Here is a 72,089-nt window from a genome sequence, read left to right as displayed (position 1 = left end):
CTGCCTGTTGTTTTTGGTGTATATGAATGCAACTGTCTTTTGCATGTTGATTTTGTAACCTGAGACTTTGCCAAAGTACCGTATCAGTGCAAGAAGGTTTTTGACAGATTCTCTTGAATTTTCAAGGTATAGAATCATATTGGCAGCAAAGAGGAATAACTTGACTTTCTCTTTTCCTATTTGGATACCCCTGATTTCCTTCTCTTGTTTGATTGCTCTAGCTAGGACTTCCAACACTAAGGTGAACAGGAAGGGTGAAATTGGGCAGCCTTGTCTTGTTCTGGTTTTCAGGGGAAATGCCTTCAATTTTTGTCTGTTTAGCAATGTTAGCTGTGGATTTATTGTAAATGGCTCTTACTATTTTGTGGCATGTTTCCTCTGTGCCTAAGTGTTCAAGGGTTTTTATCAAGAAGGGATGCTGGATTTCATTGAAAGTTTTTTTTACCACTAATGATATAATCATGTGCTTTTGTTTTTATATCTGTTGATGTATTTAATTACATTTATGGTCTTGCAGATGTTGAGCCAGACCTGCATCCCAGGGATTTAGGCTACTTGGTCATGGTGGATGATTTCTGAGATGTATCTTTGTATCCGATTTATTAGAATATCATTGATTATTTTTGCATCAATGTTCATCAGGGATATTGGCCTGTAGTTCTCTTTCTTTGTTGGATCGTTACCCAATTTGTGTACCAGTGTGATGTTAGTTTCATAAAATGATTTGAGGAGAATTCCATCTTTCTCAATTGCTTGGAATACTTTCAATAGGATTGGTATAAACTCCTCCTTTTATGTTTTGTAGACCTCCGCTGGAAAGTTGTCTGGGTTCAGGACTTTTTTTTTTGTAGGTAGTTTTCTTATGTTGCAATAGATTTCCTAGGTTGTTATTGGTCTGTTTAATGTGTCAATTTCTTCTTGTTTCAACCTTGGGAGGTTGTGTGATGTCAGAAAATCTGCCATTTCATTTAGATTTTCAAGTTTGTTCCCATACAGGTGTGCATAATAATCTCTGATAATCTTTTGTATTTCTTTGGGGTCAGTAGTGATTGGATCTTTTGCAATTCTGATTGTGTTTATCTGGGCTTTTTCTTTCTTTCTTTGTCATTCTGGCTAGGGGTCCATCAATCCTGTTTATCCTTTCAAATAACCAACTTTTTGTTTCATTGATTTTTTTCTATGATATTTTTGTCTTCTATGCCCTGTATTTAGGCTTTTACTTTGGTGATGTGAATTTTTCTGTTGAAGTTTAGGTTTTAGTGGTCTTGTATTTCCACCTCCCTTAGGTGACTTTTTAGGCTGTTAACTTGTGATCTTTCCATTTTCTTGATGTGTTCATAAAGAAATGAATTCCCTCTCAGTACTGATTTCATGGCATCCCAGAGGTTTTGGTAAGATGTGTCTTTATTTTCATTTGCTTCCAGATTTTTATTTTTATTCCACTGTGGTCTGAGAAGGTGCATGGCAATATTTTGATCTTATGTATTTTGATCTTATGCCTGATCTATGGCCAAGGATGTGGTTGATCTTGGAGTGTGTTCCATGTGGAGATGAATAGAATGTATATTCCATGGTTGTCGGGTAGAATGTTCTGTAGGTATCTACTAAGCCCATTTGGTCAAGCATCAAGTTGAGGTTACAGATCTTCTTGTTGATTTTTTTTTTTTTTTTGCTTTGATGATTTATCTAGGGTTGGTAATGGGTTATTTAAGTTCCCAGCTATAAGAGTGTTAGAGTCAATATCTTATTTTAGTTTAGCTAGAAGTTTCTTGATAAAAGATGGTGCTCCTATGCTGTGTATATGTTTAAGATGGATTTTCTTGTTGATGGATTGAAACTTTTATCATTATGTAGTAACCTTGTGTATCTTTTTAAGCTTTTGATAACTTAAAGGATATTTTGTCTAATATTAAGATCACAACTCCTGCTTTCTTTTGTGTCTTGTTTGTCTGAAAATTTGTTTTCCATCCTCTAGTTTTGAGTCTGTGAGTGTCCATTCTTGTGAGATGAGACTCCTGGAGAAAGCATATTGTTGCATAATTTTGCTTGTTTGTTTTAATTCATTTTGCCATTCTATGTCTTTTCAGTGGTGCATTTAGTCCATTCACATTCAAGTTAATTATAGATATGAGAGTTTAGCCCTGTCATAAAGTTCTTATAGTTTGTTGTTGTTGTTGTTATTTAATTGTTTGTTGGGTTTTTTTATTTTTGTGTTGGCATATTTATGCATTTTTAATATTTTTCCTGCATTCTTGAGAAGAACATAGTTGTTCTTTTTTTTCTTTCTTCTGTGCTTAATACTTTCTTAAATGTTTCTTGTAGAGCTGGTCTGGAGGTGACATAAACTCTTAGAGATTGTACTTTTGGGAGGGATTTTAATTCTCCATTACTGATGAAGCTTAGCTTATCTGAGTAGGAAACTCTTGGTTGGAATTGTTTATCTTTGAGAATTTTGAAGATTGAACTCCAGTCTCTTCTAACCTGTAGTGTTTCCATAGATAAATCTGCTGTTACTCTCATTGGTCTTCCTCAGTAGGTTGTCTGACCTTTCTCTCAAGCTGCCTTGAGAATTTTTTTCCTTTAATACCTACTTTGTGTAAGCAAATTGCTAGTGTCTAGGAGTTAGTCTTCTAATTTGATGTCTTGCAGGGGTTCTCCGAATCTCTTGTGTTTGTATGGTCATGTCTCTGGTGAGATGAGAGAAGTTTTTTTGGATAATTTCATGGAATGTTTGTTCCAAGATGGTCTCTGTCTCTCTATCTGCCTCAGGAATGCCAATTAAGTATAGGCTTAGCCTCTTGATATAATCATACTTCTTTTGGAGGTTTTGTTTCATCTTTTAATGCTTCTTTTCTATTTTTAACAGTTTGGCTTAGTTCTATGTTTTGGTCCTCAATCTCTGAGATTCTTTGTTCTGCTTGGTTAATTCTGCTTTCCACTTTTGTTGGTTTGTTGTTCATTTCATTTACTGTATTCTTTATTGTTGTCATTCTGGTTACCAACTCCTTAATTATTTCCTCTTGTCTCTCTTCATTTCTATTGATTCTCTCTATGAATGTGTTGATTTCTGGGTTTGTGCTGTGAGATCAGTCATTCTAGGGAGCTGTTCATTGTTTGGGTTCCAAGGTCTGTATTCTCAGGTGCTGTCTTTCCAGGGGTCTGTATGGAACCTGTGTTTTTCCTTTGGTTCTTATTCATTTGTGATGATTTTTCTTCCCTCCCCCCCTTCTTTAATTCCATTATTCAGTAATGGGGGTATAGCTTTCACTTCTGTTTACTCAATCCTCTATTCCTACTTTTGTAGATCCTCTGGATTTGTTCAATTCTGAAGCTGGACTGTGGGAGGAGACAGTGATTTTTGCAGTTTTGAGATTTGATTAAGGTATGATGAGAGAAGCTGAGGGTCAGAAGCTATCTACAGATTACAATATCCATTAACTGGTGTGTGTTGCCCCCTGAAACCCACTTCCCTCCACCTTACAACCTGTCCATAGGTGAGGGTGTATTATATCCTTCTGAAAGCAAAAATGAGATAAGAAAAAGGAAAACAATGGAGCTAGGAAGAAGAGAGAAGGATGGAGAAAGGAAGAAGAGAGACAAAAGGGAGATAAAGAGAGAGAAGAAGAAAAAGATGGAAAACAGACTGGCACACTAACTAACAAAGAAACAAAAACAAAAAAATGAAAACAAACATACAAACCAAAGAAACTTGATGATGCACTTGTCCTCAAAAATACCCATACACCAACAGGAAAACGAAAAAACTAAAAACATAACAAAAACAAATACAAAAACACTTTTTAAAAAGAGCTCCCTCTGTGACCATTTCTGGAACTTAAGATTCCTTTCTTTTTTTTTTTCTTTTTACTGATGGTTCACAAGTACCTCTGCTGATTTTGGCTACTGCTGTGGTAGGAAGCTGGCTCTGGTCTCTAGCTCCTTCCTCCATTGACAGCACAGGCTGATCAGCTTGTTCTCAGTGTGGATCAGAAGCCCCATGGACTGCTGGGGGAAGTGAATCAGATCCAGACTCACCCCAACTCAACTGCTGCTACTGCTGCTGCCAAGTCTCCCACTCAGATCAGATGTGTCCATGCCTGGTCCAGCATGGGGTGGGGCATCTGTCTCTCTGTGTCTGCTCCTGAAGTTACCTCTCTGGGCCAGCAAATATTGATCCCAGAGGGGTTCAGATATCACTTCTGGATCTCAGATTGGGGGCTGAACAGAACTGGGCAGGCCAACGCAAATCTCTGCCCATCCAGGGACAGAGAAAATGGTGGCAGTCAGTGTCTCCTTACTGGTGCTGGTCTCGGCTCCAGATTTCCTCCATGCACCTTCTCCAAAGATCCTGCTGCCAATGCCCAGTCTGCTGTCACAGGTGGTGATGTGGACCAGGTGCCAGGTGCTGAGGAGTAGCTGATCTCTTCTGTCTCTTCCTGAAAGACCCCCTAGAACGGCAGAAGATCTTATGCACCAGGGCTTCAGTATCAGAGCAGTGGTGGGTTGTAGCCATCTCTGGAGAGGAGCTCCAGGTGCCTAATCCCAAGTATCCCCTCAGATGGACTTTTGCTTACCCACCTGTACAATTCCATGGGCACAGACTGTCTTTATGGACACTTGCCCTTGCAGAGACTCTCACCCTCCCACTGGTTCTGTCGCCATCTTGCTGAAAAGATTTTCAATGATATTATTTATCAGATGAATGAAAAATAAAACCACAATAAGATAGCTTTACATACACATTGAATAACTAAAATTAGCAGAATTAAAAAAAAAAGCTTGCCAAACATGTGGAGCAAATAAAAGCTCTCATACATTAGTGTGGGAATGTACAGTGCACAACCACTTTGAAAAATAGCTCAGTAAAATATTTTAAACTTAATTATGTATTTACCAGCAATTCTTCTACTTATTTACCCCCCAAAGAAAATATATGTTTACACAAAGACTTGTGTATACATTTTCATAGTGACTCTATTCATATTCTAAAAGAAAACTTTTAATGTCTGTCAATAGATGAAGGATAAGTCAGTTGATGGATATCCATACAATGAAATCCTATTACATGACAAAAAGGAAAAAAATACTGATAAATGTAATAACATAAATAAATCTCAAAAACATTATACTTAGCAAGAGAAGCCTGACACAAGACAGTGCATACTATATATTTATTAAAACCGTAGAAAAGATAAGTCAGATGAATAGGGACCAAAAGAAGAACAGAGGTTGCCTGAAATTGACTGAGGGCATTTGTGAAATTGACTGGGAATAGCAGCACAGAATTTTGGGGACTATGAACATGTTTTATATCTTGATTATTGTGGCGGTATATATGAATGTATAAATTTGTCAACAACACTCATGTTATGGTTTGAATTATGTCCCCTCAAATTCTTTTGTTTAATTCCTAAACCCTTGTACCTCAGAATGCAGCCTCATTTGGAAATAGGGTCATTGCTGATTTAATTAGTAAAGATGAGGTCATACTGGGATAGGTTGAGTCCCTAATACAATATGAGCAGTGTCCTTATAAAAAGGGGGACATTTTAATATAGATTCACATAAAGAAAGAATGCTGAGTGAAAAATTAGATTGATACCAAAAGCCAGGGAATGCAGAAAATTGTCCACCAAATCAACAGAAGATAGGAGAGAAGCATAGAACACATCCTTTTCAGCAGCTTCAGTGGGGACATGGCCCTGCTAACACTTGATCTCAAACTGCTTGCTTCCAGAATTGTGAGACAATTTCTATTTTTTAAGCTACTCTGTGTGTGTTTGTTTGTGTGTGTGTATATACATATATTTATTTATTTTACAGTGGCCCTAATATAATTCATCAAAATGAATAATTAAAAGCATACATCTTTTCTCTCTAAATTATACCTTAACAAATTTGATTTAAAATGATTGAATATGGTTCATGCAAGTCTGAAATAAAATTCATACAACCTCTGAGTGAATGCAATATTTATGTAACTATCACTTAATTTATGGTTCAGCAAGTGCTGGACAATTTTAGCTATGTTCTTTCATTTAATTTAATCTTCATATCAACCCTGTGAAAAAGAGTTGTTATAGCTCCAGTAATGCATATGAGCAAACTATGTCAAAGAGAAGTTTAAGAAAACTTGTATGAAATTATCCAATAAAAAAAGGAACCAAAGCTGATATGGAAACACAAAATCTCTCACTAAAAATTCTGTTATATCACAGCTTATGCCTAATTTTACATGATTGTTGATGGTATCTAATGTTATCATGTATATAGATATGTACACATTATATATTTTCACTATTAAAAAAATTTTGTTTTCCAGTTCTATACCTCTCCTGAAATTATCTTTAGTTCACACTGCAACTTCTAAGTATGTCTTCATTTTCACTTCCCAGAGTACAAAGGCTGAGTCTTAGCTATTCTAATCTCTTCCAAAATCTTGTATTTTCTTATTCTTTGATTGTTTCTTTTCCTTACCAGGTTGCTCTTGTTTTATGGGTACTGGCTTCTAAACTCCCCTGGAGGATATTAATGATCATATTTTTAGCAGTGCTCTGTTTTTCTCTGAAACGTGCTTCTTCTGATATCAACTGATGTGGTTTGCTTATATCTGTTGATTCTCTTTGTCAGTTTATGTTTGAAGATCTTTTTTTATAGGCCACTTCTAAAGAAAACTAAATGTCTATTTCTCTCCTATAAGTCGTCCTACGTCTAACAAGTTTATGCATACTCAAAGATCATAAAATTTTGTACAAGACTATTTCTAAACCTGGCATCAGTGGAGTTAGTGAAGTTATTCACTGTCTTGGTGGAAATGTCCAGTAGAGTAATCTAGTAGCAAGAACATGGGCTTTATATTTAGAGGATGGAGGCGTGAATTACACTTCCCAAACTAAAGACCCTAGACAGTGTTGCTTAACCTTTGAGACTCTGCATTCTAAGACATAATGGGAAAATAATCTTATCTCATGCGTTTGCTATGAGAACCAAATTACATATATAAAATACATAGCAGTGTTTGTTTGTTTGTTTCTTTTTTCTTTTCTTTCCCTTTTTTTTTTTTTTTTTTTTGAGTTCACTAGATCACCCAGGCTGGAGTGCAGCTCATGGCCACCCCAGCATCGACCTCTGGTCTTCAGTGATCCTTCCACCTCTGTCTTCCAAGTAAATAGAACTATGGAGGGCACTACCACGCCCAGCTAATTTTTGATTTATTGTAGAACTGAGGTCTTGTCAAGTTGCTGGGGCTGGTCTCAAACCCTCAGGCTCAGGCAATCCTTTCACCTCTACTTCGCAAAGTGCTGGGATTACAGGCTGAGCCACTGAGCCTGTTATAAAATGTATAAGTAGTGTGTCTAACACACAGTTGGTGCTCAGTACATGTCCTGCCCTCTATCCATTCTCAACCATCTGCAATCCATTGCTTATAGACATATTACTAATGTAAGAATCAAACTCTTTAGATCCCAGGAGTATTAGAAGTATTAGTTTATTGAAAAATGCTATAAAACTCTAAGTTAGATACTATTACAAAATGTATTCATACTTTTGCTTCTATGCTCAAATTCTGAATACCTGAGTCTCTTTTGAGCATATTGATATGTATCATGTCATAGTGTTATTCACTCTGAGTACTTTAAGTACCAATAGTGCATTTTTACCCTAAAGAGATTGTTCATCCTTCTCTGCTCCCCCACTTCTTTGTCCAGACTCATGTTGTACAGAATAACTTGTTCTCTGCCCTTGAGACACTGATCTTTGTTTTTTTTTGTTGCTGTTGTTTCTAGCATATTCCTACAATAACATTATATGTTTTTGCACATCCTATTTTTTATGCAAAGAATTCTTGCCCTTCCTCATGACTCCTATTCATCCTTAAGTTCTGAATTTTAATATCAATTCCTTAGGAAATCTTTGCTCTTCTTACCAGGTCAAGACCCACTTTTCAACATTCTCATGGTTGAATAATTTCTATGTAGTCATGCAGTGCAATATTCATGGTTTGTAATCATATGTTTACTTGTATGATTATCTAATTACTATTTGTTTACCTCCCTAGAATCTAATTTCCTGAGGGCATTTTGCTTATAAACATATCTACAGTTTATGGGTCTGCACAATCCATAGCAGACAGCAGGAACTCAGTATTTTCCACATGAATGAAATCAGAAAGCTTCAAGAGGAGCTAATATTTGTTTTTCATATATTGTTCCTAACCATGCTTTTCATATAGCGTTTAAAAAAATTCTTATTTGTCTTGGCATAAGTACTCAATCAGGCTAGGCTTTAACATTTCTAATGGTATTTTTAATTAGTTCATGCTTTTTAAAAATTTATCTCTGATTTCTATTTCATCTTTTGTGCATATTTATTTTTAAAATTGAGCTTATTAGACACAGCCTTGTGTAGACTCTCAGTGTTTCATCTTCAGTATGTCACCGGCAATTTATTATGGCTTTAATTAAAACATTTTTTTAGTAATCATTGAAAAATTAGTTTATGTAACTTACTGGTCTAGTACAAGGATGTATGATTATTAGCATTGTTTTACACTCTGATTATTTCATGCAACTTGACATAAGGATTGGGGGATATGAGAAAATGAGACTAATTGCTAAGCATAAAAGCAGAGTTCTAAAGAGTTTGCTTACCTTTTTAAAATCTCAAACTGATATAATTTAGACTGAATTCCAACAAATTAATGAAAGAGGTATAGATTATTTCACTAAACTATTTTTTCAACTCCTTAATATTATTAGAAATATCACCTCAGATAAGTTTTTAAATCAACTTAAACCATGTAAATCTTTGTGCAATAAATTAGCATAAACTCCAAATCTAAAGTCTGTCACGTTTGCAAAAATGATAACTCTGTTTCTTTGCTTAGCTCATCATGCTATTTAGAAGAGTTTTCATTTCCTTGAAAAACATTTTAGAAATGCTTGAGAACAGTCAAGATTTTAAAATACAATATTGAAATATGGACACTAATATGCAAATTATCTAACAGATTAGGAGAGCAATTTATTTTTGTAATACTCTGAAATGCACAGTTAATTTTTAATATATGATAAACATTAAAGTAATTAACAAATGATCTGGTAAACTTTAACAACTAAAATAATGATGTTAATATTATTCCATAAGCATTGACTGCTGTTTTAAATCCACATATAAAGTCTATCAATAAACTATTTTCATGATCTATAATAAACTTTATCTCTGTGTTGACCTTCCACCATGCTGATACACAAAATTATTCACTTAGGTTATCAATAAAAAAAACTAGGAATTGTTGGAATAGTCATTCAACAATGTTGACCCATCATTTGTAGAGTACTTAAGGTAAAAATCACTGAAATAATTGTGCTCTTGTGTAGAAAGAAGGATGAGTATTACCATCCTCAAGGAGTTAATTCTTAAGTTTGAGGAAAAAAATATAATAAAGGGAAAATTAAATAATTGATACAGTCAAATTAAAATGACATCATATTAGAGAACACTTAATTTTTACCAGAAGAATAACAGAAAAATTCCTGGAGAATTTCACATTTTTTAAGTGCCAAAGGATCAATAGTTTAGTATGACAGATGCATAATTATTTAACAACAAAAATGAATATAATCATAATAAAAATGACATTTATTGACCACATATTATGTGTTTAATATTCCTCTAAGTACATTATACAAAACATCTCAGTTAATTCTTAGAGCAATTCCTATATTATTTGCCCCATTTTACAGATGAGGTCATTGAAGCTAAATAACTTACCCAAGACCACAGTTTGTATAGAAAATTGGTAAGTAATATGAAAAAGTCTATGGAGGTTCTTAAATGCTTTTACAAGAGGATTTGGTTTTCTTTTTGTTTTTTTATTATCAATATTTTTTATTATGGTTTTGTGGGGTACAGTTAAGGGTTAGGTGTACAATTACGTTTCATTCAGGCACCCTGTTGATAAGAGATGTTTCCCCATCCCCAGACAGATATTTGCTACTGTTAATCCCATCCCCCTCCCCCCCATAGTTTCCCAGTACCATCAGTCATTTTCTTATAGTATTACATTGGATGTTCAAGGTTCATTATATGAGTGAGAACATGTGATACTCAGATCTTTGTTTCTGTGAGAGGTCACTCAGTATTATAGACTCTAGTTCCATCCAGGTTGCAGCAAAATTCATGATTTTGTTCTTTTTTATGGCTGCGTAGTATTCCATCATGTATATGTACCACATTTTTTTAATCCAGTCCTCTTTTGATGGGCAGCATGGTTGTTTCCAGGTTCTTGCTATTGTGAACAATGCTGCAATAAACATACATGTGCAGGTATCTTTTTTATAGAGTGATTTGAGTTCTTCAGGGTATATTCCCAGTAGGGGGATTGAGGGATCATATGGGAGGTTGATATTTAGAGCTTTTAGGAATTGCCACACTGCTTTCCGCAGAGTTTGCACTAGTTTACACTCCCACCAACAGACCACCTAACTCCAGTCAGAATGGCAATTATCAACAACTCAAAAAATAATGAATTTGGTTTTCTTAAGCAATGAAAACTCACGCAAGAGGGTAGGGAATAAGAATTCACTAAGAAGGAATGAATAGGGACACAATGGAGAGGATCTGGTTGGAGACACTGCAATACGACGTCTGTTAATTAAGTCTGCAAACTTGCCACTGTGCGGTTATGTTGACTACACCATACAAACAGCTCAATAAGGTTTTATAACCTTGGCCTATCAGTGTATCACAGCTATGTTCATGTCAATGTGTGAGTATGTCTTGCTGAGTGGTGTTTATTATTGCTGTTTCATGTTTTTGTGTGTCACCATGAGCAAGTTGGAGTTTGAATTAGAGCAATGAAGAAACATTAAATATCTTGTTAAACTTGGCAAGATTGAAAGTAAAATCAGGAACATGTTAGTCTAAGTTTATGGGAATAATGCCATAAAGAAAACAGCAGTGTACAAATAGATTAAGTGTTTTTCTGAGGAGAGAGAAAGCATCACTCATGAAGGGAGGTCAGGACAACCAGTAATGAGCAGAACTGACACAAAGTGCAAAAATTTGTAGAATTGTGCATCAAAATTATCAGCTGACCATAAAAAGTATAGCAGACCAAATAAACATCAATCGAGAAACAGTTAATGATATCTTAACTGAAAATATTGGCGTGAGAAAGGTTTGTGCAAGAATGGTCCTAAAGACCATCACAATGCAGCAACTCACATAGCGCTGTCTGTGAGGGAGTTTTTAGCCAGTAAACACATAACTGTAATGGAACACTCTCCCTGCTCACCTGATCTGACCCCCCAGTGACTTCTTTACTCAAAGATAAAGGAGATATTGAAAGGAAGACATTTTTATGACATTCAGGACAAGGGTAGTATGAGTCATTCTAGAAAAAGTTTCAAAATTGCTTTGATGGTTGCTACTAGGTGCTGGTGTCAGTGCATAGCTTCCCAAGGCAAAGTACTTTGAAGGTGACCATAGTGATTGATATTCAGCAGTGAGGTGTGTAGTACTTTTCCTAGAATGAGTTCATGAACTTAATTGTTAGATCTTGTAGGACAGGAATTTGACATTGGAGACCTAAACTAGGGGCAAATATGAGAACCCCTACGGAACTGATAGGGCTTCCCTCTTGGCAGAAGCAGCAAAAAACAAAATATGACTCTGGGTGAAGTCACAATGTTTAAGAGGAAGATAATGTGTCTTTTGGGAAATAAAAAAGTTCCCCAAAATCTGCTGTAGGTAGTGAAACTGTTAGTGTATTGATCATTAAGTTTTGATTATTAGCATTTTGAACCACTTAACTCCCTATCAATACTTATTAAATCATCATGAAATGTTGGTGTCTTCATAATTTGTTCTCCAGGAGCTATTTATGCAAGCCTCCCTCTTCCTTTGCATTATCCTTCTCTCTTGCTTTCCCCATCCCAGCATGTAATTTAGATCGCTTTTATCTGCTCCTAAAATCCTACTCATTTACTTTCTAAATATATTTGAAGTAAATATTGGCTTCTCAGTTCTTTTATAATTAATTTATATTTTTTAGACCTTTCCTTCTACTTTATAAATACATCTCTCATTTTATTTAAATTATCCCTTGCTTTAATACTTCCAATATATATTTTCTCTTTCACATATAAAAACCTACATAATTAGATTGATTTTTCTAGACTTTTGGTATTATGTAATTTATACTATTGACAATAAACCAAATTTAGAAGACTTGCAATAATTTTGTTCATTTACATTAACATGATTTCTAAATTGAAATAAGCATGCAAAGGAAACTGAAAATAATACTTTAAAACATGATTAATTTTAATGTTTATAGGAAAAGAGTAAATTCACCAGCAAAAAAAAATTACCAAAAGTAACATTTTATAGGTTTTTAGTCTCAAAGGAAAATACATTTTTCATAGAAACAAATATATCATCATTATAGGTACCATAATATGGCAACATTTATACACAAGGCCATTTACCATTTTAAAAAAATCAGTGGCAATGGTGACGTAATACATTAGTTAATCTTTGCTAAACTTTTTGCTATTATACTTCCTGGCCTGCAGGAGTATTTGCCAGGATACCAAAGAACATATGTGACCTCAATTTTATCAATACCTACAAAGCTCTCGATACCCATGCATGACCCTACATTTACTACATAATTGCTAGAAATGTTTTCATACCACTACTCTGACATTATTCCATTTACTATTAAGGCCATTCCCAAGGAATCAAACATTTTTAACAGATTCAGCTGGATATTGAAAGATTATTTTATACAAATAAGAAGTGCAATATCAGAACTTAATATTCTGTATGCCTAAACTTAACAGAAGAGAAAAAAACTGTACAGGTAATTAAGTGGAAAATAATTTGAGATTATAGAGTAGGTAATGGCATAACATTGGACTGGGGGAAATGTGATAATAAGGTTTCTTTCAGTTTTAAAGTTTGTTATTTTAAATGTATCAGATGGTTTTCAAAGGGCCATTCACATTCAGTGTTTAGATTCATTTTATTAGTGGCATATACAAAGCACCATATAATATATGAAATGTAGAACAATCATGAATATGTAATTAACTGTAGAAATAACTGCTAAGAAAATATAGCAATATTTAACACAGGATTTCTAAAACCATAATTTTTTTTACTTTTCCCAAAGCTAATGTCCCATGTTTTATTTTATAGACTTTGTCTATGAAGATTTATATGCATTTGGCACTTTTTTGGGCTGAAAATAGTTGATATCTTCTGTACAGTAATGTTACAGTTTTATACAAACTTTAAAAATATGGCATTTGGAATAGTTTTATGATCCTCTTCCAAGTGTTCCATTTCACACAACAGCAAATACTCTGAATGCCTTTCCTCCTGGAGGATTCTGTAAACTGCAAAAAGTACAAAAAAAAATTGATGTCATCTCTACATAATCCTTCTAATAAATCATGCTTTGTTATGACAGTCAAGAAAGCAGTTCTATGAATCCAGATGGCCAATTTTCTTAGGCTACTATAATTTATAGTTATTGGAAAGCTTGAATGAAGATGACATAATTCCTTAAATCTTGGTTGTATCCTGGACTGCAAGTTTACTAAAGAAATTTAACATGCATAATAGTAATAATAGTAGTTTCTGTAGAACTTTGTAGATTCTATATAGTTTTCATACATTTCCTTCTTTGATTCTAATAAACCAGAGGAAGCAGTTATTCCATTTTATCTTGAAAATGGTGAGACTTGGTTTTACAACTGAATTTGCATGGCTAAAAGTTAACTACAAGTTAAAAACATGGTTGATGCTTAGCCAATAATCTAGAGTACTGCTTATTATCACTTCCTAAGTCTGACAAAATTTAAATTACACTATCATACAGATTAATACTCAATATCTATAGTTTCAAGAAAAATGTTAATGAGAAAAGTTAATGGTCAAATTTGAAAGGACCTAAAAATTTCTTCACTGAAATGAATGCAAACACACACACACACAGAGCACTCAATCTCATTTTGGAAGCGCTTTGAAAATGGAAGTTAAAAGTAATGCAGACTCATAATTTTGCTATTTATTAAATTGTTTATATTTTATTTGCCAACATCAAAATATGTTTCGTTTAAATGTATAAAAGTTAAAACAAATTGATTACAACATTAATCATCATTTATTCTAATCAACTATAAACTCTTGAAGTTTGTATACTTTCGCATAAAGTTTTATTTTCTTAAAAGTTAAAAAAGACTTAGAGATTAACACAATAAATGCTAAGAAAGTTTAACACAATAAATGCTAAGAAAGAGACAAAGTAAAATCTTTTAGATATATTTATTCATGTAATGAAATAAAGGGAGAGAATTGTAGTGTGAGAAAACAATGAAGATATCACAAGTGTGCACAAACAACACACATACATACATATGCATGCTAGGTTTTTATATAAGCAGATGGGCAATCTAAATCCTTTTAATTCACAGGAAACAGTTCGGCTAAGTGCCTTAAGGAGTAGATGTGTTTGGTGTGTTTCCTCTTTGTACACACTGATAAAACGGAAAAATGCTTCTCTCTGAGACCACAGACCTAGTGCTGAACCTGAGTTCTGAGATTTATAAGTTATATGAACTTGGGCACATCATTTAACCTCTCTGAGCCTCAATTAACACACACACACACACACACACACACACACACACACACACACACACACACACACACACACATAACACACATACACATATTTGTCTGCGTGTATGTGTGTATCTATATATACAGAGATTATTAGAACCAACATTATAGGACTGTTGATGGAGCTGAGATAATATACTTAAAGTTCTCGGTATCATCTAATATTTTGAATACTCATAGTAGGTATTCAAAAGTAATTATTCTGTTTTATTAGGATATCATCTATCATTGTATAGGTTTGAAATAAATTAAAGAAATATTAGAGGAAAATGAAACCATACCACTCAGTTTAGCTTATAAAGTTGTATATTCTATAACTTGAGTCCACTTTATATAATATAACTGCTTAACAAGGCCATGAGCAGGTTGTAGAGGTCATCTTTTCAACAATAGCCTCTCGATATAGTCTTATGTGAAAATAAAAGCTAAATACAGACGTGTATTTTTATGAAAATGATACCCAGATGGCCATGTAGTAGGCATTCCAGATATCCTGCATGGCATATCCTTTGGTGTCCTTTGGGGAAACTACTATGTATGTGAGCCTTCTATTGCCAATTTTGAGAAATCCAGGAAGCACCCAAAAGGAGTTTTTCTGCATCTATACATATAAATGGAACTTGATATTACTTTCATGAGTACTAATGAGTTTTTTAAAAATCACCACCATTTCATTTCTCTTAATACTTGATACAGTGAGTCACATGAGTTTTCTGACATAAATAAAATATATAGCACCATTGGGCTAAGTAGCATGAGAGGACCTGAAAGAGTTCATTTATATCATACTAGGCATCCAACTTCAAATCAAAAAGAGAACTTGGTTCTAAGGAAAATCAGACTCATTGTTTTTGTCAAATACTTTGTCAGATAACTGGATTAGAGAAATATTCAGTGCCTTGCTCACCTAGAAAGAATTAAGTATAAAAACTAATCTAGAAAATCCAAAAGAGGATGAAAGAAATTTCCTAATTATAAGATCAATTAACAAAAGAGTGGTTCTGTCTTGTAATCCGATTTTCATGTTGATTTTTATAAGCCTGCAGGAGACAGGCACCTCTGGTACTACAGCTTCTGCCATCCCTGGATGACTGACTGGCACACAAATGAGCAAAGGGAGCATACTGGCTCTGCCAGTTAACTTTCAAACCATACAAAAGTGGGTCCATTGTAAAGCAAAGCAATTATAAACAGAGAGACAGATGGAATATTATGTTTTGTTTTTACCTTTCTGAGAATATTCCATTCTGAAATGAAGCAGTATAAGTCTTTCGTTTGTCCACAGGCATAACATCGACATAACCACCATGATTCTGAACCACCCCAGCATGAACTGCTGCTCTGCAGATACTGGACAGCTGAGGAGGTAAGGAAACGACATGTCATCTTCAGGAAATTCCTGCTAGACTTTCCCAACGTGTCCTTCTATTACATTGGAGCCTCTGACATCTGTCTCTTTATGGATAGCCAGTGAGCCCCTACAGGATGATGTTTTGCGCACAAAGGAACATTTCCAAAGTCACAAAGTCAAAGTCAATTTTGAGCAAATCAAGGATGACTACCAAGGTGAGACCTTAAGGATGGCTGCAATGGTGAGACCTCTCCGTCATCTAATCTAACAAACACCTGTACAGTCCAAGCAGCAGGCTTTTAGAGTGTCAATGCAAAACAAAGCAAATTAGCTCCTTTCATCTCTTCCAGAGCCTATTTGCCATTTTTAATTCTAGCCTTTGCTAGTTCTTTCTAGAGTAAAATGTTTTGATCAAAATGTTCATGGATGGATGATCTGTACCTCACTTATGCTCCTTTATCTAATAAAAACTTAACTATAGCCGGGCTCAGTGGCTCAGCCTGTAATCTCGCACCTTTGGGAGGCTGAGGTGAGTGGATTGCCTGAGGCCATGGGTTCGAGACCCGCCTGGGCAGCGAGACCTCATCTCTACAATAAATCAAAAATCAGCCGGGCATGGTAGCGCATGCCTGTAATTCCGGCTACTTGGAAGGCTGAGGCGGAAGGATCGCCGGAGCCCAGCAGGTTGAGGCTGTGGTGGCCGGGAGCGGCTACTGCACTCCAATCTGGGCAACAGAGTGAGACTCCAACTCAAAAAACAAAAACTTAACTATAGTTCTATACATCTCTGTCATTCCATTCCCAAAAAAGTTATTAAATATTAACAGGGAGTTTTTCCTATTAAATAAATAAAATCTATACAGAGAAATTTTGCTTGAAAGAGTAACCCTAAGAAGAAAGAAATGAAGAACAATCGTAACTTCCACCTAAATTTGCAATACCTATCACCCTGGTTTGAATGATCTGACATAAAATACTAGGAAAGTTTTATGATTATATTTTACCAGTCATATCATTCATACAATCTGAAGTCAGTGAGGTTTCTATGAAGAATATTATTATTTCAGTACCAATACCTCCAAAAATTTTAAACTACTAACTTCTAAGAGTCAAACCATTTATTTAGGCCCATTAAAGTCTTCTCAGGATTTTTACATTTGCTTTAATACAAATGTTCTACCAAAATTTGGCAATAGCTGAGTACAGCCTGAGAAAAATCCCACAAAAGGAAATACTTGAACTGTTTCAGTGTAAAGCAATTCACCTCACACACATACCCATGAGTCTTTTCTGATCCCACTGGTGTGTTCTTTTCTTATCTCTATGCACATATGGGTGATTTAATATGCTTTTTTAAGTTCACATAAGCATGTACATCTTACATGACCTTGCTTTATTACTGTGCTCTGAACTCTACAGCATCAGTCAGTATTTATTAAATCAAAGAGCCTGAATACGAAGCTATTTAATCCTTGTCATGTTTTTGCTATATCACCAAGTGTCACATATCTAAAGCGTGTATCTTTACTTGGAGGCATTTTATTCACCATTTAAATTTCCAGACTGAATTTTGTATCCAATAGGGTTCATAACAGATGGAATTAAAAAATAATTCTGTACACATTTCAGTGTTTATTCTGTTCTGTTAAAAGGGTATTATCCGCCTTTTTTCCCCAAGGCAACAAAAGTGCTTAGACATAACATTCACTAAATCCAAGCACTTAATATGTTTTGAGACTATTGTTTTGCCTTCAACTATGCAGTCAGCAAGCATTCCTGTTTGGGTTCAAAGGTCAGAAGACTTTTTTTTCATACCTATACTTTATTTGAATTAATATAACATAGGAAAAAAGAATTTTTCTGCAAAAACAGTGGGATTTTTTTTTTTTTTTTTTTGAGTTAGAGTCTCACTCTCTTGCCCAGACTGGAGTGCAGTGGCCGCTCCCAGCCACCGCAGCCTCGACCTGATGGCTCCAGCGATCCTTCTGCCTCAGCCTTTCGTAGCCGGAATTGCAGGTGCGTGCTACCACGCCCGGCTAATTTTTTGATTTAATGTAGAGATGAGGTCTCACCTGCCCAGGCGGGTCTCGAACCCACGGGCTCAGGCAATCCACTCACCTCAGCCTCCCAAAGGCGTGGGATTACAGGCTGAGCCACCAAGCCCGGCCACAGTGGGATTTTTAATGAATGCAGAAATTAACTTAATCTTGAATAAACTATAAATAAAAGTTCAATACAATAGAATGTACAAGTTCTAACTATAAATGGAAAGAAAGGTGGGGAGATAAGGGAGGGAGCAAGAACGGAGGGAAAGAGGAGGGAAAGCTGGCTAGCTGATTGTTTCTCACTTTTCCATATCAACTTCTCTTTAAGAGATAATGTTATTTTGTAGGGGTAAGAAAGACTGGCAACTAATGATTGAATCTTCAACTCTGTATCTACCATATGATAGTAATTTTTATATTTCCAACTAACTTTTCAAAGGGACTACATTATAATACATATTACCTACCCACTTAACTGAGGTAGGAATATAAAATAATTTAAGGATGTAAGTTCTAAAAAAACCTTAACTCCAGAAATAGATGACTTAAAAGTATAGAAGTACATAGGAGATTATGAAAGACTTCTACCAGACATGACTAAAATTAAAAATTCTGCTGATTAAAGGAAAAAAATTCTGAAAAATATGGTATCTTTGAACATCTCTGATGAGTACAGACATGAGCTGCCCCAGGCATGAGCAGAAGGGAAGCAAGTACCTTATGCATAAATATTTGTTGAATTTCAACAAATATTTATGCATAAGGTACTTGCTTCCCTTCTGATGTCACTGTGCAATCTAAATTTTGTTAAGGCACACCAACCTGTCTTGTTCACAGCTTGTCAGACATCAAATTAATGATAAAAAATGATGAATGAGTTGCTGTTGCCCTCAAGGAACTTACAAACTAATAGAAGAAATAATACCTAAGAAACAGGCTAAGTGCTAAAAGATAAAATAAAGTATACTAGGGTTGAACTAAAGACAATTTCATACTTGGACAGGAAATCTAGGGACGCACCTCACAGAGGAAGTGGGAATAATTTAGAGATATGAAGAATGACCATGATTTTGAAAGAAAGAAAAAAATTTCAAAAAAGATTGTTTTCCAACCAGAGGCAAGAATAGAAACACAAATGTGAAGACTAGCAAATCCAATAGACCAGCAGGATATTTAACTGGCAGATAAAAATAGTGCAAGTATGGAGCTTGAGAGAGAGAGCTTAAGATTGGAGAATAATTTCAAAGGTAAAGCTGAACTGAATGAAACCTGGACCTAAATGCACTCACCAAGAGAAATAACATGCTAATATACAGATTTCAGGTATCTTTACACAATCTAATTGTTAGTATATACACAAGCAGATATTTTCTAAATTTGTTTTTGTAACCCTCTGGGTCAGAAACATGTAATGGTTTCTAAATATCAGTCACACGAAAACTAAACTCATCAGCATCACTTTCAGACTCCTCACCTACACACTGAAATGAGCTGGGTTATTCCTTTCTATCTCTGCAACTAAATTGGCTGGAATCCCTTTTAGCTCCAATCCTTAGCAACTCAGAGATAAGCAAAGCTATTGTCTCACTTTCATGGCTTTGTAGACATTTACCCTTACCTCATGTCCTTGTAGAGGCCACTCATCTCACCAGAATGTGTTCTTTACCAATCCACACTCCAAATCTGGCTCAAAAAGCACTTAACCTTACTGAAGCCACCACAGCACAAATTCCTCATCCAACTCGATTAAAAGTCATCCATTATAATATCCTCCCAATGAGTTTCCTTTTGCATATATTTTAATGCAGTATCTGTTTACAACTTTATGCTATTTTTTAATTGTCCCTTTGGCAGTGAAGATATCGTTTAGATATTTGACACATCCTTAATTTTCCAGTTTGGACTTCAAATAGTGAAGAACCAAAAGGAAGATTAAAGAAAGGCAAACGCATTTTTTCTTCCTAACAATGTCTATAGACTGTCACACTCTGTGTCTTATATACAACATAAGGGGAGGCTATGAAGTAAAATTTAGTTAGAATAAATGATCATGCGCTCATATGCATATGGACATTAATTTTTCAACAATATTTAGAATTAACTATTCTGAGGATATATATCAACACAGAGTCTGTTTCCTTGTTCTGTATATAAATGTGCATATATATGTTTAAGTGTGTCTATATATACATGAATATTTGAGAGTGTATAAATTAGAATACTCACATCGGAATAAACTCGAGTTCCAATTACACGAGCATAATGTGGATTTGCTTGCATACAGTTACGAGGACAGTATACTCTGGAAAAAAAAATATATATATATAAAGTAAGCTGGTTACTTAAATCTTTCTTATTAATAAAACCATAGACATGCATATACAAAAGTAAACTCAACATTTTAACCTAGAACATCTCAATGTGTGCTTCATACATCTTTTAGTTTATCTTTTCTATGTTCACATCATTAGGATTCCATCCGATTTCAAGGTTTTAGTTACTATATATAAAGTGTTCATTTGTAAATTTGCACCTCCAGTTGAGATTTCTTTTTTTTTTTTTTGAGTTGGAGTCTCACTCTGTCACCCAGACTGGAGGGCAGTGGCCACTCCCGGCCACCGCAGCCTCCACCTGCTGGGCTCCGGCAATCCTTCCGCCTCAGCCTTCTGAGTAGCCGGAATTACAGGCACGCGCTATCATGCCTGGCTGATTTTTTGATTTATTGTAGAGATGAGGTCTCGCAGCCTAGGCGGGTCTCGAACCCGCGGGTTCAGGCAATCCACTCACCTCAGCCTCCCAAAGGCGCGGGATTACAGGCTGAGCCACCGAGCCTGGCTGAGATTTCTTTTAATTCCAAGTTTGTATGTCCTACTGCTTACTCAACATCTCCATCTAGATCTATTAAACATTTCAAACTCAACACATGTGAAACCAAATTCCTAATCTCCTCCCGTTCCCAAATCTGTTCCTTCTGTAGGCCTCCCAAAACAATAAATGGCACCACCATGAGTCTAGGTGCTCAAGTCAATAAATCTTTATTCTATCCTCAATGCCTCTATTTATCTTACACCTTAATTCAACCTGTCAGCAATCCTGCATATATTAAAACATACCCAAGATAAAAGCATCCCTAAGTACCTCAATCATTGACTCTATCATCTGCTGTCTCACTTAAGTAGGCTATCCTGTGACCTCCCTGCTTCCAGCTTAGCCCTCTCTAATCTATTTTTCACACTTATATTAAAATATACAAGTCCAAACATATTCCTCCTTTGCTCCAAATATCGCAGTGGCTTTGCATTTCATTCAAAATAGATGACAAAACCGTAAGAGTAATCAATAAGGTCTGCACTTTCTCATACTGCTCCAGTCGCACTGGCCTCATGGTTATTCCTCAAACCTACACAATAGGCTCTTGCCTCAGCATTTGCACTTAAATTCCTCTATGTATGGAATGCTCTACCTCCAGAATTCCTATTGCCCTACTAATATTTGACTGTCTTAGCTTATTTTTTAAAAGCCCCCCCCAAGAAACAAATCCAAAAGCTTTTTATTTAAACATAGGGTCCCATTATCAATTTTAATCAATTGAATGGTATTTTAAAAAGTAGTTCAAGAAACTGTCAAAAGTCACTCAAAAAAAAAACTCAATTAGCTCTTCTGAATTCATGCACACACACCTGTGCACTAAAAAGAAATATAAACTAAAATGGGAAAAAGACACAATTCATTTTACATGTATACAAGACACTCATAACAGCATGAAGATCATTGGCAGATGAGGGGATCAATTAATTTCCCAGGGTTAGTCTAAAAAACACCTCAATTGAAACCATCCTTGCCAACTGAAGCTTATCTTTCCTAAGATAGCTTAAGAAAAAGCTACAGTTCTTATTTCTAAAATTTGTATACCATTGTACATTTTAGAGTATATATGTCACATAACAATTAAACCAGAACCATTTAAATATAAGTGATAAATGAACCTTAGTTTTTATAACTTTGAATTAAAGGGTTGATGGTTATAAAAGACAGTGTCTAGTGCTTCTCCAGGAGGAAGGATGCCCCTCTGAATGAAACATGATTTCATTATGTTTGAGAACTGCTGGGCATTCACATTCCTGACGTGACTAAATTTGGAGACAGAGTCTTTATGGAGATAATTAAGGTTAAATGAAGTCATAAGGGTGGGTCCTTTATCCAACAGGGTTAGTGTCCATATAAGATAGAAAAGAGTGAACTCTCTTTCTCCTTCCACACAAAGGCCAAGTGGCTTTCTGTAATCTTGGAAGAGGGCCCTCATCAGGAATAGAGTCAACCAACGACTCAAACTTGAATTTTCCAACTTCCAGAACTGTGAGAAATAAATTTCTGTTCTTTACACCTTTGAATCTGTGTATTTTGTTACAGCAGTCTCAGCAGACTAATACCGGTGAACCTAAAGGTTATAGGCATGGTCCCTGATATCATGCAAGAGCAGAAAGTACTTTTGCATTTGGAGAGCAGAAAGTACTTTTGCATTTGGAGAAGATAAACTAGGCTTTCCAGGAGTGCATGTAGTTTGTGATGTTTCATTGATATCTCTGGTTTAGCAGTTCAAGATTATACACCATTTGAATCCAACAGACAGGCAAAACTAGTTGTCACAGGGACCAAAGCCACATATATATATGCTCACTGGTTAAAAAAAAAAAAAAGAAAAGAAGATTTAGAACGCATTACCTTGGGCAATGTGAAGCAGGCTTATGAAATGGACAGAGCTGTTCCACAGTTGTTTCACAAGTCACAGCCTGAACTGAAGAATTAAAACACAACATAATGAGTGAATCCTCTGAAACAGCAAGTGACTCCTTTGAAACCAATTAACATACTACATGTTAATAAGAAAAGAGGTTTTAAAAGTGCTAACCTGTGACTTTAGAGACTGTGAAGGAATTAGCAGACTGGTATTTCCTAAAGATCAAAACAGAAATGTCAATCATTTCTTACAGACATTATTAGCATAATATCTGGTATTTTTAGTTCTATGAATACTTTATTCCCTTCCAAACATTTTAATTAAAATAGTTAGATAAGTGGTGATAAAAGAATACATCACCAATTTTATGCTAAGTCCATATCACCTACATGTATAAGACAAATAGATAACATTTTTAATATTAGAAGGTAGTCTCTTTCATTATTAATCACCAAAAATGTACAGATGATACCATAAAGCAATATGTAAGTATGCTATCTATATATTTGCTTCCTATGAAAATTAAAACTCTTAAATACTAATTTCCTGTTCCATAGAATCAAACTATTTTATCTTCGCAATAGTAAATACAAGGCAGTGCTGCAAAAATACTACAAATAATAAATAACTTTAAGGGAGTTATTAAGCATTATACATTTTTTTGCTCCCCCTGGTATCTAGTAAAATATCTACATTTACAGTAAATGAATGAACCTCTTCTCCTTACATGCATTATTAAAAAACCATAGAGCAATATTAGGCACACCATTATATATCAAAATTTTAATTGGTTTATGTATACTTAGATTTTCAGTAAACACCTATTGCTAAAGATAAGGCTCATTTGTGCTGATACATTAACATGGTAGACTCTCTGAACACATTAGCTCAGGATGGCAGGTGCAAATTCCAACATTCCTTTATTTATGTCAGCTCCAAATTCTAGTTTTTTTCATCTATGATGTATCCTCCAAAAATAACCATTCTTTAAGGCACAAAATATGCAACCTATTAAATGTAGGCTTCATGCTTTAGAGAAGTATAATAATAAATTATTAAGTTTAAGAGAAAAAAGTAAATAATAGGAAAAATGTTATTTGATGCAATACCCAGTGTTTGGCTTACTAAGGCTAATAATTAATATTTATTATTTACTGAAGGCAATTCATAAATGTTTGTCAAATGAATAAGCTAATCAATAATATTTCTATTAAAAAGAGTTATTGCTAATGGCTAAAAACCACACATCAAGACTTTGAACAAAACTGTATACATAGGAGTTCATTCCACAAATTTGCAAGAGCTTTTGACAGACTTGTTTTTTTATACTTATGAATTCAAACCTAATCTCACTGTGGAGTTTCATGAATTGTTTAATTACAAAGCACACAGGCTATGTCAAAAATCCTAAGAAAGGGCATTCTGTCTGAGGTTCAGTAATGTATATTGCTTTACTTAGGAAAAAAATACTACAAATATATTTCAAAAGCCCACATTTTTCTACTTTCTACAGAGCATATATAAAAATGCACAGTGTTTTAGAATAACATATTTAGAATACTTAATATGAGAAACATTTTAAGAGTTAATCAATGCTTTCATGTTGGGTTAAATTACATTAAGTGGATAAAAGGAAGATGACGTGGTATATTCATATTTAGATAAACACATCAAGAAAACACCTACTAATGTAATTTAACTTATTAACAAAGCTAGTGTTGCATGAAATAAACCTTTTTCCTAAACAGAGTAGTGAAAATCTGCAAATGAATTAGCCTTATCTGGGGTATTTTCTGCCACAGCTAAAAAATGTATTGCTTTACATCGAGAATTAAGTGTAAATTTACACATTCTTAATGAAACTAAAAAATTTGGGAGTTTTAGCATGCCCATTACAAGCAAAAGAGCTCAACTTTGACTTTAGATACTTTTTCTTATTTTTGTCTATGAAAATTATGTAGCTGAAAAGAAACTTAAAAATTACCAACTTCTCTCTTTTTAAATTCTTCTATCATTTGCTCTAAAATAATGTGTTAGCTCATTGTTACTATTTAAAATCATCTGATCCAAAAAATCATTCATGTACTTACCCAATTGTCTGAATGCCATTTCTATGGGATTTGATGAAATAATGCTTTCTTCCTTGTCTAGTGATATCTACCCAACCACCATCATTGTCTATTATACCATAATGAATTGCAGCTCTGCAGATGCTGGATTGCTTGGGAAAAAGGAGATTAAGGGATGTTAAAATATTTGAGTTCTGCATAAGATACAACTACTTAGTACTTACATAAATTAAATTAAATGAACATTTCTGAGCAAAATATCTCTACTTATTTTTCACATTAAAAATCAAATATCATAAGGAAATATTCAACCCCCAAATAAATACATTTATAGTGCTTACCATTTCATAATGCACACTGCCAATAACTTTAGCTTTACTATCCAAACAGCCAGCAGGACATTCATACCTAAATGAAAGTAATTGGGAAGAAATTTATCTTAATGTCAGTATAAAATAAAAATTGTTCTTGTATTTTGCCAGTTAATTTTCAGAATAATAAAAAGTATTACCTATTGCAGGTTGTTCCTTTGCACTGATCTCTTAATCTTACTTCACAGGAAACAATTTGGGCTAAGAGGAAAAAAACAAAAAAAAATCACAAAATAACATATAAAAGCTGCTATAATTCGTTAAATATAGTCTAATGACAGGTTTTTTGAATTCTAAAAATGTCCAAATTAACAAAATTTTGATGGATTTATGCCACCCAAGTATACTTTAACATTTTCATAAATAATAAAGAGGTCTTACACATTTGCTGTGTGCTTATTACTTCATTTCTGTTACTATCATCTGATCTTGTCCGAACATGGGTGTCATGGGCTTGTGACTGTTGCCGTTCAATTTCATTTGTTTCTTCTTCTCGAGGAGGATAATACCTATCTGACCCTTCTGTTAAAGAAAATGGATTTAAGAAACATTAATCCCCTTTTACATGTGCACAAATTATCAAATTGTGATATTTGACATTTAAAATTAGAAATATCAGTAACTGTTCTTTGGCACTGTGTTTTTGCTTAAGTTGATGAATCTTAGATGCTGCATTTGAGTAAATGAAAACACACATAAACCTTTGAGTCTTTTATTACTCCATATTAGCATTTGGCTAATATTCAAAGGAATCATTTCTAAACTAACTTTCCTCATATTTCAACATGCTATTAGTCTTTAGTTTTCATAACGATACCATGAAGTATATATAGTGTTCGAGTAAAGTTAGGGTTTAGCAAAATTGAATTTGCTTTTTCAGAAGGATCACATTTAAATCTCTCCCCAAAAAATATATGGCTGAAAGAAATACTGATATGCCCTTGCTATTTACTACAATATCCATTTCCATGGAAAGGTTTTTCTCTTTTAGAAGAAAATCTGATGCACAGAAATTTAAACTATCTTAATAATGGAGAATAATTTTCAACTTTGAATATAATATATTTCCAGATTGACCTATAGCAAAGACTTGACAACAGCACATTTTGTAGAGTTGTATTATTTTCATGTGTGCCAAAAACTCAGCTTGCTCTAAGTAAATATAGTGATCATTGGTGAAGGGGCAGGTAAGTTGGAGGTTTGAAGGTAGCGGGAATGGAAAACTCACACAATGAAAAATGCTTCCAAGCGTTTAAAAATGGCTTCTACAATAAAGGGACATACATGGGTACTTTTCATCTACTCATTAGGGCTAATGTTCATTCAGTTGTTAAGGGGAAAAAAGAGACATCTCATTATGAGCAGTGTGAAAGGGCAGCAATTATTTAAATATTTTCCAATACACTTCATTGACATTATCCCTCATTTAATTGTCTTTAAGAAAAAAGTACAAGGCAGTAAAAAAAAAAAAGTTCACTTGAATGCCCAAGAGCATGCCTTTTCATAAAGTTTTTTCCTATGTAGTCCATTTTCATGTGCTATAAATAGGACATCATATTTACATTTACTTTTAAAGACATCAAATGCATTTGAGAGCACTACTTTTACAACAGTTTTATAAGATATACTTTTCTTGTTATTTTAGCATGAGAAATTGTAAAATTAGTACACTTCATTGAGCATGGCTCAAGAAGATACACAAAGAAGCATTTTGGTAAAAACTTTTAAAGTGCTAAATATAAACTGTGTTAAATTGCTAAATCCTTAAAATCAATGACAGTTATGGAAACAACTCTAGTTAACAAAGCATCAAGATGATTATTAAGAATATAAGTATACTTGTCACTCTGGGATAATTTCAAAGTAGAATTAGAAGTAGATATCTGAAATAATCATAAAACATTGCTTTAAATTCATATTGGTATAACAGACATTAATAATATAAACATTTTTAATAGGTATCTTCAAAATATTTGAAATAGAGTTCTGGAAACTTTTCATGTAGTAATTAAATGCACTTTTGGTTTTTTTTTAAAATCACAAGTAATAGAGGCTTTTATAAATTAAAGTGACTATTACAACTTACCTTTGTAACACAGATTTTCTCTACAGCCACCTCCAAAACTAGGTGGGCAAGCTGAACAGGGACGTCCATGTTTGTAAGGGGCATGGCCCCACCAGTTTCCCCTTTAAAAGATGATCCACTGTATTAAGAGGTAGTCTACCAGCATAATTTATAAAACACTGCAAAATGTCTCAATATATTCCTATCCCAAGTAATCATTTGTGTAGATTTAAGACACTTAAATATATATTAGTACAGAGTCATCGGTTACTAGTTTTAAATATAAATTGCTGCTTTATTCTTTTGAAAATGTTCAAAGTAATTTGGTACATTATATTGTTAAAAAATACAATATCAAACTTTTGCAGAAAGTCAGACTCTGCTAGAGGATATTCAACTATATCCCATTTATTTTAATAATATCAGATATTCGACTTAAATTTGACCTTAAGTATGGTGATGTCAAATTTTCAATGTAATCACTCAAACGGTCTTTACATAGATGCAAATACATTGCTCTGTTAATCTGCAGTTGCTAATCTCTAATAAATCAAAGTTAGTAAATATTTACAAGATAGAATAGTTCAATGAGTAACACTAAGGACATAAAAATAAAATTCTCATTTTCGCAGAGACCATATTTTCAAACTTCATATTCCCTTTAAACATTGATTTTATGATTAGGCAATTAAAATTGTTGCCATAGTAAATCAACTGAAATAAAATAATACACTTTACTAAAAAATACACACTGAAAATGGAAAAAAATCAGGAAAATAAAGTTACTTTCATCTTATTAAGAAAAAATTTACAACTGAAAGTAGTGTTTTCTACTACTCACTTTGGGGAGTAATTGCATACCAAGTAAACAGCTTTGGGCCATATCTGCCCCCAGATGTTCATGTTATGACACAAATTAATGGCACAGCCGATTCTGCTACTGGTTGCCCACACGACCTACATTAGAGAAAAGAGAGGCTCAGAAAAAGTAGGCTCAGAAAAAGTAGGCTCAGACTTAATGGGACAAAACATATTCAAGAAAAAAAATGTATCCGATCTGAACTTAAGAAACCAGCACTTAGCATTCAAAATGAACTGAGTCAATATCAAAAAGAGCATTTTTCCTGAGACTTTGGGTAGTGACCAATTCAATTTTAAAAAGAGATCTACAGGTGAATAACCATATCTAGCTATAAAATGTAAGCATTTTGAAGTGTAGATTTACAAATAATTTAAAAGTTAGAACCCCACAAACCTAAGCATCATGGTAACGTTTCTAAGAAGAAACATCTAACAAAGGAACAGAATTTTACATCCTACACAGCAAGCATTGAAGCAAAAATGTAAGTGCTCACATATTTTATGTAACATGACCTTTTTATTATGTCACAGGTTATCAGGTAATTTGATTCTGATCTTAATCTTATCACGCAAATGTACACAGAATTAGTCGGCTTTATATTCACTAATAGGTCAGAAATTCTAGACACTCAGATCAGTGGTAGGCAGATCAGTTGAATCTGCCTTTAGTGGTTTGATGTAGAAGTTTAGAACATATCAAATGTGAACACTAAATATAAGAAATATATAAATGCTGCACATGTGTAAATATTGAATGTCACTGATATAAAACTATATTTTTATTTGGAATAAAACTTATATTTTGAAGATAGTAAATTTCTCCCCATATACTTTTTTTAAATTTAATAACCATATTAAATGACATAGGACACAAGTTCAGTAGCCTGTGCTCTCACATCGTTAGGCTAACTCAGTTTGGAGGAATGGCATGTAATACATTCCAAACATACCTGTGTATAATGAGTACATACAGGACCAGAACACCTAAATGGACAATACGGGTTGCATTCATGTTCATATGGGTAGCTAAAGTCTCTCACTTCATCATACCATGCTTGTACATGAAACGTCGGAGGCCTGTATCTATTAGACAGAAAATAATCACAGAGAGTAAGTAAAGTTGGATAAAATACAAAACCAAGTATTACAAAACAGATGGGTAAAGTTTGGGTATAAAAAAATAGTTTTATGTAAGTTATTAGTCTTAAATACTTGTGCCTATTGTATTACTAATATATCAATGATTTAAAATAAAAATAAGTCTATGAAACTACTGATGGTTCTAGTATGATATTCAGTTTTTACTGTTTGGTTTGTGATTACTCGTTTTTCTTTCAGGCACCGAGGATCAAAATTTGCAATGATGAATTAACAAGCATTTCATATCAAACACTTATGTTTTCAGAAACAAAAGACAGTGTTTTAAGATACCTTCCCCAATGTGCTCCCAGATTCTGTCCAATTGATGGAAGGAGGCTCGCAGGTCCATGTTCCCACAAACAAGTTTCAGCCCAAGATTCAGCAGATCTTTCCAGTTCTACATCCCATGTCTAAAGTTTAAAACAAACACAAAATGTGCACATGTAGAGTTTGGACATTGTCTCAGAATAAGTGTTGATCGGTTCTTAACATTTTCTTCTTTCTTTCTCTACAACATCAACATCTTAGTCTGTGTTCCTACCAGACTCTAAAGTCACCTAGATTTTTGCACTAGCCTCCATCCTTTACCCCTTCTATTTGTACCACCCATGTTTAGAATTACCTAATTGAACACAAATTCGTTTAAGTCTTGTCTCCATCTAAACACATCCAACAAATCGCCATATACAAAAAGTCCAAGATCCTTGGTCCACTGCTCCCTATCACAAAATATGCTAGCCCTTGCTCTTGTTGGCATTGATTCCTTTGCTTCAATACCCTTCTATCAAGTATTTGTCAGACAGGTCCCTACTCTTCCTTCACAATCCAGCTTTGTAAAATACTGTCTCTGTGACACTTTTTCAGTTTCTCTCAGATATCAGCTATTACCTCCTTGGGACTCTTAAAGTTTTGGCACATTCCTTCGTTTGGCATTGTTTACACTGTAATGTTAGTATCTGCTTACATACTATATCTTTTATTATATATATAGTATATCTTTTATTAGAATGTGAGTTGTGTGATGTGTAAATTTATGCGAATATCTTTGACTTCTGTGTCTGTCATCTGTACAAGGTAATTATTAAATGTTTTTTTGAATACATGAATGTTTAATGAATCTGACTACTATAAAATTCATGTGTTTTTACATATAAAATTCAATAGGGGTGATTAATTCATACTTTTAAAATGATTGACAGAAATAATTTAGGCCAGGCACAGTGCCTCACACCTATAATAGCGACACTTTGGAAGGATGAGGTAGGAGGATTGCTTGGAGGTCAAGAGCTAGAGATCAGTCAGGGCAACATAGTGAGACACTATAAAAAATAAAAGATACTAGCCGGACGTGGTGACATATGCCTGTAATCCTAGTTACTCAGGAGCCTGAGGCAAGAGGATAGCTTTAGTCCAGGACTTCAAGGCTGCAGTGAGCTAGGATCATGCCACTGCACTCCAGCCTAGATGAAAGAGCAAGAGCCCTCTATTCTCCATCTCAAAAATATTAACAATAATTTAAAGTACTGATTAAATCATTTCAGTGAAATGCTTACTGAAATAAATAGCAAGTCTTGGGTTTAGTATTCAACTTATTATTAATTTGAAAAATAGGCAGTATAGTAAGTGTTGGTGTAGAAACACAGAGTCAGGTAGAACTGAGTTCAATCTTGGCACTCCAGTGACAAAACTCTGGGCATGTCATTGTAGAAAAACAGTCCTGCGTATGGAACCTGAGGACATAACACAGATAACAGCAAGGAAGTTGAAAAGTGCAGACTTAGGGAAAGATGTTAAGAAATTTAAATTCCTAGAAATTGATGGATGACGAGAGGTAGGTAGTAAGGAAAAGGCGAATAATAAGGCTACCAAACTGGGAGAAAGGAAATACAGAAAGAAACATTGACTGTTGTAGCAGAAGTTTGTATTTTGTCCTTCGATGCATATTTCAGGTATGATGTATAAGGGCAGATAAGCCAAGTGAAGAGCAGAACTACATGATTGGGGTTCTAGACAAAAAAATATGCTCTGAAGATATGAATTTTGAAGTTATTCACCCAGAGATGAATTTCTTAAGAAATATGATAATGAGAGGAGGAATAAAAAGAAAATTCTGGGGGATATCAAAATAGAAGGGAAAAAAATGAGATAGTATAAGAAGTCAGGAAAAATGGGATCAGAGAGGATAAAGGGAAACTGAGGATTAAATTACAGAAGCAATAGAATAGACGAGATTTCAGGAGCAGAGAATAGGCAATGAGAGGAACGCCACAGAGAATAAGATTTACTAAGTATTAATTAATGAGTCAGGCCCATTTCAGATTAATGACAGTTGGAAAAATCAGAACAAAAAGGGTTAACGGAAAGAGAAAGCGGAGAAAGCAAGGGTGTGTTCCTTTCTCAATACTATAGAGAAGAAAACGAGAGATGGGGCAGAATCTACAGATGGCAGGGTCTAAAGTGAATTTGTTCAGTTGCTCTGGATTTTATAGGATGGAAGAAACCTAATCATGACCATAGATCAAAAAGAGATGATTCTAGAGAGAAAGAAATATGGGGAAAAATGTATTTTCACACATTTTCATAAATGAAAATTTATATTTCTCATTAATGAAAAGTTTACTTTTCATATTTGAAAGTTTATATTTTCATAAATGCACACCCCTCCCCATTCCATTGTGGATGAAATATTGAAAGTTATGTTTTCAAAGTCACCGAGTAAAAGTTATAATAAATTAGAATAGTATATTCCCATTATAGTGCATCTTTATTATCTAGGAAAAATACAAAGAATATTTACATGCAACTACAAAAAATAAGAGCAGCGAGAGTGGCTGATTTTTAGAAAAGATTTAATTGTACTTTGAATTAATATCAAATGTTCAAGAAGACCAGCATCAGAAATGAATGCTTTAAGTAAAAATTTATCAAGCATTTTGTCAATTATGAGCATATTATTAATTAATTTTCTTATTTAAGTTTGACCTAAATTTATAATTATATATGTTATGTATTATACAAATGTATAATTCTTCCAGGTGAATATCGAAAGTGATGAAACAAATCACGAAGATATCATTCAAGTTATACTCATTATTTGTCCAAAGAAAATTAGATCAGAAACAATGAATTTGACTGAAGTGCCAAAAAATGGGCAAAAAGCTGACTTCCTTTTGTATCTAGAAAGTTAGAGAAATGATCATTTCTTAAAAGCAAGCAGATTTTCAAGAATAGTTCTCTGGAAAACAGGTTGTCCTTAAGGGATAAATTCTTGTCTTCAATTCTGGAAATCAAATTCTTGCATAGTACTAATATACACAACAAAATTACACTTATCCATAGTCTCAAACCTAGCAGCTTCATATTTATTCAAAGAGCCTCCTATCCAGGAACCAGTGGAAAAATATAAACAGTTCCTAGATGGGTAGAAAACCTGCCTTAAAACCATTGTGATGGTTTTAAAATACCTTTCTCACCAAAGGTGAAGTTGAAATCCCTCCTCTCCCCTTCAGTTTGAGCTGGATAATGACTCACTTCTAATAAATAGAATGAATGAGGCTATGAAATTTCTGAGGCTAGTTTAGGAAATATAGTTTCTGTTTTGTTCTCTTTTAAGACACATCTTGACAGAGCTCAATCAACAAATTAAGAGTCTAGTTACTGTGAAAAGACAGCTGTAAAGACACTGTGAAGAGACCACATGGGGTAAGGGAGGGAGGGGGGAATGGGGAGAGAAGAGGGGCAGACAGAGTTGGGAAGAGGGAGAAGAGGAGAGAGGGGAGAAAGGAGAGAAGGGGAGAGGGGAGAGAAACAGGAGCTGCTCCAGTGGTTTGAGTTTGTAAGCCCTTAGAGGATGGCAGCCCAGGTCAGGGCAAACATTACAGACAGCAAGTGAGGACCACCCAGCTGACCTCTTAGAAGTGTCCTTAAGACCCCTACTTTAGGTCCATTTACCCTTGTTTTACATATGATTCTACAAACCTAGATATCAGTTTTTCCTATGAAGTTGAAAATGGATCCCTTTTAGAGAGGATATACAACTATTCAAATCTTTTATGTTTCAAGTTTGTGTAATTTTTGTATAGAATTTGAAATAAAACTTAAAACATGTTCAAATGCTTTAGGTTAAGTTTTCTAATTTGTAAAATGTGTCAGCTGAAATAGAAGCTAACTCAGATCACTTCAATAAGTAAAATTCAAATGCTGAATGATATACTAGAGATAAGCTACTTTAAGGTATAAGTTTTGTTTAAACCATTAAAATAGTAGGAAAAGCATACTATATAATAAACTATAATATTGCTAAAATAAGGGCATACACTATTTTAATATAAGAATTGAAGGGTCATGCCACTAAAATTGAATTCTTTATCAGTGCTTAATAAATATTCATGACAATTTTAAAATTAATTATCTATTCAGAGAATCTAATCAAGCATAGGTGTTTAGGTCAAGTTCAATAATACAAATCAAGAAAAGCCTGGAAAGAACTTTCTGAAAATGTAGCTATCCTGAAAGAAATATTGTCATAACATAACAACAGTATGGTACATATATTTTTATGCTACAACATAATATTTCAGGTTTTCAAACTGCCAATAATCCATACCCATCCCATTTAAAAATAGGTTAGTCTACATATGCTTCTATTTAAATTCAGGTTTGCAAATCAAATCAAGACGGTCTAAAGAGATTTCTCTTTTTTTCTGAACTATTCACCCAACACCAGTTTAAAGCCAAACCACACTACAATTACTATTTCTCTATAAAATGGGTACTTGAGTTGTTCAGAAATGAAAACACTATTTTCCAACATCTTTTGACGCTGAGAATCGTTTTTTTCTCTTAAAAAGGATTAAATATTTTCAAATATAATTTCTTAACCATAGTAAGTTTATAGCTTTCTAAATTTATGTAATATGAAAATTTATGTCCTGGGAATTGTTTATTCTTTATAACTTTGGAATTATTATTGTACTACATTAAACACCAATGCTGATTAGTCACTAAGAATTTGTCTCAAGGTGAGCATTTTCTGATAACTGATACTACAAGACTATTAACAAAAAATAAAATGAAAGATATATTATTTTTCAAATAAACATAAAATATTAATTTCACACAGAATATCTCATTTTAAATAATTTTTGCATTAATTAGGATTGCTTTAGATTATATTTAAAAATATAGAGTCAAATTTTATGAGATTATCTGTTTGAGGCAAATTTATGTAACTGGACTTTTCACACATAAATTATCCAAAAGATCAGTAGTGGGGTGGAGGTGATGGATCCATAAAATTATCAGTAAGTACTTATCTAAGAAGGTGTAATTAGCCACCAAAGACACCCATATGACATCAAAGTGGTTAAATAGTTTATTTTATAGAGTTCTTCAGATTCGCCAGTGCAGAAAGTAAATAAATTAGTAAATAAGGACATTTTAATAGAAAATTGGCCAGCATGGATGGCTTAAAGTCTTTAACCACTATACAGAAATAACCAGTAACTAGAAACTCTCACATAATTTCATAATTGTTAAATGCCATTTTTTTGTAGGAAGAAAAATGATTGCAAGATTTCCAACCATTCTAGAATAATCTCGATCTTTCAATTCTATTAAAAACACCCCTTTCCTTAATGCTATGTATTCTGGACATATACATGCTAGGGCATTTGTGATAATTTTTGTTGTTGTTTTCTTCCACAGATAGAGACAAAAGGAAACTTGCATTGTGAAAATCACTTGATCCATAATAATTAAAAAATATGATGCTCCAAGGAAGAGTTTTCTTTCCAACTTGTGTTTCTCGCATATGTATCTTTGATTATGTCAAATTTGGTTTTCCCTTTTTTGTCTCTAATATTATGGGGATGAAGTAAGTCTTCTCAATTTCTTTTAGCTTTTTATATTTTATTATTTGTACTTAAAAGTCTCTTAGAGAGTGCCTGTACTGCTTGTAGCACCCCATAAGAATTATTAACTGTAAAATATTTCTGGTGGCAGTTAAGGACATCTCTTACATTAAAAAAAAAGTAAAGCTGTTTTTTGATTTGCAAGATCACATAACCAAGGCTTCACCTTTTCTAATTATGAGTTTAATTATGAGGATGGAACTAAATTTTTTCTGAGCCATTTGCTTTAATAGTGTTCATAAACAGATACAGAGAACCTTCAGTAAAACTTCATGGTTAGTTGAATAAGAAGATATTCTTAATAAAAAGTTAAAACCAAGCCTCTCTTCAGCCTAGTCCTGAAAATATGACAGCAAAATACTTCAAATAAAGCACAGATTTCTACATGTAATTTTTCTACACAGCAAGCAGGAACACCAGGAATTTTAATCAGCTCATAAATAAAGTGGTTAAAAAATATCAAACATACAGAATAATCTTTTAAAAACAATATCACCTTTAAAACACAATTACTGCTATGCCACCACTTCTGCAGAAACAGGTTTGTAAGTCATCCATCTTAGTTCAATTCCTCCCCAATCATTTGTGTTTTCCTATTTAAATCAGAAACTGTGATTAAGAAATCTGAAGCAGTAAGTTTTCGATGTGATCTTCTCTATGGCAATAACTGAGACATCAAATTCCATATATAACAATTCATTATAAAATTGTAAAAGCCACTTTTCTTTCAAACAGACATCAATGAACTAAGAAAATAAATCTGTGCTGGAAAAGTGTTTTTTGTGACTAAATAACGTGGTATTAAAAAAAAAAAGCACTATGGAAAACAGCTGTAATGCATTCCTACAATTCAATTACCTCAGGTATTTAAGTGCTGTGCTTCACCTGCTCTGAAAAGACTTTGTAGTTATAGGGAAAATGCATAATGCTCAGATTTCAAAGGAAACACTTCTGTTAAGGGGCACAGAGGCATGCCAGTTACTGAGAAAGTAGCTTTACCTCAAGGCAATACACATATTAGGGTCTCCTGGAAATTGCAGAGATGTGAGGCATCTGTAGGAGTAGTTGACTTGAAATCTAAAAGAAAGGCTTAAAACCCTTATTTAAAAATAGAGCCATGCACAGGTGGCTCATGCCTATAATCCCAGCACTTTGGGAGGCCACTTTGAGAGGAATGCCTGAGCCCACTGGTTCAAGACCAGCCTAGGCAAACTGGCGAGACTATCTCTACAATAAATCCAAAATTAGCTGGGCATGGTGGCATGTACCTGTAATTTCAGCTACTTGGAAGGCTGAGGCGAAAGAATCGCATGAGCCCAGCAGGTCAAGACTACGGTGGCCATGAGCATGCCACTGCACTCCAGCCTGGGCGACTCTGGTTAAAAAAAAATAAAAAGTAAGAGTCTAATTATGTAGAAAACTGCTTCTTCATTTTATTAAAATTAAAATAATTTTCAAAACAAAAATTTAATATGTGGATAAACTCACAAGATTATTTCAATTAAACCCATTATTTTAATATATACAGTTACTATACTTGATACTATACTGGGGCATGATATAGGGATGTTTTTCTTCGTGGGACAGTAGAGCCTCAATTTGACACAATCCTTATATTTTCTACCAATTTTCTCACGATAAATCTCTCCTCTCACTATGAAGGTCTCCTTCCCAAGTCTGACCATAACTTACCTACCTCAAGAATCTTGTTGAAATGTAGATTCTGACTTCACTGGGTCAAGAGAGACACTGAAGCTACAACTTTACTAACATCTGATGCCTTGGAAGTCATTCCAACTACAATATTCCATTTATCTAACCCTTCTCTGAATCTTTTTAAACACACAATTTACCAATTACTATATATTCTTCCAGCTCTGTTATTGCTGTCATAAACTTTTTGCATGTTTCCATGTCCATGGCACATCTAAGCTAGTACAAATCTTGGCTTCTAAGAGATCACTAAAACATACTCATTGATTATCTCTAGTCCCACAGTTGTCCTAGGAATACACAATAACTTAGGCAGAGACATAAGAGCCTAAGTTCCTTGCCTCACACATACATGTTCGATATAAACTCAGAAGGATTAGAAGGGTGTTCATAATGTACCTAGGGTAAATACAGGTAAAGCTTTGCAAAGTTGAATTTGCATCGTTTTTGTAAAGGCCATATCTTTTTACTTTCTGGTAAATCAAAGCTTATGAAGTCTTCATTATTGTTTATTGTCTTTTAAGAGAGGAGTAAGTTAATTGTCAAGACTATGTTCTGGATTTTTGAGGAGACCTCAGTATTTAAGGAAACCTTTCAGTAATTGAAAAAGTACATTTAATGTATCAGTTCTTCGGCTTTTAATCTATAAATATGCGAACAATTTATAAAAACGAATATCTATATTTAAGTTATTCATAGTTTTTAATGAAATAGGTATATTACATTGCTATCTGCTCCTAAATCACAATATTGAGAGTTTTGTATTAAGTGTTCACCATTAATTCCTGCCTCAAGAATGGTAAGTTGGTATGACTATGAATAGACAATGAGAGCTATCTATGTAAACCACATGGTTTCCTGTTTCTCTTGAATGCTAGGAAGCTCAAAACTGGTTTAATAATGATAGCATCCTAAATAAGATTGTTAGGCATTTCTCAGGAATATGATTTTAAAATTATCTTCCTCAACATTTAAACAAGGGGTAAGACAATGATTTTTTAAAAAGATGATTTTCAAAATCCTTACTTGAAAATCTGAGAAAGACGATTGTGCTAAATATTCATCTGTATCCACATAGCTATCTCAGCCCCTTACTGCCAAGTTCTATGTCCCTCCACATACTGAGTTACCTCAGGCTCAACTCCACACACTTAGTTACCTCAGGTTATTCTAACCTGGCTCTGGTTGAATTCAGCCAATGAAAAGCACAAACAAGAAGTCAAAGGCTAGGAGGTGAATTTAAGTAAGCATTATCAGCTGGGCTCGGTGGCTCAGTCTGCAATCCTGTGCCTTTGGGAGGCTGAGGTGAGTGGATTGCCTGAGCCCACGGGTTCGAGACCCGCCTGGGCAGCGAGACCTCATCTCTACAATAAATCAAAAAATCAGCTGGGCGTGGTAGTGCATGCCTGTAATTCCGGCTACTTGGAAGGCTGAGGCAGAATGATCACCGGAGCCCAGCAGGTCAAGGCAGTGGTGACTGGGAACAGCCACTGCACTCCAGTCAGGGCGACAGAGTGAGATTCCAACTCAAAAAAAAAAAAAAAAAAAAAGTATGCATTATCCCTCTGGATCCTCTCATACAGCCCTGCTTCTAGGTATCTGTCCTCACCAGCCTGTGACAGGACTATTTAAGCCTGGGTATCCTACCAAGCCCTGTGGCTTGCCTTAATCTTGCCACCAGCTCTGCATATAGACCCCCTCATTACTTTGTGTGTGTGTGTGTGTGTGTGTGTGTGTGTGTGTGTGTGTGTGTGTGTGTGTGTGTGTGTGTGTGTGTGTGCTGTTGAACCCTTATTATTGCAGCATTTGTTTCCTTCTGAGAAACAAATATCTAAGAGTAAATATCTCACACAACTGTTAATAACAAACAACCTAACAACATATTACCTGACACATACTAGATATTAATAAATGTTCTCTTTCTCCCCTGTTCCTCTAAGAATTTGCTTAATTTGCTGTGACTAATGTAGCCTTTTTATTCACATTTGGAACATTGCTGGCATTCACATGACTAAGGAAAAAATTCAAATCCAAAATTCTAAATGATTGAAAAATAAGATAATCACTACTGCTACCTAAAGTTCCAATAAGTACATAATCATCTTAGAAATCAAGTTTAAGACAATATTAATTATAAAACAAAGCTACTATACTTTAAAATATAAAAGTAAAATATAAGCATACTACTTCACTGAAAACAATGCATTTGAAATTTTCTAATAGCACTGCTTTGTCAAGACAGTATTAATCAAATCCCTTTTCATTCTGTCCGCTTTAAAATGTTCTCGAAATCTAGTAATCTTTTCATTGTTTTATTAATTCCATTTTTTTCCTTCCAATGAGCATAAACTAAGCTTAGAGCATGTGTCCGGTGCTCAGCTGGGGAATGCAAAGATTACTATAGCACAGTCCCTTCCCACAAAGGAATGCAAGGCTAAAGAGACAAGGACGTAAACAGCACAGGCAGAGGCAGGCATAGGGTTATGGAAGCCAGGGAACTGGGGTGGCAGCAGCACCTGACACTGTATGGGCGTTTAGACAAAAACAGAGTATGCTTTAGGTGAGTCTTGAAGGAAGAGCAGAAACTCATTAGAAAATTTCTACCTTTCTAGACAGGAGTTCTGACGTTCTCAATCCATCTTCATTCAAGGATCACCCAATCCCCCAACACTTATTTTGCTCTCCCTTCTCTGGACAACCTCTGATCTCAGTCATTCATTATTTCAAAAATGGATCTACTGTGTCTTGAGCAAATATAAGGTAGAGTTTTAACATGTATTGCCAGCGCCTAGTTCCTGCTCAGTGTTTTGGTGGTTACTTTGTATTGTTTCAGTGGCAACGACCGGCAGGGGACAATCTCCAAGTTCACCCAGGTCTTACCTAACAGTTCCTTGTCCTAGTATCTAGTTGCTGCCCTCCCCTCAACACTCCTACTATCCACTCTGAAATTCTGCTTCCCTTCTCACTCACATGGCCTTTAAAGTACATCCTGTCATTGGCTGTACTTTACTTTTCTTTTCTTTTCTTTTTTTTTTTTTGAGTTGGAGTCTCACTCGGTCGCCCAGACTGGAGTGCAGTGTCCGCTCCCGGCCACCGCAGCCTTGACCTGCTGGGCTCCGGCGATCCTTCCGCCTCAGCCTTCCGAGTAGCCGGACTTACAGGCGTGCACTACCACGCCCGGCTGATTTTTTTGTTTTATTGTAGAGATGAGGTCTCGCCTGCCCAGGTGGGTCTCGAACCCGCGGGCTCAGGCAATCCACTCACCTCAGCCTCCCAAAAGCTCAGGATTACAGGCTGAGCCACCGAGCCCCGCTTGTACTTTACTTTTCACTATCCAGCAGAAGTGTATCATTGATTCATTCTGAGATTTCATTTCCCATCCCTCCTCCAATTTGATTGATTTAAACCTTAGGCTTTGGGGAATCTTATTCAAGCTTCTTCAACATTTTGGATTCTAAGTACTTTTCTAAAGGGAACAAAAAGGAGCTTCTGTTTTCCTGCATTAATAGTTGCAGTTACTACCTTATAAAAAAGGAAGAAAGAGGACAGGTGGTGACTCAAGCCTGTAATCCCAGCACTTTGGGAGGCCTGAGGTGAGGCGACTACCTGAGCCATGGATTCGAGACCATCCTGGGCAACTTAGTGAGACCTCATCTCTACAGTAAATAAAAAAATTAGCTGGGCGTGGTAGCGCGCACCTGTAGTTCTGGCTACTTGGAAGGCTGAGGCAAAGGATCATCTGAGCCCAGCAGGTCAATGCTGGGGCCAGTGAGCATGCCACTATACTCCAGCCTGGGTGACAGAGTAAGACTCCATCTCAAAACAAACAAACAAACAAAAAAAAAGGTTGGGGGAGAAAGAGAATATGATAGTCAAGGAGAGGAAGATAAAATAATTTAAATTCTAGAGTCAACTATTCATGTCTCAACTTAAACCTTGCTTTCTCCAGGAAGCCTAAGGCCTTCTACTCAAAGCAGGGTTCCCAGAACAGCAGCTGCCACGCTACATGTGAGCTTGTTACGAATGCAGAATATTGGGGTTCACTCCAGAACTACTGAATTAAAATCTGTATTTTAACAAGATTCCTAGGGGATTCATATGCACATTAAGGTTTGGGTGGTGTAAACTAAAGCACCCCTTATTTCTAGCCCCAAATCATACCTACTTGTTTTTCCATCAAAAACACTTTTTAACCATAATATATTGCTGATTGATTTCAAAATATTCTTTGGTTAAAAACTCAAAATATGAAACATGTACAGTTTACTAAATAGCTTGTGTCACTATTCAAATTTTGCCTTTGAGATTGATGAGCTGCCAAGATAGAAACTCTGTTGTCTTTTTCCCAATAAGCTAATATGTAAGTAGTTGACTTAATCACATCTTATTGATTCTGTCAACTAGTCAAAAGAAGGGAAAAAAGTAAGATTCACCAGGTTATGGTTTTAGGTTATTTTTGGCTAGTTTAGTAACAACAGTTCCATTTTTAGATTCCTATACAACTCTCTGTATCTAGCATTCAGTTTGCAATGTGAAATTCAAACACCCCATTAAGTGTGTATTTGTATCTGTCCTTGATCTGTATTATCTAATATATGAACACTTTAAAAAAATCTATTCCCAACTAACATGTACTTCTCATTTCTAGGAATTGCCTAGTCAAATATCGCCAAAGGTCAAGCAGGTAACACCATTTGAAGTGGCTGGATAGAGTGATGTGACCAATGGCAAACCAGAGAAGACATCATTACTTTAGTTATCTGATTCGGGGCAGTACCTTACTATAGTAAACTTCTTCTACATCTATTAGACTTCTGAACTTAAAGCACTGCAAAACAAGTGAACTTAAAGCACCTAAAAACCTCCGTATATTTGACTCCTCAAAGACCCTTATATAGTACCTCCAAAACTACTATTTTGTAATGTCCTATCCTTGAACCCCCTTCTTTCCTGTCCTCTTAATCTCAATTGATGATCTTGCTTCATGGTTCATGGAGAAAAAGAGAAGCATTCAGATGAAAATCCCCTTTTCTTCATCAAATGTTCCAAACTACCTGCTTCTGAACCAACGACCAAAGCCTTTCCCATTAGAATTAACTTTGTAATTATATTTTCTTCCTCCCATGCCAAGTGCTTTCTTAACCTGTTCATTTCCATCAATTTACAAACATGTTCTCCAAAAAATGAAAACAGAAGCTTTCTCATATTTTACTCTAATCTTTTACCACTTATTTTATCTCCTTTGCAGGCAGCAACATCATCTTGAGAAGTTAAAGTTACTACTCTACTTCCTCACCTCCCATTCTCCTTTTAACTCCTAAACAAAACTTCTGGGCATACCCCACCAATGAAATTACCAAGGTTATCAATGGCTTCAGTATTGACAAAAATCACTGTAGGCTTTTCATCATCTTATGCAGTGTCTCAACAATATTGAAAAAAAGTTGACTTCTCTCTACTGCACTCTCTTTTCATGGTTTCTGGGACACCAGTCCATCTTGCCTTTTTCTCCAACCTTGCTGACCACTTGTTCTCAACTTATTTTGCTAACTTTTTTCTGCTCAACTTCTCCACAGTGCAGTGCCCCAGGGCTCAATTTAAGGCATCCAATTCTTGTCTATAAAAATCTTCTTGGATATTGTTGTTTAGTCCCTTCAGTTCAGATGGTTCCTAATAATATCCACACAGTTTCTACATTTTAATCTCGAGTCTGATCTCTCCACTGACCATTAAATGCAACATTTCAAACAAGGTTTAGCTGTGAAGAAACTCTCAATTTTATCTTCAGCTTCTCCTGTTTCAGCAAATGCTTTAACTATCCACCCCAAGGGGCTTGTAAAAACCTAAGAACATCCCCATTAGGTGTAAAAACCTAAGAACATCCCCATTACATTCCTCCTACCCTTCCCATAAAAGCTATCACAAAAAAGCTATCAGTCAGCAATCTCATCAGAACATATCTTGAAACTATTTGTCTCTCTCCATCTTTACCACCAGCACCCTGGTCCAAGTCACCATCATCTCTCACACAATATACAGCAATGAATTCCTAACCCATCTCTCTACTATCAGCCTTTCTCCCCCTTTAACCATTTTCCATAAGGTAGTCAGTTATCTTACGAAAATGAGACCAAGTCAGTTTTTTGCAAGAAATTGTCCAATGACTTTCTATTTCATTCAGAATAAAATTCAAACTTCTCTTCCTCTATAAGGCTCAAAATAATTCTGGTTCATGCTTATATGTCTACTTTATTTCCAAACACCCCATTGCTGAATGAAATTCAGTCACACGGGGCTTTTTTTTTTAAATGAATCTTCAAACTTATTCCTGACTTGAAGACTTTGTGTTCTGGTATTTCTTCTGTCTAGAATGGCAGGTCACTGTATCTTTGTCTAGTTGATTCCATGTATTCAACTCTCAGCTCAAAAGCAATCAACTCAAGAAAGCCTTCCTCAACCACTCAGTATGATTAGCTCCACCGCCATCATTCCCTATCATCTCATTCTGCTTATTTTCATTAACTTGAAGAACTTTTTATATACAAATGTATTCCCTAGCATCAAGAACACTGCCTGGCACGTAAGCACTCAATCAACATTTGTTGAATTAAACGCATCATCTTGAACACAAATTTATCAATAAGAATAACAAATTGTTTTAATAAATTATAAAAGCCTTGCTGTAGCTTCTTAAAATGTTAAAGTCAACAAATATTCAGAAAAATGAAGACTGCATTACTTAGACATAAATACTGTAGTATCTTCACCAGATAACTCATTATCATTTGACTTTTCACATTTCTATTCCCATAAACTAATATTTATATATGTATTATATATGTATATCTCATCCATAATATGTCTACATCATATATCATATATATAAAACAGTGATCAAGTACCATTTTTCTTAACACTTGGTTTAATTGAATAAGAATCATTAAAAATATGAAAATTTAAATCTTAAATTGTGTGTAATTATTGGGTTGTATAAATTCCTATAAGAAATATACAAGAGCACAGCCTAAACAACAGCAAAAAGAGGATGTTTCTAAATTAAATGTCACTATTAACTGTGATTATATGATTAAAAATTATTATTTTCAGTTTTTATAGAAGGCATCCAGTAAAGATAGCTACCGAAAACATCATGCAAAGCAATTGTAGTTTCCCCTTGACTGTCATAACATTTGAGATATGTTCCCTAATTGAATTATCTTCTCTAAAAGTATACTGAACACTTCTGACTGAAAAACAGTTAAGAATGTGGGTACCACTTGGCATACAGATGTTTCATGCTAATTTCCCCATCCTATTCTTGAACCACTCTTAGACTATTATGATTCCACCCATCAAATCTCTAGTGGTCTCCATATTGTTAAATATGGTATAAAATTGTCATATCTGAATTTTATCTGAACTTTAAAAGCAGCATTTGATAGAATTGATCATGCATTCTCCTTTTCTTCATTTGGATTTTAGGCCAGCATGCTCCTGGGTTTTTTTGTTTTGTTTTTTGTTTTGTTTGTTTGTTTTCTAATTCCCAATTCCCTTTGCTGTTCCTCCTCACCTTCCCTGCCTCTATACTTTAGTATCTTGACTACACTTTAGTGTCAAGGGCTCATTTCTTGAACATCTCTGTATATACTCATTCCCTTGACAATCTCATCGCTCTACATGACTTTAAATAAAATCTAAATGCTGGTGAATCCTAACTTTATGTTCAAGATTGATCATGTATCTCTAATTACCATTTGTCTAATTACATACATAACACATCCACTTAAAGATATAAGCAAAATCTCATATTTAATATGTCCAAAATTGAGCTCCAGCTTCCTCTATCAAAAACTGGTCTATCCACATTCTCTGTCTTAGAAAATGGCAATTCTTTTTTTTTTTTTGAGTTGGAGTCTCACTCTGTTACCCAGACTGGAGTGCAGTGGCCGTTCCCGGTCATCGCAACCTTGACCCACTGGGCTGTGGTGATCCTTCCGCCTCAGCCTTCTGAGTAGCCGGAATTACAGGCATGCGCTACCATACCCGGCTGATTTTTTTATTTATTGTAGAGATGAGGTTTCGCCAATTTGCCCAGGTGGGTCTCGAACCCCTTGGGCTCAGGCAATCCACTCACCCCAGCCTCCCAAAGTGCGGGATTACAGGCTGAGCCACCGAGCCCGGATGAAAATGGCAATTCTAATGCTTTCAGTTTATCAGGCAAAAACCGCACCTCCACATCCCAAATCAAAAATCTGAAGACGCTACCTCCAAAACAAAATTAAAACCCACTGACATTCCCTATGGTAGTGAAACTGGTGATTACTGAACCGTTTACTGTTCTATTTCTCATGCTAAAGTTCTCATCTTCTTTTGTTTATGAAGGGAGAAAGGCAGGAGACTGGGTTTTGAGAGGGAAGAGTAGACCAGGTAAGAAAACAGTAGGCATCCTTATCCTGGGAAGTGAGGAAGCAGAAGGTGAGTTCCACCACCTCTAATCTCTTAGAATTGTGTTGGTAAAATGGTAACCGATGATTTCTGGAATCTCTACAATCACTCTAGAAGTTTCTGCAAGTTGAAGGATCCAGAATCTTTCCCAGTGATGTTTAAACCAGTATGGAAACGGCCATCAGTTTTCAAAACACTACAACCAAGGATTGGATGAATTTAGAACTTGCACTATATGCAGGAAATCCCAGCCTACTGGCTGCCTAGTCAGCCAACTCAATTTCATTCATCTTGCAACAAGGCTTCCTTGAACTTTTCAAGATTAATATTATGACCACAAAGGGGCTTATATTCATACCCTTCCCACTTCTCCCCATCTTCATGGTTACCACTCTCCTAGCCACCATCATCTGTTATTACTTCAAATGCCTTGTCTTCCTGTTCACAACCGTGCTCTTCCTCCCACTGCCTCACGTGTGTTCTCAACAGTCAGAATGATCTTGAGTAAGTATAAGTAAGATTATGCTACTCCTCTATGCTACTCCTCTTTTCAAATGCCCCAGATGACTTATCACTCAGATTAAAAGTGAGAATCTTTACAATGACCTGTATCTTTCCTCCTCAAGTAAATCTGTGTCATTTCCCACCATACTTCTCATCTCACTCTCTGTCAGTCACATGGGTCTTCTTCCCGAGTCTAGAGATTCAAGGCCTTCACACCTATTCCATGCAAGGAAGAATACTTCTGGTGTTTACTGCTGGACCCAGACAGTGTTTGGCATTTGGTAAACTCCCAATATATCCTGAATGAAGGAATGAATTCCAAAATTTTACAGCATTTTTTCTGGCTCCGAGTTCCATTTTCCTAGTGAAAGTATCTTTTTTCTCTTGTTTTTCTGAAATTCTAGATACATTGCTAACATTGAAGGGGGAATAGAACTGGGCTATAATGTTACTTTTCTTTTTATGAGTATTGTCATACATTGTAACTTTAAGAAAAAATACACTAATTTTAAGGTACAATGTCTTTTAAAAAATTAAGGTTTTTTTAAAGTTAAAAATTCTATAGACAAACATACTTAAATCAAAACAACTTTATTGTACTTAAACAATACTATTAAAATAAAAAAACACTTTAGGGAAATTAAATTCACTATTTTAAATTTAGAATAAAGAAATTTTAGTAACTTTAAATAAAAATGATATATTCTTTGAATAAACAAAGAGCCTTCATGTACCTTTAAGTGTGTGTATACTGTACATCAGTAAAAAATAAAAAATATTTAACTTTTGAAAATCAATTTAAGTATTTTATGAATTTAATTAATTTAACTAATTAACCAATTATTTTTTAATAGCTTTTGAAAAAATTGCCAGGCAAATACCAGCATACAGAGAGAGAAAAACTATGGTTTTAGAAATCAAAATTTGCAATAACCTTAATTGCCATTAAACTTTAATTGCAATAAAATCTTAGTTGCAATGAATTCCTTACACTTATAGAAAGATGAAGAAATGAGCTATGGGTAAACTAGTCATGAGGACATCATTTCTTTATGTGCATTTATTCTGGACACATGTCACTAATGGCAAATAATGTCAGAAAATATGGATTTATGGAAATAAACAGAGTAATTCACAAGCTAAGGATCACTTGTGCATATCCTAGACTAGCATCATCATGTTCAACAAACTAGGTTGACCCATGTCCAGTTTCTGAAAATAATCTGCTATACTGAAGCACAGGAAAAAAAAAATATATATATATATATATATAATTTCCAATTGTAAACATGGGCTTAGAAAGAACACAAGTAACAAACTGGAACTAAGCCATTCTTTGTATCAACATGCACCACAAACTGAAAGGACCACCAGTTATTTGGCTCATAGCTTCTGGTTGCCTAGCAAAAGAGAGGTATTCAGATGTACTTTCCTCTACAGTTGAAACAATCCCATGCTGAGGTTTTGCCCATGTTCTCACTCATATGTGAGGTGAGAATAAGCATGCACAGTCTTCAACACTCCCAGCCAAGAGTCTGCCAACCGTTCTCAAAAAGACATCAAAATAGTAGTAACAGCGAGAAGTGGTTTATATCTATTGGGCCATGTGCCTTTTTAAGTCAAGTACCCTGATTGCTAAGGTACATTCTAGACCTAGGTACACTTTGTATAATAGCAAGCTATTTTGAATTTTAGTCAATCTATACTGTTTTAGACAGTCTTTGTTAAAAAAAAAAAAATTGTAACAATGGGTAAACACTCATTAATTCATTTTATCATTTAAATACCACGACATTTGAACACCTTTACACTATTAGCTCAGTAGGTCTATATTATAGGACAACTGTTAACATGCTATGAATATTTGAAAAAATGCTTTAAAGTCCTGAATTATTTGAAATAGTTATGCCTTCCTCTCAAGTGTTACCTACATCGATACCTCTGGTTTGGTGATATCCTGTCTTCTAGAATGTCTATCATTTTAATTCCTCTTTCTTACCTGTCCTCCATATTTGTTTCATATATAATTTTACCTATTCTCCCATCTATCCCTTTATTCAACAAATATTTATTGAGCATTCAACAATATTCAATCAACAAACATTACTGTGCACCTCTTCTATGCACCAGGCTCTGGATTATAAAGATACAAGGTATAAGACTTACCCTTCTAAGAAATCAAAGTCTAGAAAAGGAAAAGAGACATGCAATACTTCATTGCAAAATCATTATACTATAAAAGGCTTGAATAAAGCAAAAGTGGGGCAGAGGAATGGGTATATCAGAGAAAGCTTTACAGGAATGACAGCATTTGAGCTTAGTTTTGAGGTATAAAGTAAGAGTTTGTTGGAAGGAGACAGGAGGCACAGGCATTCCAGATGCAGATGACACTGAATGAATAAAGAGGAACAGAAGCTTGAGGAAACATGACCATCTTTAAGAACAATAATTCTATGTGAACACAGGTTCAAATACACACAAAGAAGGTAATAGCTGTGGGACAGACTGGACAATAGGTGCTTCCTTTCATAAGCTAATCATGGTAGGGTTTAACTTGAGAGGATCCAAGAGTCAACAGAACTTTTGTGCTGCTGAGCAACCAGCGCAGAATTGTTTGAGGGAAAAGTCAACTTTAGTTGCAGTGAAGAAAGTGGGCTAAATTAGAAAGAAGGTAAGAATAGATTGTTACAATCTGCTCGGTGGGAAGCTGTGGTATCACTACAGGTGTGAGGTAATGAGCAAAGATTAGAATAAAATATAAGTGATGAATTCAAGAGACATTTGAGACAGAATCGACATAATTTGGCAAGTAATTGTGTATTTACGTTTATGTGTATGTTATATTGAAATGGGTGGCAGGAGTTGAGCATGTGTTCAGTTTTCTGGGGGTTTTGTATGTTTATTGGAGAGGACTAAGCAGATGTTGAAGATATTTATGACCAACAAAGTGGTTGGCAGTTGAGGGTGAATGAGAGAATAAGGCAGTTAATAAAGCTTGAAGTACCTCTGGGGTAATATTCCATGGAGATGATCCAATGGGCAGTAGGAAATATGACAATGAAGCTCAAAGATAGGGTTGTTAGATGGAGTTGTAAAATATGGAGCCACAAATATACAAAGTCAAAGGTGTTTATAGTCAAAGGTATTTAAAGTCAAAGGTGTAGATAAGACTCTGTAGGAAGGAAGAAAGGCAAAAGTGGGACCTGGGAAACAAACTTTCAGAGATGGGCGGGAAACAAAGACATGGGACATGAAAGAACCCAGTGATGGGGTCTTAAAATCTATGAAAGGAAAGGCCTGAAGAAAGCTAACCTGTTCAACAGCATCAAATGTCTTATCTCATTGCAACCTTTGAGATTTATATGCTTTAAAAAATAGATTTAGGGGGTATAAGCACACTTTTGTTACACTAGTACATTGTGCAGTGGTGAAATCTGAGTTTTTAGTATAACCATCATCTGAAATTAGGTAATTTCTCCTTGCTTACCCCACTCCAATCCTCCCATTTTCTGAGTCTCTGTTGTCTATTATTCCATTCCCTATGTCCATGTATATACATAAGTTATGAATGAGAACATGTAGTATTTGATTTTCTATTTATGAATTATTTCACTTAAGATAATGGCTTCCAGTTCTACTCATGTTGTTGCAAAATATATGAATTCATTCTTTTTTTTTTATGGCGGAGTAGCATTCCATGGTATATGGATTAAAGATTTAAATGTAAGACTTGGCACTATAAAAATTCTAGAAGAAAGCCTAGAAAAAACTCTTTGAGACATTGGCCTATGCAAAGAATTTATGACTAAGACCTCAAAAGCAAATGCAAGAAAAACAAAAATAGACAAATGGGACTTAATTAAACTAAAAAGCTTTTGCACAGCAAAATAAATAATCAATAAAGTAAACAGACAACCCACAGAATGAGAGAAAATATTTGCAAACAAAACATGTCATAAAGGACCAGTATCTAGAATCTACAAGAAACTCAAACAACTCAACAACAACAAAATAATTAACCCCATTTTTTTTTTTTTTTGAGTTGGAGTCTCACTCGGTCGCCCAGACTGGAGTGCAGTGGCCGCTCCCGGCCACCGCAGCCTCGCCCGCTGGGCTGCGGCGATCCTTCCGCCTCAGCCTTCCAAGTAGCCAGAATTACAGGCATGTGCTACCACGCCCAGCTGATTTTTTGATTTATTGTAGAGATGAGGTCTCGCTGCCCAGGTGGGTCTCGAACCCGCGGGCTCAGGCAATCCACTCATCTCAGCCTCCCAAAGGCGCGGGATTACAGGCTGAGCCACCGAGCCCGGTTAACCCCATTTTTAAAAGTGAGCAAAGGACACGAACAGACATTTCTCCAAAGAAGCCCTACAAATGGCCAACAAACATATGAGTTTTACATTCTTTTACCAATCTTACTAATGAGAAGAAAAACCCCCAGAGGTTGCTGACTACCAGGGTTCACATAGTAGTAAACAGCAGAATCAAAATGTGAACCTGCCGCTATCTCGCTTCATAGTCACTATTTTTTTCCTCCAAACCCACTGCCTCTTTGGCTCTAGTTTCTCGATTTACCCTCAATCAAATGCAAACAATTAGATGTAGGTAAATTAAATGTAGGTCATCAGTAAACCTGAGGATTACCTGTTTCTACCACCAATGACTCATTTTCCCCTTCCTAATTCTGCCATAAGGTCTGTGCTTTCATCAAGCTAATCTGCTCCCAGTTCCCTACAACCAGCCTGCCAATTCCTGCCACCTGACATTTTTCTGTTTCTCTTCCTCGAATTGACATATACCCTTCACTCTTTCCTACATTCCTGTTCCTGACCACCTTCAAGAAACAACACATACCTCATCTTACCCACTGATTAACTCTCACAGTTAGGAATGTTCCGTTATTCTGTGCTCCCTTGGCATTTTTCATAGACATAATCAAAAAACTGTGTGTCCTTGCTAATTTAAAAAATTTCAAATGTGTCCTTTCTCTCTCCTCAATCAACTTATAACCACCTCAAAGGAAGATATGGCTGTCCAGAGCCAATTTTTAACCCTACAAGTTATAAGAAAAAGAGTGGGGGTAGGGATATAAAGCTATATAATGTGGATGTGGCTTGACTGCCATAAGTTCAAGGACAAAGAGTAGACTAAAATTCTCACCAAGTATAAATAAGGTAACTGGCTATTCAAGTGTTTAACATGAAATGACATATAGAGAAAAAGTGGCCAAAAGTGGTGGCACTTATCATAGGATATTGCAGATTTTACAGAAACAGCTGCCTAGTTATTTTTGTTTCCTCGAAATAAATACATTTTAAATAACTATTTGAATAAATTTTACTTTTATAAAAATAACCTACATCTATGCTTGCTTTGCTATAAAACATGTAAACCAACAATATTTCAAATAAAATAGTGTTGTTCTTTTAGATGTCCCCTTAAATATGTATGCTAGAAAACATGTTCCAGTATCACAGTTGGGCAATTCACTCCTTTGCAGCCTCGTTCAAGGCCAACAGAGTTTCAATGCTAATAGTATCTAAGGGCAACACAACATAAATCCTGGCTGGTTTCTGAATCTACATTTCAAGGATAGAATGAAACCAGTGAAACTAAAATGAAACTCATATAAACATCCCAGACCAGACATCATACAATAGGCAGTTATTTTTTTTTTAAAGCCAGACATGAAAACGAATAACAGAACTGTTCTTTCATGATTTCCATATTACTTAAAACACACACAAATATTCTCAGATTTCTTTTTGTGGGTTTGAACTCCCAAGTTCTCTCTTATTTTAAATAAAAAGCAACTGAAAGCCTCTCCACATGGAATAAACATACAGTGGCCTGGTTGGAAAGCTTCCACAACTGGCTTTTCTGTTGGAAGGCTCACAGATTAAAAAAAAAAAAAAAAGTCAGAATTTTTCACTTTGGACAAACACATTAAAATACACAAGAGCAGAAATATGAGACATTGAGAAACATGAGACAGATGTCATAGCCTGCACAGAATTTTGAGAAGAGCTAACAATTTCCTTAGATATTGTATTTTAAACAGTATAAGGAGACATAAAATTAGTTATATTTAGCTCAGTAACATTGACTGAGGCCTTGCAGTGGTCCTGATAAGCTAAACTTTATCCAGGTTATCTCATTCAATCTTCAGGACAAGCTTTTGACTGTGAGTACATATGCTAGCCTCAAGGAAACTGAAGTAGAGAGAAATTAGTAAGTGCTCAAAATCACACAGCTAATGGGTGTCAGCACCAGAAGTTAAACCCAGACAGCCTGATTCCAAGGTCCCAATTTTTAATCTCTTATTAGTTCTCTTTAGTGCTATCTACTTTCTTTAGGGTAATTTTTTTTTTCAGGTAAAAGTTAAAATAACATAATGCTATATCTTGTAATGGGTAACAGGAACTTCCTTCTTTCATGAAAGTTACCTAAATGGAAAATACCCATGAAAACTAAGGTAAATGCAGAAAAGAAAAAAAAAAAAAAACCTAAAATGCATTAAAAATAACTGCACCCTGCAATGGAATGTCATTTCCAATGTTTATAACATAAGTTTTGCTATCAACAGTAACTCTCTATTATCAGGCTTTAGCGCATTTCTAATTTATGGAAATAATATAATAGATTTTTGAAAAGTTTTCCAAACATTTAGGGTATTAAGTAGTAATATACAAATCAGTTATATGCTAATAGTCTTAAGGAAGTAATTTTCTTCCTCAAGGTTATTAAGGATAAGTTGTATAGTTTTATTCAATTCCTTATCCAGGCTTATTTTCATGCTTCAAAGTTCACAATAAATCTAAAAGAAAAAAGTCATTGCCAAAGCACTCTCTAACATACAGCAACCATAGAAATGTGTACTTTACAATATCATTTACATATTTGTAAGAAACAAAGTCCCATTAGAAACTATATACATATTTTATAAATATACAATCCAGAAAGCTTCTTTGAAGTACTAGTCTGAATTTTTCAGATCCACCATCCATAAGAAGGTTCCATCAGGAATTAGGAAGTACTTTTTCTGCTAAGTCACAAATGTACCAGCTATTCAGCACTTAATGTATAGTAACCTTCCCCCAAGAGTAGAATTTAGAGCACTTGGTAGGAACATTGTATCTAAAGGTAGTTAATTCTACTCAGAAATGCCAAGGGCTCTTAGAAACAAGAGGGACACTAATAAAAGAATATGCAGGAAAAGATACCCAAAAAGAAAAAATGATTAAGATCAAGAAAGGTATTAAGGAAAAAAAGGGTTTATTTTGCTTGTTTGTTTTGAATCAGGGTTTACTCTGTCACCCAGGCTAGAGTGCAGTGGCACAATCACAGTTCACCACAGCCTCAAACTCCTAGGCTCTAGTGATCCTCCTGCCTCAGCCTCCTAAGTAGCTGGGACCACAGGTGCACCACCATGTCTGGGTATTTGTGTTTTGTTGTTTTGTTTTGTTTTTGTTCTGTAGACACAAGGTCTCGCTATGTTGCCTAGGCTGGTCTTGAACTCCCGGGCTCCAGCAATCCTCCCTCCTCAGCCTCCCAAAGTGCTGGGACTACAGGCATGAGCCACTATGGCCAGAAGAATCGTTTTTTTATTTCAAACTGGAGAAATGGCTAAAGATTAAAAGACAACATGAGGACTGGTGACTAAACACACGAATAAACATTTCTTTTGCACATAACACTCGAAAAATGTCCTTACCATATACTCCATATTAGAGGCTGTTGGATACACCTGACTTCGTAATTTATTATGAAGGTCCAAGATACTCTGCATGTCATTGTCTGTGATGGCCCTTTTCCCTCTTTGCTTGGCCAGCCACCACTCACCATCCTCTTCCATGTACTTTTCCAAAAGTTTCTCCAATAAAGTGGCATTAGGAACCACCATGGCTGGAATTGCTCTCGCCATGAATAGCACTGCGGTTACTCTGAGCCACTCCCGCGCGGTACACTTCATAATGAATGACCTCAGGATTTCCCCGGGAAAATCTCCAAGACAGGCTCTTCCACTCCTTTTGGCTATAACGACATGTCATGTGATTAAGATGAAAATACCGGCAGTTATTAATTTTCTGTTAACAAGAGCAAAATAATAGTTATGAAGGGATTGTGCCGGTTTGATTCGTCTGTACAAGCCAGAAATGGACACTCACTTGTTGAAATAATTTATCTTCAACCCATTTTTTTTCCTCCCAGGGGACTTTTCAAAATACATTGCTTTCACAGAATAGACAACTATATTTCCCAAGACAATATCCATGAGGCCAAAAATAAATGGACACAGTAGCCCAGAAGAGTCAAAGCTTGAAAATAATATCTGGATTTCAAAGTTATAATGCCTATACATCACATACAGCCTGAGTGTTATCTAGCCTAGAAAGCTGTATTAAAATCTAGAGGTCCATGCTTCTCTATCAGGAGTTTTAAGGCATTGTTTTTTATTGAAAATATTAATTTATTCCAGTGTCAGACATTGACAATGTCGATCGTATTCTGAAATCGGGGATGAAAGTTGTAAAGACGTACAAAAGGCTATTCATATATACATCCAGGAGTGTATCTAGGGGGCCCCGTGCACTACTGAAAAGATTAGGGTCACTACCGGAAGTATCCTCTTCCCCAGGCGCAGGTTAAGAATTTAATCGTCCTTTCCTGGAAAGTCTACGCCTAACCTGGGGCCCGCACCCGAGGCAGCTAGCAGGTCCCGGGCAAGTTCAGAGCTTTTCAAACCATACCCGGTAGGCGCACCGTTCTTTTAGCCCAAAAGGCAAGCGCGCGCCAGAGGGAGTAGGTGAAACCCACAAAGTCACTTACAAACCCAAGCTCCTGCTAAACGCCACCGTCCGCTGCTTTCCAAGAAGCCCACCCACCCTTTGTGCCCGACCATCCGCTCCAAGTTGGCTTGCCTTTTTATTTATCTATTTTTTAGCTGGGTTTTAAAAGAAAACGGGGACAGGGAAAGATGACAGCCGGAGCACTCGGCGATGCGTTTTAGAAGCGCCCTTACCTCTCCAGTGTGAAGTTCCCGATGAAAGCTAAGCCGAGCGCTACCGCCGGCCGCCGCAGCCCGCGCCAAGCCTTCACACCAGAGGGCAATCCGAGAGCCCCGCTCGGGAGGGGCCCAGGCACGGCGCGTCCAGGGGCGACGAGGGCGCAGGCTGCAGGGGGACGCGAGTTGCTGCCTCCGCGGCTCCCTCCGATCTGGACGAAGCGGCCGGCGAAGCGCTCCAAAATTAGACCCTGCAGCGGGAGCGCACGGAGAGCTGCGTCGTTAGCTTGCCAGGGTGGGCGCCGGGGCGTCCCCGAGCATTATCTGCAGGAGCGAGGGGCGGAGGACGCGAGCGGGGCTGGGCGGCGGAGGCTGGCGGCGACCGCGCTCTCCTGGCTGGGAGCTGCCGGGCCGCGCAAAGCCAGGCGCCCAGCGCTTCCGCCTCGCCCTCGCGCCCGCGGGCATTTATTGCGGCCCCTGCGCGCGCACGTGACGTGACGCCCCTCCTCGCCCACCCCTGCTTCCACCCAACCCTGGCCCGGGCCCGCCTTGTTTCTCCCCGGAGCCGCGGAGCAGCTAGGCCTTGGTGGGCGTGCACTGGGCTTTCGAGACAGGACCAGGGGAGGTCCGGACCCCGGGGGAGGTGTGTGCAACTCCACCCGCCCCTGCCAGCTCTCCGGCTTCCAGAGAGCCTCCTCCGGGTTCCTTTCTGATGAGCTCTGAAATGGCTTTAACAGTCTTTTTCAGAAAAGGAAATGCCCCCTGAGAACACGGGGTGGTTGGAGGGGTGCGATTAACACTTTCAATGTTGGAGCCAACAGAAGGGGAACTGGGAAACGGGACAGAGAGAGAGAGAGAGAAAGTTTTTTCCTTTTATTTTGTCCAGGGTTCTGCATCTGTTTCCAGGACCTGGTATCTAGGATAGAGAAGTTGTTCTCATTGGCTCCGTTCAACTTTGATGAGAACCAGATGTGGAAGGTGTTCCCTAGAATTTTGAGGCAAGCTGGGACTTGGGATTACCTGACAATTGAGAATCCCACTTCACCCATAAAATATGAGGCATTGTCTTCCCAAGTTGACCATAGCGTTTTTTTTTTAAAGGTGTGTATGTTTACAGAGTCAGCATAAAGGGGCCCTTAATTTATCAGTGCTTGTTGACAAATTGAAACCCTGACCCTAGAACAGATAAAGGAGAAAGTCAGTTCTGTTGTTCATGATATCATCTGGAGTAGAAAAAAAAATGGTTTTTTTTTAGTTGTAATTTCTCTCTGTCAGACTGCACTCAGGCTGGAGTGCAATGGCACCATCATGGGTCACTCCTTCCACCTCAGAGCTGGAACTAGGGGCACACACCACCATGCCGGGCTAATTTTTTGTTTGTTTATTTTTTAGAGAGGAGGTCTCATTTTTGTGTATTTTTGTAGAGACTGGGTTTTGCTATATTGCCCAGGAGGGTCTCAAACTCCTGGGTTCAAGCAATCCTCCTGCTTCAGCCTCCCAAAGTTTTGGGATTACAGGCATGAGGCCAACAAATACTACTAATCTTAAATTCACAAAGGCTCATCCTGATGAGTGTGTTTCTGCAGGCATTTTTGTTTTAAAGATGTGGGGCACAATTCAGGATTAGGTAGGTAAGTGATCGTCGTACAGCTAAAGTTTGGGCCTCCCTTTGGTCCCCACTTCACCTGGTTTGAGATCAGGTGCCTTTATTTATGTTATGTGCCCTGCAGCTGTCCCGCTACTGCCAATTCTTTTCTTATAGTATTATGATAAATGTTCAGAGTCCGCTTGTGAGTGAATACATGTGGCACTCATTTCTTTCTGTGACAAATCACTGAATGTTATTGACTCTAAATCCATTCAAGCATTTGATCCATTTACCTTTTCTTCCCTTCTACTTCAGAAGTCATAATCTCCATTTTCTTTATTTCTCAATGCCAGAGTATCTAGCATATAATTAAATAAAGTAAAATATTCCGGTAGTAACTTATCCTAAGATGCTACCTTTCTCTTTCCACCATCCAACCACACTGTATTTACCAAACATAAAAATTGGAATCTAAGCCTCAGATGAGTGTATGACCTTGCTCCCTCTCACAAAAAATAAATAAATAAAAAGAGAAGCATCACGTATCAATCAGAAAGGTACAGAAGGTGAAGAGTTTTGGTGCACATGAGACTTTCCTAGAAGTGTAAATATGTGATCTTATAGCAGTTTAAGCACAAAAAGATTCTTAAGCTTCATGTTTTCAAATAGCTATTCATAATTCTCATGCACAGGTTCAGAAAACTATCTTTGCGTCCTATAAACTGATAGAAAATGCTGAAAGTTCATAGTAAAAGAACGATTATTTGTTACAGCAAATAAAGAAGATATACTGCAATTCTAATGTGACATTGGAAAGTATATTGAGTATCATTAAAAAAAAAAACATTACCTAAAACGTTTTCTTTTTTTGTTGTCATTATTTTAAGGATGTGGAGTACAATTCAGAATTAGATATACAAATGATCATTATACAGGTAAAGTTTGGGCCTCACTTCTGAAACATTTTCAAAGAGACATTCAACTGGGAAGAAGTGAATTAAAATGATAAAGAAATGAAGCAATGCATTGATAATTCTTGCCTATCTGTCTATACAACATACGAATCTAACACCTAAAGGCTTACATTAAAGAAAATAAAATTTGTTTTTAAGGTTCTAATTCCAAATCTTTCTCCAGGCAAGTCCTTTGACTCCGTGTTTTTATTGGCTTTCAATTTGGGTCCTTCGGGTCATATTTTGATATCAAATACTGATTTAAACATTCACCATATTAAACATTAGCATTGCAATAATACATCTTGTCGTTTCTGCTTCAGTATACATGTTGGGAATGCCATTTTGAACAGTAATGCCAAATACTGTCTTCTTGAATACTCAAAGGTGATACTGTTCACATTTTTATTTGTTGTTGAGAAATCTGTGTGTAGACATAAGAAAACGTCTTCTCCACACAGAACTCATGTAAAAGCAGCACTATGGTTTGTGGCTGAGGCTGTTACTTGTAAAGCCCTGGTTGTTTTTAGTATTACTACTTTCTTGTGGCAGACTCTGGTGGTTGCCTAACCCACAACCAGCCTTCCACCCCTTTCTTACTTTCTAGCTCATCGTCTCCAATTTACAGGGGGTGTCCACCCCTCACATGCTGTCAAACTGGCATCCCTGGAAGGTGAATGTTGATTAATCAAAGGCAACCATCACAATCTCTCCTTGCTACCACTGACAGATTTAGCATGGGAAATCATGTAACTCCAGCTACCGAAAGGAAGAAAGACATCTATTTGGGAGTGAGAAGGAGGATTTTCATTTGTAATAAAGAGAGCTGCGAAAAGAGATATCTCTTTAAATTCTAATGTATAAGTTTGTGAAATATCAAGATGTAGCTCTCTTAGTGTGCAAACAAGGGGAACAAACCTGAGGACAGAGACCTATTACCCTGACCAAGCAAAAGCCAGACTGCCAGAATCTCTCTGCCATTGACCAAAAATGGAATACCTACTTTCCCTTTTTTTTTTTTTTTTTTCTGCTATAAGCAATAGTGATTGTATTGTTTAATCACAGCATCTTGGGTATTCAGTTACTTGCAGCCCAATGCATTCTAATCAATACATTTCTACAAAAGACAATCTCACCCAATGTCATATTTTCTCTACACTGCTATTGTTTATATTTGTATTATTAGATATATCTCCATGCTGCTTATGTGCATAGTTAGGAGATTTATTTATTTATTTTTGAGTCAGAGTCTCACTCTGTCGCCCAGGCTAGAGTACAGTGACACAATCATAGCTATGGAAGCCTTGACCTGCTGGACTCAAGAGAGCCTTTCACATCAGCCTTCCAAGTAGCTTGGACTACAGGTATACACCACCATGCCCAGCTAATATTTTGATTTGTTGTAGAGATGAGGTCTGACTATGTTGCCCAGGCAGGTCTTGAACTCCTGAACTCAGGCAGTCATCTCTCCTCACCCTCCCTAAGTGCTGGGATTGCAGGTGTAAGCCACCACACATGACCAGTTTGGAGTTATTGTTAAGTCTATTCTTATGTGTTTTTTATCCCTGTACTTGCAAAAATGGGTATATATTCAATGTTAGACATTTACTGTATAGTTTCATGACCCATGGCTGTTCTATCACTATATTGTTAAGTTCATCATCTGTTGGGGAATTGTAAGAATAGAATTCCTGTTGTGTTTGGGAGTTAGAATCATTGTAGTGCAATGTTTTAAAACATGGAATTTGAATTAAACTGTCAAAGTTAGATCCATTAAATGTCACTCGTCGTTGGACCTAGATTATGTTACTTGGCCTCCATAGCCTCTTTTTCCTCTTTAAAGGAAAATAATAATAGTAGCCACTTCATGTTGTCACTTTGTGTATTAAGATGAGTTAATACATGAAAGCGCTTAAAATAATAATAGGTAAGTAGGAAGTATTCAATAAGTGTTAAATATTACTATAAGAAACGGTCTAAATACTTTACTTTTGCTATTTTATAAACTTAATGGGCTTTAATCAAATTATTGTCCTGTTTAAAAATTTTAACTTTTAAATAGAAGTAATTGACTATAAATCGATTTTAAAAATCTATAATATTTTGGCATATGCAGTAAATTTCTTCTCACAGCTGAAATTGTATTCAATTCCACTTGCCATAGTACACAGTTTTATTTTTATACAAAGCAGCCATTTGTCTCTGCCTTGTGATCTGAAGATATATGAATAGTTGTAATATATACAATAATATTTCAAAATGCCTTATATTCAATATTTAGGGCATCTGTATTATATGACAAAATTTTAATGAATAACACAGTCTTTCTACCCTAACTTCAAGCATGTAATTGATTATTAAAACTTTATTATTGAAATGTATCATATATGCTTTAAAGTGCAAACATCTTAAGCTTCCAACTCAGTGAAATTTTCCCAAGTTAATACACCTGTATGAAAACCACTCAAATTCAGATAGACAACATAACCATCCCTCTAGAAATGTTTTGTTTGTTTTTTGCCTCCTTCCTGATGATCTACCCCAAAGATAACTAATAATCTGATTTCTTATCTAAAATTAGTTTTGCCTGTTCTTAATCCTTATGTGAATGGAATCCTATAGTAGATGATTTCATGGCCTAGTTTCTTTTGTGTCTGGTTGCTTTTAACCAATATGTCAGTGAGATTTGTTCATGTTGTTGTATATAGCAGTAATTTTTTTTTCTTTTTCTTTGATAAACATACCATAATCTATCCATTCTGTTGAGGAATAGTAGGGTTATTTTCTATTTAGACTGTCAAACATATTGCTGCTAAAACATTCTTATACATGCCTTTTTGTGCATTTATTTGAACTCTCTTTTTAACTGGCTATATGACCAGGAACAAAACTGTTGGGTGTTGCAGTATGCTTATGTATAATTTGAGTACATGAACTAGGTTGAATTCCTTTTTCTTATTTGATTTGTATGAATTTTTGTTTGGGTATATGTCAATTTTAGATATAAAGTGTATTGCAAATTTCTTATTCCTCTGCTGGCTTTGCCTTTTTGGTCTCTTAACCATGTCTCTTGATGAATAGAATGTCACACTTTTAATGAAGTTCAATTTATCAGTATTTTTCTTTATGGTTGGTGCAGTGTGGTACCTGTTGAAGAAATATTTGCCTATTTCAAAATCATGAAGAAAAGTCTCCTATGTTATCTTCTAAATTTATTATTTTACCTTTTGCAATTAGGTCTTTGATCGCTCTGAAATGGGTTTTTGTGTTATAGTGTAAAGATGGAATAATTTAAGATTATAATGATTGTGTAAAAAAGGTTGCATTTCTTATAGTCATCACTATAAAACACTTCATGAATTTGTTCTAGAAAATTGTCAAGTTTTAGAACTAGGAGAAAAAAATACCATTGTTCTTTAAATACAGAATTATCATTATGCTTCAACTGGATTATTTAAAACTATTACTGCTGAGACCCATATTAATGTCATAACCTGGAAAATTCTTATTTCTTGATTGTAGAAAAGTAATCATTTTAAATTATTTTTTGTTTTGCAGAAGACCTGTTTTGTCATCCATTTTAAGTTTGACTGATCTTCAACCACTAAATATAATGATTCATTTTTAAGTTTTCATCTACCAACCTTGCTGCCCTGTATACATCTGAAAAAAGATGTCAGTAACTTCTATACATGTTATTGTGTTTTTCTTGATACTGTTTTCACTGCTTGAAGTCTCATCCATTTATTCTGCTCTGAATATTCACACCCTAGCCAACTTCATCACAAAGATTTTTGCAGCTCTAGTCAGCCATTTTCTCTGTTATTTCACTTTTCTCTAAATCTTATCACTTTCTATTTTGTAAATTATACCTATTCATATACTTACCATATTCCTCCAGCAATAATAAAAGTTCCTTGAGAAAAGAGGTCATGTTTATATGACCTTCCTATTCCTTACCATGTATGTTTCATGAACAAATAAATTTGGATTTTTGGAATATTCTGTATTTCTCAGAGAAGTGCACACATATACCTGAAAGTATAAGCCTGTGGACAGAAGAACCAGAATCCACAAAATATCAAAGCACCTCATGCTACAGTTGATTTTTACCTGGAGATTTATCTTTTGAGGGAAAACATTGAAGCAACATTCACATCATTAAATGTGCTACAGAGCAGCCAGGCAATTCAGATAATTTTGGAAGTCAAAACTAGACAAAGAATAACTGCTCCCTACATTATTTTTAGATGTTTCAGAGGCTTAAGGAGTACTGCCCTAAGTGTCATTCATTTAGATTAAAACTTATGTATATAGACTTTTCTTTTTAAAAAAAATCCACTTGTATGCCTAATCTTGAATCCACATCTTTAAAATAAAATATAATAAGTAAATAAATAAAATAAAAAGAAATGCAACCTATTTTTAGACTATTCATCCTTTTCAATATATCCTTACTAAACATCCATAGGAAAATGTTTTCTAAAGTAAAGAGACAGGAACCAAACATTTATTAAAAATTGTGGCTGGGTGCAGTGGCTCAAGCCTGTAATCCCAGCACTTTGGCCAAGGCGAGAAGATTGCTTGAGCCCAGGGGTTCGAGACCAGCCTGGCCAATTTGACAAGACCTTGTATCTACAATAAATCAAAAAATTAGCTGGGCGTGGTAGTGCGTGCCTGTAGTTCCACCTACTTGGAAGTCTGAGGAGGAAGGATTGCTTGAGCCTAGCAAATGGAGACTGTGGTGGCTGTCAGCATGGCACCGCACTCCAGCCTGGGTGACAGAGTGACATTTCAACTCTTAAAAAAATATCGTATTATTGGATGATGCCCTACTACCTGTGTCTTATCAACGGATGGCTTATATTGCTGTAAATCGTTTTGTAGTTTATGTGAAAAACTGGCGTATGCATAGGTTTGGCACCATCAGCATTGTAAGTCACAGCAGGAGCCATAGATGTAAAACTGAAAAGAGCTATTGATATAAAACTGTCCATCCTGGTTGAAACACTATATTTTAATTTATTTACATTGCAATTTCCAGAACAGAACAGTAAAATTAAAGAAGTATTTCTGAAGTGCATGGGTGGCATGAGAAATCTAGCTGCAGCTTTATCTTTTGACGATCTGTTTTTTTTCCATGTCTGCAGAAGTGCTTCACAATGTGCCTGGGTTAGAGGTTGCCTTTCAGGTTTACCAGAAAGGGCTGTTGAAAGGCGAGCATTGTAAAAGGAAAAGTATTCACCCTTTCATCTACAGAATTAATGTCAGAGACAGGCTTTTCATCCTAATATAAGGAGGATGAAAGCTTTCTCAATTGTTGTTAGCTAGCCCATAAAGAAATAGTTGGTAAAACCCCTGCAGTCCACTTTTAATGATAATCTTAAATAATAATATTTAGCAAAAGTAAAACAATTAAGATATCTTGTGTTCGACAAGTACATATCTTCCACAATTTAAAGACTGTATATGTGTGCCTGGGCATGTAGTGTTTGAATGTTAAACACATTACTTCACCAGATAGCAGAAGAGAGATTAAGAAAATTTAATCAGATACGTTTTGGGGAGAACACAGGAAATATGAAAGAAAATGTGCAACTTTTCACTTGCAATATATTACCTTTAACTATTTTCCTAAGAATAAGCCCAAGGATTAACATAGGCGTTATAAATGCTTTATGTCTAAAAAATGGAATAACTATAAAATGCAGTTTTGGTAAATAATGTCTTTTATAAACAATAAACAGCAATGGATAGGAAATATGCTTAAATAATGGGCTTTCATAAACAGATCTAAAACCTTTATAACCTCAGTAGTATATAGCCACATTGTTCACAAAAGGTAGCTTTTGCTTCTGCTTCTGCTCCGTCTTGTTTTGTGCTGTGTCCTCAACTCAGGTACCAGATTCCCTTCTTTGTGCCATTTGCCCAAATTCTTTCCCAAATTATAATATTTCTCTCAATTGCTCTATGTATGTCTCTTCTTCCTTTCAAGTTTTATCTCAAATCCTAATTCTTCCAGTAAATTTTCCTAGTTGTCCTCATATAAAAGCACTCTACTATACTCTAAAATCTACATATATCCAAAAATACTCAAGGAAAGCCAAGGTTAACAGTAAGAACATGTTTCTTCAACTTATGAAGACCCTATTCTTCAAGTGGAAGTTTTAATTACACTGATAATCCCAGTATTAGGATCCTTAAAATTTATGCTATTTTATTTAAAATAAATAGTAATCTAAACTCATAGCAAACAAAATTAAATTTAATGTGTACTTGCTAGAATTTAGGTGTAAAAATGTGACTGTTTAAGGAAATGATTTTTCATTTTTTTTAAGGCATTCATTGAAAACCAAGTATATCCCATGTGGTAACAGACTGAATTATTTGCCTACAAATCTTTCTCTTGCCTCTGACTTTTGGCTTGGCCTGCTGCTTGGCTCAATAGAATATGAGTGGAAGTAACAGTGTGTCTATATCTAACTAAGACATTTGAAGCCATGGCATTTTCCACCTGCCCTCATAGAGCTGCTTCTTTCTGCTATCAGAAAAGCATGCCCAGGTAGCTGTTGCTTCTTTAGTTTGTTTCTGTCAGAATTGACCTAAACCCTGGAGACCAGCCTAGGCCAGCTGAAGCTAGCCAAGACCACAGACAACCTGCAAGATCCATGAATACCCAATAAATGTTTCTGTAAGCCCCTAAGAATTATTTTTAAATGTTTTACTTGGTTTTTATTATTGTTCATTCCTTTCTTTTTTCTCTTCTTTTATTTGCTAGATCAGAAATGTTTGTAACAAACTAAACAAATTGCACTAATTAAGTAATAATTATTATTTAAGATGTGTTTCTACCTAAAAGGTAAGTTATTCCTTTTTTATTGTACATAAGGTATGTGGGATATTTTGATACATGCAAACAATACGTAATGATCAAATCAACACATCTAGAATTGTGAGTGGTACAGATTCACGAATACCCAAAACATGTTTCTATAAGCCCCTAAGATTTTAATGTTGTCTGTCGCAAAAAAAGTTATCACAGCAAAAGACTGTCTGATAAATAGTTTTATATTAAATGTACCAATCTAAGAACAAGTCTGTGAAATAAATATTACTGAGGTTCAGAAAGAATGTGATCTGAACAGAATTTGATGATAATGCTGTTTCTCAAAACTCTTGTACTTACTATAAATTCCCTCCTTGTAACCACAGCCACCCCACCCAACTATTCCTTTCCCTTCAGGTACAAGCAAAGAAAATTTTGAAAATGCAAAAAATGGCATCGAAAGTAGGGAACAAGAGGTAAGAAGTAGAAAACCAATAGAGAACACATGTGCCAAGCCTTTTGTTATGAAGTTTGTAAATCTTACTCATGGCTAAATATACTCATCAGTGACTTAACATTTGAGGACATCTTTTGTGTGTCTTCAAGGTAGGCTGATCGGTGTCTCTTAACAAAATAACGTAAGTACAAGTATTGGTGTCTATGTGATCCAACTTATTTGAGTAGCAGAAAGATGGACAAAAAGCTGTATCATGCTTCCCCACAATTATCTATGATTAGAGATTGCACCTATTTTGAAAAATTGTTTCATTTCCTTAAAAAAATCTCATTTGAAAATTTAAATAAATGTATGTTTTAGTCAATCACAAGCTAATGTTATATTTTAAGAAAAAAAGAAAATGATAAAAAATGACCTTGAATGGGTAATTCAATCTGAGTAAAATTCTTGAATTTAGAAGGGTCTGGTTGTGCAAAAAGGCATACTCACTGAAGGCATGAACAACAGGAAGCACATAGGCTCAAATCCAAAGTAAGACATATTTTTTGATATTGGAAACGAGAAAATGAAGTACAAAGACTTTCTGCCCTCAACAATATTATATAAAGGAAGTTATGTTCTGAAAAGTAGGGTCAAGCTTGTGCCAGGAAGGAAGAAGTAGGTGTGCGTGTTTTGAGAAGTGAAGAGTGGCTGATATCCAGATGGCAGACAGAGCGGCTGAAGGAGGAATCAGAAGAATTCAAGACACATTTCTTGGTTTGCCAAAGCAGCAGTCTATCCAAGTTTATTCAAGATTTAATACTTTAAATTGAGGTGAAACTTTAACTTTAATTATACACTTGGCATATTTGAGAATTAAGATTGCCTGTAGTTATAAAAAGAACATCTGGAAAGGAACATGTAAGAAAAACCATTACTTTTGAAAATCCCATAAGATGGATTCAATTTCTATTTTAAATTAATAGCTTATCTGTTAGTAACAATTCAGCTCACAAAGACCATCTATTAACAAGATGAAGCATTGGTCCCACATGTTGAAAATATTGCCTTTACTTTATCAAACTAAGTGTCCTGTTCCACTTCTGGCTTCTTACAATTTGTTTAAAGTCTGTCCCTGGCTCACTTTGTTAAACTAAGGGATAGGAATAGAATTAAAGGAAGGCAAACACAAAGAAAAAAGAACATAAAGTTATACAATCTACTCTTTATTTTATTGTTTTTTCCCCATTCTATCCACATTGCTTTTTCTCTTACTGTCTTTTAAAAGACAAAATTTTTGCTTGTGATACTTTACTTACACTATTCACATGTTTATGTGTTAAACAGTCACTTAACTAAAAATCATTTTCTGAAAAAATATTTTTTAGCTATTTAATTTAGTAAAATATAACTTGTTATTGATCTTCAGTCTGTGGCATAACCCTGGCGTCACTGTACTACTGTGGCTGTCTAAGAGAGAATATATCTTAGACAGAAGTAGCTCTGTCTTGGCATTTCATGAATACTTAGTAATTATGACTTACTGATTTATAAGCCTACATGATTTTGGTTGCTTTCCATTGGTAATCAACACCATGAAAATACCTGCAGAGAGTTTCAACAAACCTCGAGAAATGTATCTTACTCATCAGATTTAGTTTTCACTTACTCATTCATTTTATAATAGCATAGTAGGTACCTTTGGGTAATTATAAAAAGGAGCGACTTCAAATTATTATTGGCATAATGATAGATAAAATGGTATATTCAATGAAAATTTTCTTTAACCATGTTTATTAAACAATAAAATCAAGTTTAAAAGATCACTGCTGTGTTGATGGATATACATTTACTAAGCTAAATTATTGGCAAGCATTGTCAATATCTTAAAATTAAAAGTGCACTAATTTTAAGAGTTTTCTGCCAGGAAAATATCACAATTTGGTTTGATTTGGTCTGTTCTCAAATGTAAGAATAATACCTTTCATAACTATGAGACAATGGCGAAAGCCAAAGGTCAGTCTAGTCATAAAGTTTAACAACTGGAGATACCATCATACAAAGCAAAATGTGTTCAAGATAGCAATTTCACCATTATATGCTTCATTTAATATGGCAAACTCAAAGTCTTTTCATGCCTGCTAAGGACAACTAATAATATCAGTTCCATATTCTAAGAAAATATTTTCGCCTATTTTTCCAGCTTTACTAACTTTTTTTAAAATTTCTTTTTAGTTCATTGCTATTTCTAGATTTCTAGTATAGGAAATAACCTTTGCTTCTGAACTCAAACCTGATACAATCATAGTTTAACCAGTATAATTTAATGAATTCAAAAGAATGGGAGACTGATCACACATGGGCATTATCTATGGACTTTCTCTATCTTTATAGCTAAATCTTTTTTTTCTAAATATAATAAAGTTCACAAGTAAAATCCAGCTAACCACTTCTGTATTTATTGTGTCTAAAAGTCGAGTGCTTAGAACTCTAATCAAAGAATCTTTCCACTTGATTGGGCTTCCAATGGACTTGTTACACTGCTTTGGATGAAATTTGAAGGTTAGTCCTGGAGAGTACATGAGATGAGGTTTTTAGGTGTCTTAACAGAGTGGTGACTTTTGAACCATTTTCAAAATCAAGTGCATCTCCTGGAAAAATGCTCATAGGACCAAGGGAAAAATCATGGGTAAATGCACCTTTTGATGAGATGACTGGGTGAAATATCTGAAAATAAAACAGGAGCCAATAGGTCCCATGCCTTCACTCTATCTAAGTGGAAGACTTTATTTTTTATTGACCCTAGTTTATGGGAGTAATGTTTTTATAAGGTGTAAGAGGATTTAAATTCTTTCTGTATACCAAAGTCATATTATTTTCAGTTTCTGAGGCCAAACCAGGATCAAATACATCTATGTGAATATCAATCCTTACCCTTTCTAAGACCAAGCCGAACAGGGCATACCTTGAAGAAGAGTGATTCTAACTGCAGGTTCAGAAGATTTTAGAATTTAGGATTTTGGAAAAAGTGGAAAATAATTTTAGTCATAAATAAAAGTAGGTAATGTTATCTGCATAATGAACATTTGTATACATAGTCCTGAAATGTACCCCTCATTTAAAAAAAAAACAAAAAAACACGACCTGCTGAATTTTTAGTTTCACAAAGTTAATCATATTTTTAGGCCTTAAACTTTTCCTTTAAAATACTTTTCTCTGGGTATTTGGAAACAATGTATAGGCTATATTTACTTGTCATGAATGCAATTTATCTTATTAACTCATCAAATTTTCTAATAAAATGATTTAGCACTCTAAAAAAAAAATAGGTAATGTGAGTAAAACCTGGTAAAATCACCAATAGGTTGGAGCACCATAATTTGGTAAAGCTTGGTGGAATTTGTTTTAGAAAGGGACATTTTCATGCTGGGTGCAGTTACTCACACCTGGAATTCAGCATTTTGGGAGGCCAAAGCGAAGGAACACTTGAGCCCAAGAGTTCTAGACCAACCAGCAACATCGCGGGACCTCGTTTCTACAAAAAATAAAAAGAAATAAATAAATTAGCCAGACATAGTGGCTTGTGCTTGTAGTCCTAGCTACTCCAGAGGCTGAGGTGGAAAGAATGCCTGAGTTCAGATCCACCTGTCGTGAGCGGTGATTGCGCCACTGCATTCTAGTCGGGAAAACAGAGTGAGACCCCGAATCATATAAAAAGGGGATACTTTCAGCAAATTTTCTAAGATTATCTTTTTTTTTTTTTTTTTTGAGTTGAAGTCTCACTCTGTCGTCCAGGCTGGAGAGCAGTGGCATGATCAGGGCCACCGCAGCCTTGACCTGCTGGGCACTGGGTTCAGGTGATCCTTCCACTTCAGCCCTCCAAGTAATTGGAACTATAAGCATGTGCCACCATGCCCAGCTTTATTATTTATTTACTTATCTATCTATCTATCTATTTATTTATTTATTTATTTATTGTAGAGATGAGGTCTCAGCAAGTTGCCTGGGCTGGTTTCAAGCCCATTGGCTCAGACAATCCTCTCACCTTGACCTCCCGAAATGCTTGAATTATAGGCGTGAGCCAATGTGCTGGCTAAAATTATCTTTTTTAAGGGATCACATCTTTAACTGAGAACGATGCTTAGCTGGATCATTTTCATATGTCTTTTCTTTTTTTTTTTTTGAGTTGGAGTCTCACTCTATCGCCCAGGCTAGAGTGCAGTGGAACACTCATGGCAACCCCAGTATCAATCTGCTGTCATATGCCTTTTTAAAGAATATAATTACCCTTTGAAGTGTTCAATAAGTCAAGAGGGCACCAGGTTGACAGGGAGCCACTCTTTGTAAAATGTATCCCATGATGACTTTTGCACAAATGAGGTAGATAAAGACCATTAAAGAGTAACCTGAAGGAAAGAGAGTCAATGTTGTCTATATGCTTGGCTCCAGAGCCTCTCGTTAACCATATTCTGTTAACGATGTCTTCTCTATCTGTTATTAAAAATGCTATCCAGGTTCAGAAATTGACTATTTGGCCAGTATGTCAAAATACAATAAGCTTACACTGTGGAAACTTGGTATTTGCTTGTAGTGGCATTTTATATTAAGAAGTACTGCTGACTAGACCATCCTTTAAATTGTGCTAGGAGAAATTACCTTCACTATGGAGAAAATGAACTTATTTACTTGTTTCATACCATCAAAAAAATATATATATCAGTTCCGTTAGACCCTTATGGAAGGAGTGCTTAAAATTTATAGAATAAATGTAGGAAGAATATATTGCTAAAACCAAATAAAGAATTTCTTAAACAAAATAGGAAAACCGCTGGGCTCGGTGGCTCAGCCTATAATCCCGTGCCTTTGGGAGGCTGAGGTGAGTGGATTGCCTGAGCCCGCGGGTTCGAGACCCGCCTGGGCAGGCGAGACCTCATCTTTACAATAAATCAAAAAATTAACCGGGCATGGTAGCACGCGCCTCTAGTTCCAGCTACTTGGAACGCTGAGGTGGAAGGGTCTCCAGAGACCAGCAGGTCGAGGCTGCAGTGGCCAGGAACGGCCACTGCACTCCAGTCTGGGTGACAGTGAGACTCCAACTCAAAAACTAAAACAAAATAGGAAAACCACATACTCCATCTAAAACTTGATATATTTAGTTATAATTTAAAAAGCAGCTTTGGTATAATAAAGTAAATCATTATCAAAGGGAAAGACAAATCACAGATTTAAAAAGATATTCGTAACTTGTATCTTGACAGTTTTGTATTCAGAATAAGCAAAGAGCCTCAAAAACCATTAACAGAAATACAAATGACCCAATAGAGCAAAACGATTAAAGAACAGAAGAAGAAAATTCAATGAATAATAAACTTATAAAATGTATACCTCATCAGTAATGAGGGAAGTGCAAAATAAAAAAATGGATACCATTTTTAATCCATCATATTGGCAATACCAATTTTTGACTAGGATGTAGAGAAAGATGGGCTTTCCTACTGACATTATTGGGACTTGCCATATGCTGAGAACTCTGCTAAATACATACCATTATGGAGAGAAATTTATATATGGATAAGTAAACTATAAAACACTCATGGGAAGCATATGCACTAGCTTAGATAGAAGTTGTCTTTGGAAAGGATGATACAGTGATAAATGCATATAATCAGTGAAGACAGTTACAAAGAAACTTTGTATCTATTACCTTTTCAACTGAGAAACAGGCACAGAGAGATCTGAACCAAGAGGATGAAAGTAAAGCTGTGTACCTTCTTCAGCCTGCTTACCCCTCCCCAGAGGTCATGTTCTAGTGTATCTGTAAATGCAAGCAGTAAGATAGGTAATTATTATTATTCCACTTAACATACAATGGAACAGAGATCTAGCGACAATAATTGACTTGCTCAAAGCTAGCAAGTGAGGGAGTCAAGATTAAAACACAGACCTGAATATGTTTAAAGAAAATTTTCTGGCAAAGTACCCTGCCTGCTACATCTAACAACGAACCTGGGGGCAAAACTGGTAAGCAAAATCTGTAGTGCAGAGGAAAGGCTGTGCTGTGGAGTCTGGACAGGAGGTCCACTCCAAACTCTGACATATATGAGCTTCATGAACTCATAAAAACCATTTAAGTTTTGAGTCTTCATTTCCCATCTCTAAAAGAGATCCAATAATATCTTCTGCAGAGACCCTGTTATGAGGGTCAAATGTGATGTTAAATATAATGTATTTTAACAAGGCAAGGTTATAAACAAATTCATTTAGAAAAGGAAACGATTTCTGCTGATTAGGAATTAGCAATCCTAAAATCTCCACTGCCTAGTACAGTTCATCTAATAAGTACTCAGTAAATATTTGTTGATAATGATGTTGACCTTGTCCACACAGGAAACTAAAAGTCAACCAGAACTCTCTATCAAAGCCCCATACAAATATATTATTCTATAAAGGAGTAAAGGGTCCCAGGCTAATATGGGAAAAATATCGTTGTCTTCTACTGCAAGAAAACTTTCTATAATATCTAATCTTTTAGTCTTCAGATGACTAGTTCTTGATTGCCACTTTATATAACAATATTGTAATATTTTCTAAAGAGATGAAAAATATTTAGCTTTTCCTCCAGCATCAAAGAAGCTATTTCTAAAGCAGACATCTACCAATAACTTAACTATACCTAGAAGAGATTGTGAACTACATAGACATATCACTAATCTTAAACTTGATGGATAACCTGCCCAACTCAGTTCCTATTTAACCAGAAGTCTCTAGGGCTGCTTCAACATTACTGGACTAGAAGAAAAGTATGAGGAAGGGGAACGCAGTATTCAAAGAGTCAGAGTTCTTAGTTGGCTGTCATCAAAATACAATATCCTGCAAATTTTACAAAACATACAACCATGCAAACATATTGCTTGTGCCTTCCCAGAGTTCTGGAAAGGGCTCGGTAAAGTGACAGGCTTTAAACTTCATCTTCATCAGCTTTAGGGTTAATCTGCCTCTGCTTGTACTCTGAACAGGCACTCCATTTGTGTTTCCCCCTCCTGCCAAGATATTCCGGGGAGAGGTAGAGTTAGGTAGTTGGTAGAAAAGGGTTAAGGAGAGAAGGAGCATCCCTGCCTGTCCTATTAGTTCCTATTGACCTTGTAATAATCTTAGTCGTCAAGCTTGCCTGAAAACTGGCAAGAATTTCAAGTCTCCTCTCCAGTGGAAACTGCAGAAGAGAACACCACCTTCCTGCCAAAGTCCATGCTCTTCCACTGTTAAAGAAATTAAAATCAAAATGCCATTTCATTGATGTTTAAAGTAAATTAGCCTGACAGAAATGGCTTCTATTAAATTTGGAGAGAAATTCATTACTTTACAACGATGTAT

The 72,089-nt window shown here is 35.6% G+C and overlaps 1 protein-coding gene across 1 annotated transcript; it reads right to left on the bottom strand.

The window, feature by feature from the left end:
* Positions 1-12,306: 12,306 nt before the first annotated feature.
* Positions 12,307-55,345, bottom strand: CRISPLD1 (cysteine rich secretory protein LCCL domain containing 1). Its single transcript, XM_008058913.1, has 15 exons — positions 54,934-55,345; positions 53,626-53,945; positions 29,629-29,747; positions 29,148-29,280; positions 28,178-28,293; positions 27,358-27,458; positions 25,653-25,793; positions 25,412-25,472; positions 25,242-25,308; positions 24,922-25,052; positions 23,003-23,046; positions 22,816-22,888; positions 20,320-20,395; positions 15,925-16,055; positions 12,307-13,409 (listed from the first exon to the last, which is right to left on the bottom strand). Exons 2-15 carry the CDS (start codon positions 53,881-53,883, stop codon positions 13,358-13,360), a joined length of 1,503 nt encoding a protein of 500 aa, XP_008057104.1. The 5' UTR covers positions 53,884-53,945; positions 54,934-55,345; the 3' UTR covers positions 12,307-13,357.
* Positions 55,346-72,089: the final 16,744 nt, after the last annotated feature.

Source organism: Carlito syrichta, unplaced genomic scaffold (assembly GCF_000164805.1).
Source record: "Carlito syrichta isolate Samal-C Ts95f unplaced genomic scaffold, Tarsius_syrichta-2.0.1 Scaffold303649, whole genome shotgun sequence".
In the NCBI taxonomy this organism is placed as follows: Eukaryota; Metazoa; Chordata; class Mammalia; order Primates; family Tarsiidae; genus Carlito; species Carlito syrichta.
This window is presented reverse-complemented; position numbering and strand designations above follow the sequence as displayed.

Coding starts and splice junctions, on each gene's coding strand:
- CRISPLD1 (XM_008058913.1), bottom strand. CDS start 53,883: ATGAAGTGTACCGCGCGGGAGTGGCTCAGAGTAACCGCAGTGCTATTC. Junction 29,748..53,625: donor CCTCTAATATGGAGTATATG/GTAAGGACATTT, acceptor TTTAAACTTTAG/ACATGGGATGTAGAACTGGA. Junction 25,053..25,241: donor GCAGTGTGCATTATGAAATG/GTAAGCACTATA, acceptor CTTTTTCCCAAG/CAATCCAGCATCTGCAGAGC.